This window comes from Tinamus guttatus, unplaced genomic scaffold (genome assembly GCF_059628265.1).
Source record: "Tinamus guttatus ecotype Peru unplaced genomic scaffold, ASM5962826v1 Tinamus_guttatus_pri_ptg000300l, whole genome shotgun sequence".
Lineage (NCBI taxonomy): Eukaryota > Metazoa > Chordata > Aves > Tinamiformes > Tinamidae > Tinamus > Tinamus guttatus.
The window spans coordinates 109,284-170,231 of record NW_028288834.1 but is presented as its reverse complement, the minus strand read 5'-3'; the positions used below and the strand labels follow the sequence as shown (position 1 = coordinate 170,231).

Here is a 60,948-nt window from a genome sequence, read left to right as displayed (position 1 = left end):
GCACTCATAGGTGGGTGTGTGGGGTTGAAAGCAGTGATGGGAGCTGCGTGGAGAGGGGCAGAGAGCCCTGGGGTGGGTGGGATGAGGGTCCACCCAGGAACCTCCTGGCACTGCCATCCTGTGCCCAGCACTCGCCCTGGGTGGCTCCACCACCCTCAGGCTGGCGGGGAGGCTCAGGGGCACCCAAGGACCCTGTAACACCAAGGTTGTCCCCCCTAGGGACAACCTCACCCAGGAACACTCCAACAGTGCCATATATGTGTCACCAAGGACCCAGGGGAACCTTGTGGCACCCAAGGTCACCCAGAGGTACTCAGCTCCTAGCACCCAGTCACCCCGTGCTCCACAGTACGCAGCACCTGGGGCGCCCAGGTATCTCCAGCACCCAGGGGCAGGGTGTGGAACTGAGCCTAGGAGTGACTCTGGGGCCAAGCAGGGCTTCTTGCTGGCATCTGTGGGCAAGTGGAGGCAACTGGGAGCAAGCAGGGAGCCCAAGGGAGGAGGTGGACCTGGGCCAGGGAGGGGAGCGCTGGGGCCGGGGCTCAGAAGAGGCCGCAGTCCTTGAGGTTCTCTTTGATGATGATGTCGGTGACGGCGTCGAAGACGAATTTAACATTCTCGGTATCAGTGGCGCAGGTCATGTGGGAGTAGATCTCCTTGACGTCCCGCCGCATGTTCAGCTCCAGGAACTGCAGCTTGATGTAGTTGCCTGCATCCTCATAGGTGTTGGGGCCTGACAGGACAGTGATAAGTGATAAGTGGGGCCCCGTGCCCCCCCCGCCCTGATCACCCTGTGATCTCACGGTCCCCTCCCGCCAGGTCGTACCCCTGTGGAGGCCCTGGTCATTGGGCTGGAATCAAACCGTGCGCTGTTTCCACTGCCATGGACTGCTGAGGACACCTGGTGGGGATCTGCCCAAGGAGTCTGGCACTCCCAAGCTTTCCCCTCCCCTGCCAGCCTCCACCCAGTGGTTGAGCCAGCAAGGCCCTCACCATCATAGTCAGGGAAGCAGATGCTGAGATGGGCCTTCTTGATCTTCTCCAGAAAGACATCCTTCTTGTTGAGGAAGAGAACGATGGAGGTTGTGGCGAAGTAGCGGTGGTTGCAGATGCTGTTGAAGAGGTGCAGGCTCTCATGCATGCGGTTCTGGGAAGAGACACAGCTCTGTGAGCCCCATGGGAGCCCTGGTGCCGGGGTAGGGATGGAGGAGAGTATGCACCCCCCACACTTCCCCAGCACAGCCTCTCTGCCCTGCAACTCCCCCTCACCACTTCATCGTCCTCCACCAGAACCATGTCGTAGGCGCTGAGGGCCGCAATGAAGATGATGCAGGTGACTCCCTCAAAGCAGTGGATCCACTTCTTCCGCTCAGAGCGCTGGCCTCCCACATCGAACATCCTGGACAGGATAGGCAGGCATCAGCAACCCCACCCCTACACTCGGTCACCAGTGGAGGGGTAAACGGAACCCATCCAGCCATGCCAGAGCCCTTTTCCTGCCTACACCAAGCCTCAGTCCCTACCTGAAATTGAGGTCTTTGAAGGAGAACTGGGTCTCAATAATACCCGTGGTTTTGACACGGGAGCGCAGCACGTCCTGCTCCGTGGGGACGTAGCCAGGGGTCACCAGGCGCTCCAAGTCTGACAGGTAGCTGGCCGGGCACACAACACACGTGAGGTAGGACCGGTGGTGTCTACACACCCCCACCCACACCACCCAGCAGTGTCTGCAGCCCACCTGGCCTGCCCCCGCCTCCCTCCACCCGTTCCCTGCCCCCAAAGGTGCCTACTAGCCAGCTGAGTCATTGAGTTGGTACTCAGAGGCGCGATCGAAGCAGGCTTGGATGCCGGCATCCTTCCAGAGCCGCCCAATGATATCCGACATCTCTTTGGGCATAGTGCCCTCCTCGATGGTGTCTGAGAGGTGTAGCAGTTTGCGCGCATCATCCTGTGAGGGATTAGGTTTCCATGGGGCTGGGGGTGCCAGAAGGTACAGGGAACCCCCCCCTGTCCAACATCAAGCAACCCTCACCTGGCGGGCTGAGTCGCCATACTGTATGTTGAGTGTGGACATGGCCCGCACGATAGACAGCATGGACTGGAGTGTGTTGCTGTAGATGATGGCGATGAATTCCAGGCACTCCTCCAGTGAGTAACCATCCTGGTGGATAATTCTGGACGGAAAGGAAGGAGGGCATGGGGCTGAGCTGGGCACCACAGGGTGGAGGGGCACCCATAGGGTGGTGGTGCCTGTGGTTACTGGATGCTGGAGCTGGGCATTATACGGCCAGGCTTGACACTGCAGGGCTGAGCTAGGAACTGGGGGATGGGGACACCATGGGTCAAGGATATTCACGGCTGTGAGATGACACTGTGTTGGGTGAAGTACTCCATGACACTGAGATGAGACTGAGTCAGGCACCGTAGGATGAGGGCATTAGTGAGTGTAGCAGTGGGTAGGCTCAAGTGAGGAATGGCCAAACTGCAGCACTGGCCACCCAGACACTGTGCTGGGGTGAGCATATGCCCGTCTGGGAAAGGGTGGCACGATGGGGTGTCCTGAGGGTGCTTTGTGGCTGTCCGGGGAGATATGGGGCATTGTGGGCTCAGGATAAGGGGCACTTACTTCATCTGCTTGACGATGGTGCTCTTCCCTGACTCCCCTGCTCCTGCAGGGACAAAGCACGGATCATGGTGGTGCCCGCTGGACATCCCTGATTGTGCCCAAGACTAGCCCCCTTGGGTCCCACAGCAGCTGGTACAGAGCTTTGGTGTCTGTGGGGTGTGCAAGGCAAATGGTTGGGCTCAATGCCACAGCACTGAAGGGTGGAGAGGATCACCCTACTGGGTGGCTATGGAGGCCAGGCCATGTGCATGGATTGGGTTGGTAGGGCGGATTACGGCCTCATCTGCGCAGGCATTAGGGTTGAGCTGAGCTGCTGCAGCCCATGGGTATGGATAATGGGATAAGCCAGGGACGTGCTCGACAGCCCCAGGAAGGGGATGGGGCCATGGTGGCATTGCTGAGCCCAGCCACCTACAGCCAGGTCCCCCAACCCCACTGCAGCACTTGTGGGACATACCCTGGGTCACCACATGAGGACAGCAATGAGACCTGTGCCTGGGCCATGTTCAAGGCAGCACCAAGCACTCGCGCCCTGCACCTCCAGGACAGAGGAGCAGCTCTGTGGGGCTGAGAGACACTCATAATGTTGGTGGGGAAAGAGAACAGACTCTCGGGTGGGTCAGCAGTTTGGCTGGGTGTGAGCATGGTGAGGTAGACTGGCTGGATCTGGGAGACCCAGGGAGCAAGAGGTGGTTGGAGCTGTTGGGTGCAGTATTATGCTGACAGGATGGGTTGCAGGTGGGATGGCTGGGTCTGGGGGCTCTTGGGAATGTGCCAGGGTATTGGAGTGGGCTTTTGCAGGGGGTTGTTTGGTTTGAGAGTGTCTAGGAGTGGGAAGGGCTTTTGAGAAGGGATGGTTTGGTTAGGAGTGGGCTATCAGAATGATGGCTTTGGGTGGGCTGTTGGGATGGGCTGGTTGGATTTATGGGTGAGTAGTAGTAGAGGAGGGGATGCTAAGATAAGCTCTTGAGAGGGATGGCTGGGTTCTGGGGAGAGCTTACTGTGTTGGATGTTGGGATAGGGTGTTCAGGTGGGTGGCTGATGGTGAACTAGGATTGGGGCAGGGGTGGGTTGGCTGACATGGGATTGCTGGTCTTGGATGTGTCTTGCAGTGGGGGGCTTTGGGGTGGGATGTTGAGGTGGGTTGATTGAGCTTGGGAGTGTCTGGGACTTAGGGGGATGGATTTTGCATTGTCTCTTGAAAAGGGATGGATGGGTTTGGGGGTGCTGGGCGGGCTATTGGCTTTGGGAGATGCCTGGAAGCAGGTAGGTGTTGGAGTCGTGCTGTTTGGCACAAAGGGAGAAGGGAGGAGCTGGTGAGTGGACTGGTGGTTGGGATGTCGGGGCAGGGGGGGCGGGGTGGGTATTTGGAGTTGGAGAACAGGTAGGACGGATGAGTCCAGAGAACCTGGGCAGGCTGGTTTGACCCCCGCCCCCCACCCCGTGCCCCAGTCATACCCAGCAGCAGCAACTTGACGGTCCTCGCATCCTTCTCGGCGTCTTCCTTGAGCTTCTTCTCAAGCTCCCGGGAGTGCTTCTCCTCGGCACTGGCCCCAGCTCCCATCCTTGGCCTGGCAGCCCGTCGGCTCACCCCCTCCTTGGAGGTCAGCACCAGGATGGGCAGCGCGTTCCAGCCCCCGGCCGCCTCCAGCGCTTGGGCTCGCTGCACCTGCCCGTGCTGCCGCGGGGCCGCCCTGCCACCGGACTGCCCCGTCGGGGGCGGAGGGGGATTTCACCTGCCCGGGGTGGGTAGGTGCTGCCACCCATCCAATGTGGGCCAAGGACAGGGCCAAGGTCCCAGGCGCCGGGCAGAGGTGCTGCGCTCAGCGCCCCCTGCTTAAGTCTGGCCCCGGATAAACCCCTTGAAATCTCCCGTGGGCTGAGCCCAGCACATCCCCACGGCACCATGTCAGCACTTCAGCCTCCATAAGGGGGGAAGCACGGGGGAAGGGGGGGATTTTTCTGGCTTGTCAGGGAGCTGGTTTGACCTATACAGATGGGGGGCATCTGCTCCAGCTCAGCAACTATTTGGGGGTCTTTGGCCAGGGGTGTTGAGCTCGGAGCAGGAGGGATGTGGGAAAGGGCAAGACCTGGGAAATATGCACAATGATCACTGTCCCCAAGCCCCTCCCACCTCAGGGCCCCCCCACCACACTCTGTCGCCAGGGTCACCCCGGTACCCTCCACCATGACCCATTGCAACCCTGGTCACACCACCCCACGTTCTCAGTAACCCTTGCACTTACAGTGCCCACGTATCCTCCCCAGTATCGCCCCCCTCCCCAGCCTGCCATGCAATTGCCCCTAGTGTCCCCAAGCATCGTCAAGAACCACCAACCCAAAGTCCGCAGCCACCCCCTTCAGTACCTCCATGTCCCCCAGTGTGTACCAGCACCCTCCCTGTGACTTCAAGCCACCCCAGTACCTCCTGGTTGTCCCTAGACCACTCCCCACCCTGCAAACCTTCCAAGCTCCCCAGCCTCTCCCTGCCCAAGATCCTCCTGCTCCATGTCTCCAGGAGCACTTCAGCACCCTGCAGATGCCCTCAGCATCCTCCCAGTGTCGTTAAGCTGCCACCCACCTGTCACCAACCACATGGGCACCAGGGCACCTCCACTGCCTGCAGGAATCTCCACTACCCTCCCCTAGTTTTCATGCCCCCCCATAACTCCTCCAACATCATGGGCCATCCCTCCCTGCTCCATGCGCCCCATGCCGATCCCCGACATTGCCGCCAAATGCGGAGCCTCTATGAACCCCCAGAAGCAACAGCGTCCCCAGGGACGCTCTGCCTAGTGACCCCCAACAGTGCCCCCGCCGTGTCCCTGCCTGCATTGCCGCGAATGGCCACAAGGTGGCGCGTTGACTCCAGTACGTCGCCATGTCCCCAGCGGATTCCAGGGACCGCAGTAGCCCGCAGATGCCGGTGTATCCCAGTACGTCTCACGGCATCCAGCAGTGCCCAGGGCTTCCGGGACATCCCAGGGCCTCCAGGACACCCAGCGCTCCGCGTCCAGCACCCCCAGCACTTCCCAGGATCAGTGTCCCCCCCCCGCCCCGGCTCATTCCCCCAGTACCAACCAGTGTCACCCTCCCAGTGCTCCCAGTACTGCCCAGTGCCACTAATGCAGCCTCCCCATACATACTATTGTCCACAGTAGGGCCCAGTGCAACCTCCTCAGTGTCCCCAGGACCCCAAGTGCCCCCCAGGAGACCCTCTACTGGGGGAGGTGACCCATACTCTGTCTCCATCCCATGCCTGGCAACTTGGTATTGGGGGTGAAGATTTCAGCCCTGCCTCCCGGCACAGCTCAGGGCAAAATGCTGGAGGAGCAGAGTCGAGGGGATTGCGTGAGGTTCCTGAGGGCTTGGCACAGCACAGGGGACGATGGCATCAAGCCCCACCCCCCCACACACCGTCCCCATCCTGTACAGAGCACACACAGGGGCCTGTGGCTGTCCCAAAGCCAGTGTTTATTTCAACACGCTCCCGGTCACAGTGGGGTGTGGGGGGGGGGGGTGGCACAGGCCCTGGGCACCCCTACACTTTCCGTGTACAGTTATTTACAATGCAGTGCACCCCCATCCCTGCCTGGGAGCCCCAAGGCAGCAGGCAATGGGGAAGGGACCCATGGAGCCTGCACCTGAGGGCACCCTGCCCAACCCACCAGGTCTAGCATACTGGGGTGGCCTGGGTACAGCCTCTTCTTCCCTACCCAGCCCAGAGTACAGCCTTGACTAAGCCCTTACTGCTGCCCAGGCCCCTGGGTTTAGCCTCCCTGAGCAGCTCTCTGGGGTACAAGGTCTCCTTTGGAGACCAGCCTCACACGGCTGCTGTGCCGCTCTCCAAGCACAGGGGTATTTCAGCAGGGAGGACATCCAAGCTGTGGCCTGGCAGGACACAGCGTGATGCTCATCTGTAGCTCCCCCCTCCATCTCTGAGGCTTGTCTTGCCAGTTTGTAGTTTCCCAGGAGAAAGCACTTGATCTTCAGTGACCAGGTGGAAAAACTGAGGTTGAAAGAGACAGTAGGCATGACCGGGCAGGAAGGCAGACTGTCTCCCACCTCCTTCTCTCCCCTTGTCCCGTGGCTGAGTCAGGCTATTCAGGTTAGAAGGGCACCAGAGCCTCCTCGCAGGAACCACTGCCTCTCCTCCAACATCCCTCTGAGCCGGAGACAATATCCCTGAACCTGGTCTGTGCACTAAACACCCTCAGCTCTGAGTGCAGGGCCCTTCCCTCCAGCGGGTCGGCATGCTGGCCACCCAATCTGGCCCCATGCACCAGTGTCTCACCATGTCCCAAAAGGCTCTTGGGAAGAGCAGAAGGAAATGCTGGCTGGGGTCTTCTGCTCCCTCCTGGGGCAGGAAGGCAATGGCCATGTCATGCCAGTGACTATGTACACCCTACAAATAAATACCATCTTCCAAGGGAGGTGGGAAGCCTGTATGCTCATGTGTGTGTGTGTGTGTGTGCATATATATATATATATATATATATATTTATAGATATTTTTAATATTAAAAGGGGGAAAAATAGACCACTGTGCTATCAAAGTCCCTGCCAATGGTTTCATGTATGCCTGTAGGTCTCTGGCTGGTGATTCCGGCGGTTTCGAGGCTTCTTCTGGTCCTGCTGCTCCTTGGCTTTGAGGCCAGCCAGCGGTTCCTGGGAGCTGGTGGCTACGTGGCGCCAGTAACCCTGGCAGTACTGGTCAAGGAGTCCCATTTCGGGCTGGGTGAGGAGCTGCAGCAGGTCCTGGTAGCGGGGAATGGCAGCGCCGGGGAGCCCGGTGGCCATGGCACCCCCAGCAGCGGGCGGGAGGCCAGGGGATACCTCTGCCTGGAAGAGCACGGCGTGGACGGTGCGGCTGCTGAGGACACGGAGCTGCACTTTGGTCACCGTGTGCTTAAAGTTGTTCTCCGTGGCGGTGCAGGAGTAGAGGCCGCTGTCGGAGAGCTGCAGGGAGCGCAGCAGCAAGCCCTGCTCCGTCCGCAGCACCCGGCCCTCGACACGGAGCTGTGAGGAGAGCGAGTGGAGGCTCATCTGGCTGCAGCAGGGCCCTCAGCTCCAGAACCCAGGGCAGGGCGCTGCCCAGCACCCCTTCTTACCTCTTTCCGACGGTCACTGTTGTCCTTCTGCAGCAGCCACTTGATGCTGGCCTGGGGCGAGCGAGGCTGGCACTCCAGGAAGGCCGTGCTGCCCTCAACTCCATACTGCACAGCCTCCACCGCATTCTTGTTGGCTGTAGGGACAGGTGCAGGTGGCCAGGTCAGTGCATGTGCGTCCATGCCCCCAGCCAGTCTCGCTGAGGGAAAAAGTGGCACGCTTCCGAACCCCCGAACCTCATCCCAGCTACCCTACACAAACCCAGCCATGGATACACTGGCTCTCGATCCACGCAGAAACTGTTCTTCCTCCTGCAGTTTATCTGTCCTTCCAGTAAGTGCATATAACCAGCAGGCCATCCCACTGTGCTCATCCTCTTCAAGTGTATCTATCCATCCATCCACCCATCCATCCATGTATGTTCATCCTTCTCTGATGCATCTATCCATCCTTCCAAATGTGCTCAGACTCCTCCCTAATGTATCCATCCTTCCATCAATCCACTCACCCATTCATATTCACCCTGCTTTGATCTATGCACCATCTGTCTGCATCCCTCCATCTACCGAGTGCATCCATCCCACTTTGCTCACTTTGCTTCTTCACATATCCAACCATCCATTCAACTGTGTTCAGCCTCTCCCCAGTGGAACCACTCGTCCATCCATCCATGCTAACCATCCTCCAATGTATCCATCAAAATGTTCTCAGCCTCCTCCAGTGCCTCTACATACATCCACCAAGTATATCCAGCCATCCCTTACCCCATCAGGCTGTCATTCACGTTCTCCTGTCTCCTGCCCTCAGTATAACCACACTATGCCCCTTCCCTGGACCCCCATGGCCTGCCCCCTCACTAGCTTTCTCAGATGCTCCCTCTTCCCTCACCACAGCCCCATGGTGCCCACTCACCATTGGAGTTGTAGCCTCGGCACTGGCGGATGGGATTGCCATGCCGGATGTCCTGCCGCCTGCTCCGCCTGTGGGGAGGCAGCAGATGACCTGGGGAACCTCTCTGGGGTTTCCCATAGCTCAGGGGTCCCTCCCTGCCCCCTGCCTCTGGCCTCCTGTACCTCTTGGAGGATGCTGAGTAGCGGCTGCAAGCCTTGCCGTCCCAGGCGCAGTAGGGGTCCCGGGCCAGGCAGCAGTCGGCACAGGCTTCCCCATAAACATCACATCGGTGCAGGGCCAAGTGGGTCACCCCTACAGCTGAGGACACGTAAAGCTGTTGCTGTTGGAGGACAGAGAGGGAAGTGTGAGACACTACTCAGGCACATAGCCTTGTCCCAGCCCTGTAAGGACCACATGAATGAGCTGTGGCCTCCTCGCTCCTGGGGCCACCAGAGCCATCTTATCCTGGGGATACCCAGTGACCTGAGGCAGCATAACCCCAGGATTCACCTGGGGCCACCAAAAGCATCTCACCCCAGAGCTTCCCACTAGCGTCCCCCATTCATGGCTCACTCCCCTTGCACCGAGCTGGTGCCTGGGCAGTACCGCAGCCAGGCACCTTTTCCTCAGGGGCCATGCACTTCTCCCTGCCACTTGGGCACATTCTGTGACTCACCCTCTTAGAAGAGATGGTCATTGTCTTGATGGGCACTGGCACCTAGAGGAGAGCACAGGTGAAGGATATGGAGGAGCTGGTGGGCTAAGGGGCTCACAGGCCAGCACTGGGCACCACAGGCTAGGCTGTAACGGTGGGACAAGGCCCGGCCATGGGCATTCAGAGCTCTGAGGAAGGTGCAGGAGAGATTGGTCCTTACCTTGAACACTTCAATCTCCTCCAGCATCAGCTCCTCAGTCTCCATGTCATCCCGGGGCAGCACTATAACTTTCTGCACAGTGCCTCGATCTGCATGACACCACAGTGCACAGTCGTTGAGAGACACAGGCTGGGCACCTGCATCCCCCATTCTCCTGGGAAGGAGCTTCCTGCTGCTCTGAAGGACAGAGGGGTTCCCAACTCCATCCCCATCCCTGTAGTGCTGCAGTAGGCAGCTCTGTCTGGGATGCCCCTCAAAAAATTGCCCCTCACTAGGGATTGCTGTTGCCCAGGACAGGGGAGATGCAGCAGCCAGGGCATCAGCCTCTGCTGTCTGCTCAGAAGCAAGGAGACCCACTGAGTTTGCAACAGGAACTCACTGGGGAAGAGCCTCCAGGCTGAGATTTGCGGCAAGATGCAGAACAGCCTCTGTCCCCATGGGAAACAGGGCTAAAAGCCAGGCTGGATCATGGGGCCCTGGGATGGAACTGGGGCAGTGGGAAGAACCGGGGTGGGCAGAGCCCTGCGGTGGGCACAGAGCCCTCGGATGAGCATTGGGGCAGGGAAAGGACTAGGCTGGATCATGGAGCCCTGGGATGTGCAGTGGGGTAGGGGGAGGACCAGGCTGTATTGTAGGACCGTGGCACAGCGGTCTCAGCCCCTTGCCCTTCTCCAACGCGGCATCTGGCAGGAATGGAGGGCACCATGATCTCGCCAGCCCTGGCGGTGCCCCTGCCCTCCCGGGCGGCTCTGGTGCATGCTGCGTTCTCTGCGATGTGCGGCGTGGGTACCTGTGCCCAGGAAAAGCACCTCATAGCGTCCATCTGCTGCATCCACCTGGTCGACCGCGATGGTGGTGAAGCGGTAGTTGACGTTGCTGCGCACCACCAAGGGCTGGCGGTGGGTTGGGTATATGGCGTGGTACATCAGCGGGTGTGTACGCATGAAGTTGATCACCTCATCAGGGTAATCCTTGGTTGACTTCATGGATGGTGTGAACGTCCCCCCAGGGCACTGCAACACAGGGCAGGTGGGTGAAACATTGTCCACACTCAGGCACCCCAGGCTAGGGGCTCACTCTGGCCCTGCCAACAGATTTGCCCGGTCTCTCCTTGCTGGAGCTGCACCATAAGCCATATCCAGTGTCCTGTCACAGCCAGGTTCTGAGCTGCTCCGAGCAGCAGGAGAGCACTGGCTCCCTGGTATTGCTGGGCACACACAGGTTTTCTTCCCCCCCGTCATCCACTGTTGTGCTAGCTGGAGACCCCCATGCCTGAAGGGTACTTACGGTGCCTGGCCGGGGATACGGCATTTTGCCTGTGTAGGGCATCCACTGGTAGTTGGGGCCCTCCTTGTGCGCAAAGGGCCCGTTGAACACCATGCGGATGTCAGCCATGGAATAGACGCACACAGCAGAGCCTTTGAACACAGATCTGGAAGGAGGGCAGTCAGCACAGTCTTAGAGATTTGTATTGCTCTCAGGATGGCACTGCCCAGTTTCCTGGCAGAGCAACCCACCCTGCTCATGCTGTGCTGCTCCAGCATTTCCAGGCCCCCAGTGGGGCACTGCATGTAGCTGGAGGGTACTGACCTTGGCCAGCCCTCCAGACTGCTTCATGGTGTGGGCAGCTCTGGCCTCACTGGGCATCCATGCACAGAACTCACATGCTGGCCTTGGGACCCCATGTGTCCAAACAGTATGGCTGCCAAAGGAGCAACAGCACTCACCCTGAGGCGGAGAACACAGCATAGATGACAGGATTCTTGGTGTCCTGTGTCTGCTGGATGAAGACATCCTCTTGGGACAGAAGGAAGAGCATGTCACCAGCAGGAAGATGGGCAGGGACCACCTGGCCATGGACACCAGGGTAGCAAGAGGGGCTACTGGGGTAAAAGTAGCTCCTGGCTCCTTGGCCTCTCTTGATGAGAGGGAATGGTTGGTAAGAGTTTTGGGCAGCCATAGACTCCTGGCCTTCTCCAGGACACAGGGTGCCAGGGAGGTGGTGAGTGGAGGGGGGAGTAGGTGCAGAAAGATACTAGCATGTGGAGCCATCAAAGCAGTCTTGATCCCTCTCCATCCCCACAGAACCCTGCCCACACTCACGGAGCTCGTCGAAGTGCGTTTCTATCCCATCGGGTCCCGGCACAGAGCAGACAAGCCGGGCCTTCAGGAATGTGCTCCACTTGTTCACCAGGCAGCAGTGGCCCCCATCATCATTCTGTGGCAGATGGACCGCCAAGATGAATCCCAGGAATGTCACAATCCCATACCCCTGCCCACACAACCCCTTGCATGGCCACAGGCTGGCCGTGGACTTACTAGGCAGATGCGCCCGATGCGGGAGTAGACACCTGGGCTCTGGGGGGCATCAGCAGATTTTTCCCGGAAGAAGAAGTAGAGTTTGTCGTCATTCCTCTCACTGCTGTCAGGGATGAGCTGGGCATGGACAAATGCTGGGTCTGGAATGGCACAGCGTAGTCAGCCCAGCAGCACCTGCACCACAGCAGGTGATGCCAGCACCCCACGAGCCCACCATAGCAGGTTACTGAGCCCTCAGCAAGAACCCAGCCCCCTGAGGCTGTCACAGGGGTAGGCAACTCAGCCACGTCTGAGGAAGCAGAGGCTCCAGGACTGCCCCTGAGATGAGTCTCTCCATGGTCATCTATGCTCCATTTGTAGAGGACCAGAGCATCCTTAGCCCTGGAGTCTGCAAGTGTTCAGGGCTCCAGCAGCTCCAAAAGCAGGGCTACGGGAACCAGTCTCCCCCCTCAGGGGGGATCCACACAGCTCAACAGGAAGCATTTCCGTGCCATCCATCAGCTCGTCCCCAGCCCATGTTGACAGCTCCCCCTGTTCAGGTTACTGCCCCGACAGCTCCCAGGCCCAGCAGGATCATCCGATCTGCTCTGCTCTGTTTACTCAGCTGCCTTGGCCTCCTTGTGGCTGGAGGAGCTATAAGGGGGGGCAGGATGAGTGCTCAGGGTCACTGATTGCAGGCGACATGGTTGACATCTCACCACAGCATAAATCCAGGCACAAGCCCTGACAAAGCCAGCACTATTGCCCAGCAGCTGGCTATTTCCACTGTCTAGCAGCAGCACTGTCAGCCGTCTGTCACTGCACTCCACACAGCCATCCCTCCATCTGTCTGTCCTAGGAGATTCCCACTATCCATCTGTCCGCCCGTCCGTCCGTCCATCCATCCATCCATCCGTCCACCCATCCATCCTCAGAGACCTCTTTAGGTCCCTCTTCCAATATAGATTCCTCCATCAATCCATTATCCGTCCATCCATCCATCCATCCATCCATCCATTTATCCATCTGTCGTTCCATCCCACATCATCCCTCACTTGCCTGTGCTGTCTACTGTTCCTCTAGCCTATAAGACAGATGCAACATGGTGGGACCACTGGAAAATGGTAAGCTGAACCAAGGACATTCCCAACTTACCATTGAGCCAGCGTGAATTGTACTGGTCTGTCCTCATGGCCGTCTGCTTTCCCATGGTACGGAAGATGGCTGCATCAGTGCCCATAAAGTCGATGTAGACACCGGCATAGAGCTCTTCATCTGCAGATAGGAGAACAGAGATCAGCTCGCCCCACAGGCCCCCAACCCATCCTGCCTAGGCACCCTATCTCCTTTCTCAGTGGTCCTCCTCCCTCTGGCTCCAGGCTCCTGGTCCTGCCTGTTAGCCCCTAGGCACCCTATTGCCCAAGAGACCCGGCACACGGCCACGCTGAAAAGCGTGGGATGCTGTTACCTGCGTGAAAGGATAGCCCCTGTCGGCAGGATCAGGTTTTGCCAGATGCCCAGGGACATCTTGCCCAGCTGCAACTGGAGCAGGCAGGGGCGAAGTGACAGGAGTCCAACTTCTTGTGGATATTTTGGCACCACACATCAGAACAACTGGAGCAGCTCTCCTGTCTCACCTCTGTGTCCTCCCTGCCGGCCCCCCGGGCAGCAGTGGCCTTGCAAGGATCCCGGACTCACTTATTAATGCAGAGACGGTGTCTACTTTGGGGTCATAGGAGCATTTCCCCTTGCCTGACTCCAGCTTGTCTGGCTCCAGGTAGAAGATGTAATCCTGAAGAAGAAAGCAAGAGAGAGTGTATCACATCTTTCCCCTCCATCCCCAGGGCATCTTCCAATGCAGAGGCCTGCTGGAAATGCAGCTTCTTCTGGAGGTGGAGCACAGCAGCTATAAAACACTGTCTGCTGCCACAAGGCCTGAGAACATGCAGTGCTCAGCACGGATGTGGACAGACCACCTCACAGGTCTGTACGGATCTCAGGAGGGCTGAGGCCTCAGTGAGCTGCTTCTCTGATGCTGCCAGGTGCTGGGTCCATCACCTGCACAGCACTGATCCACGGCTGCTTTGAGACCTGCCACTGGGCTGAAAATGCAGCATGTTCTTCTTGGCAAACAGAGTCACCATCCAGCACTGATCCTCTCCAGTCTGCTTGGTTTGAGGGCAGACGGGCCTGGCTGTGCTGTATGTTGCAGGAGCCCCTCACAGCAGCTGCTTTGACAGACAATATTCAGCCACAGGCAGTCTTTGCTGCCAGACCCAACACGTCCCAGCAAGGAGCAGTTTGTCACCAATGAGTGGTCCACCAATTGCCACAAGTTACTGAGCCCGGTCCTGGTGGGATTTGGAGCCCTGCTCTGATAGGAGACGCTCTCCTGGATGTTGTCTCTGCCTGCTCTGGGCAAAGTGACATGTGGAAAACCCAGCACCACTGCACACCCTCATGGCAGCTCTGCCTCCTGGAGACACACAGAATCAGCCAGCACAATGGTTTGGGGCACATGGGGCTCCCAGGTGTGCAGAACCCCCAGGAAGCAGCCCCGAGACAGCCTGTCCACACACAGCACTTGCTGGCATCCCACGTGGCAGCCCAGGCCACACACCAGCCCTCGGGATTCATGGGCCCTCACCACGGCCAACACAAGCTAGGCCAGCAGAGCTGTCCACTCACCCCACATCCTGGATTTGAAACAGAAGCCAAAGACATTGAGACAACTGCTCCCCCAAGACGGATCCAAAGGATGAACAGAGTCTTTGCAGGATACACAGGGTCCAGGAAGACAGGACTGGCCGGAGAGCTGATGGAAGTGAGGAGCACTCTTCATCCCTCCATGTGTCTTCCTTCAGAGGATTTGCTCAGGAAAGCTGTTCCTGGCTTTGTGGCCCGAGTCCATGGGAGCAGCCAGGTCGCATGAGCCAGAGCACAAGGATTAACCTGCACTGGGCACAGGCTTGGTGCCCCGTGGGGCTGGCCCCTTGGCATAGCCACCCCCATCTCCACAAACTCCTCTGCTGGGGGGGTGCAGCGGTCTCCCACCAGCTCACATTTTACTGAGATAACTTTGTTCTCAAATGAACCCCTGGCTCCAGTAGCAACCCTTGACCTGTCCCGCCAGGCTGGACCAACTAGATGAAAGACAACCTGCAAGCCCATCCCAGCGCCAGAGCTGCCTGGCAGATGGAAAGACTTGGCGGACACTGGGACAGCCTCTTGGCTCTCGATGCTCAGAATACATTGATCTTGCTGGAAAGCAGCTGCTGACGACCCCTGTCAAGCTTACCTGGGCCCAACGAGCTGTGTTTGTGCAGAAGCAGGGGGTTATGTAAGGAGGAAAGGCAGTGGGTGCCAGGCAGTAGCTGAAGGAAATCAAACCAAAGCCCAGGCCTTAGTGAGCACCAGATTTCCCTAAACGAGAGGCTGGAAGTCCTCTCATTCACCTCCCAGAGGCTAGAGGTGCACAGGAGAGAGGGTGGCAGCGACTCCAGTTGCGAGCAGAGCCAGGCCAAGGTGAGGCCCTGTCATCATGGAATAGAGGGCAAAAGGAAACCAAACACCAGTAAGACGAGTGACGGAGGTCCTAGCCCAGTTCTCTGTCCAGCTCCAGGACAGGCCATAAATAGGGGCCACCTGAAGGGCAAACCCTCCTGCACGTTGCCCTTGGCTGAGGGGCACTGCAGCCCTGTTCCTGAGACAAGGCCATCGAGGAGAGGAACAGGGAGGCCTTTTGGAGCTCCTGGGGGATGGCCGTTGGCAAACGGATTTCCTCAGCTGGCCACAGGAGAGCAATGGTCTCAGGGCAGCATGGCCAGCCCCTAGAAGCAGCAGGGGCCAAGAGAGACCCCAGCCACTGAGATGCTCAAGGCTGACAGCATCAAACTCTCCCCATCCACCAACTTCCCTCCAAAGCAGAACGGGACGTGTGTGTTCAAGGTTGCAAGGAGGTCCGGGGGACATACAGGCTTGGCAGGCAATATATGGGGCAGCATGGACCCCATGCCCATGCACTGATCCGCATTAGTCCAGAGAAGAGAGATTCAAGGGGGAGACACTGTCAGGACAGGCTGAATGCTGGGAACTGCCCATGAGAAGCTGGTGAGACCATTGCTTCCCTGGATCCCTCTTGCTTGCTCTAATGAAATCACTTTTGCTTGGGCAAGGTGAAGCAGGTAGCTTCATGCCCCCTGGGCATCAGCAAGGCCTTATCAAAATGCCACCTGTACAGGGGTTTTGTGTTTGCCCCCATGAGCAGTGCTGTCCTCCATGGCTCTGATGATGATTAGCCCTGCTTTGAAGGAATGCATAGGGTCTGGACACAATAAAAGCAGCCTGGGGATGGACTGCTGTCCCTGACAGTGTCCCCCATGGGGATCCCTTCCAGGCCTGGGAGAAGGAAGGAGTTAGTGAGAGAAGAGAGGAGAAGCCAGGCCTGCTGCTGTAGAGAGCTTTGTAGAGAGGGGAAAGAAGACTTTGCTGGGCACCCCTGACCCTGGGGGTGCTGGAGGGCCAGGAACATGCCGGTGAGAGGGAGAAGGAACCCTAAGCTCAGGTGTGCCCCCCGGAGAGGTGGGCATGGCTCTGGCGGGCTCCAGGACCGGTTCCCACCTTGCTTTCCGCTGGTCTCGGGCTGAGGGGGCCGTCAGCTGCTCTGCTTTCCCGGCCTCCCGGCTGGACGGGCTGGCTCAGCGGAAATCCCTGGGGAGAAGGAGCAGGGCAGAGAGTTAGCGCTGCAGGTGGGGGACAGGGCCACCCCAGCGTGGCGGGGTGTGGGAAGGCACCGAGACCAGGGGCCAAGGGCACATGCGGAGCTATAGAGAGCCATTTCCCCATTCAGATCCCTCCCAGAAAGCTCCCCTCTGGGCAGTGTTGGTCAAGGGGACACATGTCCACACCTCAGAGCAGGGACAGGACTGGGTGTGGAGGCCAGCACATCGTGCAGCAAGAGAGACTGGTGAAGCTGGCTCTGCCCTTGCCCATCCAGCTGACCAGGGAGGGCTTATGCCCCAGGACACGGTGGTGGGACCAGCGGCTCAATTGGAAACGCTCCATCATGGAAGAGTGAGGTCCTGACTCCATACTTGGGAGAGACGTCAAGATGAGGAATGCTATCAGAGCTACAGGGGTGATGCAGCGAGATGGGGAAGGCTACCGGCACTCTGGGACCCCAAGGCTTAGGATCCTCTCTCCCCACTCATCATGCTCTCTGGGACCAAGATCTGGGACTCACCCTGCATGCAGTCAGAGGGGAGAGACAACAGTTTTGTTTTTCTGTGAAAGCACACTGCTACTCAATGCAATGAGGGTGCACAGAACCCCACCGATCCTCCTCAAATGCTGCAGGGTCCATGATGTGCTGCCCAAAAGCCCAGTCTAGTAGTGGCACTGACTTGTACCAATCTCCCTGTGTAGCTGTGCCTGCGCTTGCAAGCATGTATGGCACACAGCTCAGAGCACAGCTCACTAGCAGGTGATGTCCCTCTAAGGCATAACTCAGGATCCACCACACTGGTGCTGATAAGATGGACACCGCGGACCATGAGTTCATCAAGTGGGAGTCCCCACCATCCTTACCACACGCTACAGCAGTCACTCAACGCACCCTTTGCCCCAGGGCCAGCACTTGGAGAGACCAGCTCCCTCCTGGGACTCTCCTAGCACCATGAGGCCACCCGATGCCATACAGCTTCTCTCAGCTTATGTCACGGTTGTCAGTATGAGCATCTGGCCAGTGTCATCACCTCTCCCTGGCACCTGGGAACACGGTGGGGCAGGACACAGACATCTCGCAAGCTCAAGCGCCAGCACCGCCTGTGGCAGCGCTGTCCTCTCCCGAAGCCAGTCGCAACACCACAGCATGCCCACCGCATCCTTGTGGCCTATCCATGCCGTTTGTCCCCGAGAAATGCCAGTGCTGTTGCAATGCCAGGCACTTTCCATTCCCTGGGAGAGGCCGCTCCATTCCAAGGATGTTCACGATCCACCAGTTGGTGGAAAGCCAGGCACAGACTCCATTCAAGAGGTATCAGCAGGCGCTTTTCAAGAGGTGCCCATGGGCTGAGAGGGTTGAAGCTGGTGCTGGAGTCCGGCTGAGGCAGCCCAAAGCAGGTGTGAAGAGTGATCCTCAGGCTTTGCTCTGCAGAGACGGCTCAGCCATGCTCCACGGCATGGTAACATTAGCCACAGAGTCCTTGGTGCACCCAAGCTGAGACTGGCATGTCTCTGCCTGCCCCCATCCCCTTCCCCCTTGAAACCCTCCTCAAACTAGCACAGACCTAGCCATGCCTGATGCCCACCCATGTCTAGCTGTGGCCCTGAGATGGCAATGCAGGTACAGCCAGGCCCAGGCACCAGCTCAGCCCCCTCACCTGCGCTTTGCGCCCGCGGTTGACAAAGGCACAGACGGGATTGTAGGCGCCAGTGCCACACACGTAGAGGTGAGTCCGGTTCCAGGGCTGGATCAGGCGGATGAAGTTGCCGCACTCTCCCTGGGAAGCAGAGGGAGAGATTGGCAACCACAGCATGGGCACAGGAGGAGGCCAGCTCCCATCCCAGCTCACATGCCCAGCGGGGAGCACAGAGCCTTCCCCTGTGCCGGGCAGGCACCGCAGGGTGCAGCTGCCTAGGCATGGAAACCTCTGCCCCGGGAGGCAGAACTAGAGAGCATGAGCAGACATGTCATAGAGCTGGGAAGCTGGGAGGCTGCTCCATGGGTCTTGGATAGGCACAGGTCATGCGCTGGCACAGGGCATGGACTGGCACGGGACACAGGTCTTGGCACAGGACTGGCATGGCTGGGGGTAGTTCTGATAGGTGGGAGGAAGCAGTGTGGAGAACCTTGGCCTCCAGCTTCCTCCTAGCACTTTCACAAGGAGGAGCTGACAGGATACGGTGTGACATCTTGGAGTGCCAGCCTGTCTTGGCATGGCTGCAGATGTTGCCTGGACAGGCTGATCTGCAGTGGCCTGCTGGGGATGGGATTTCAAGGAGATGACATGAATTGCAGTCCTGTGGGGGTGACAAACTCCTTGAGGTTCCCTAAAGTGGTGGCAATCAAAACCCCTGACCACATGGGCTGTGGCTCAGGACTCTAGGGAGCAGATACAGCATGGGCACATCCAGTAGTGCCCAGCACACTCACGTTGCTGTTCTTGCCCGACAGGATGCACTCCTCAATCCTCTGCTGGGAAGCAGGCCAATGGATCTGCAAGAACACAAGCAAAGAGGAGAGCTGAACTCATGCCTGGCTCAGCCCCCACCTGGAGCTCTTTCCTGATCCCTCTGCCATTACAGGGCAGAGATGGACCCTCCTCTGTGCAAAAACAGCCTCTAAAACACCCGCCTGGCTCCTGATCCCTTCAACCCACAGCCCTGCGACGGGGGCACTTGGTTCTGCCCCGTGTCACCCACTCTTCTAGCGGCCACCCCAGGCCCAGCCCTCAGCTCCTGTCAGTGACAGCACGCGCTTACGATGAGGGGCTCGCGGTTGATGTCGTGCAGGTCCAGAGAGAGGACGTAGTCCTTGCTGCCCACGTACATGCGATCGTGGTCCTCGTCCTTGAGCAGGATGCGGTAGTCACTGGAGTTGAGCAGGAAGTTGAAGAAGTGCGCGGTGCCCGTGGCCTTCAGCTCTGCAGGGCAAAGGGGCCCACATCAGTGTGCCAGCGCCCGGCGCCCACCATCTTTCCCCTGGGCTACATCTGCCTCAGCATTTGGGCACCCATCTCCAGCCCTGCACAGCACCAACCCCTGTCCATTCCCAGCTAGGGGATCCCATGGAGTTCTAGGATCCACTGAGAAAGGTCCTACCATGATGTAGCCACCTCTGGAGTGGGGCACATGCCACAGGATGGGATGCTGGATAAGCACAGGAGACGTTCATTTCCAACTGGGACAGCCATGGGTAGCTTGGAAACAGGCAGAATGATCCTGGGCTCGCCCATCAATACCCAATGTCCCTGTCAGCAGAGCCCTGCTCTGCACCATGGCCCACTGAGTGGCCCTGCTGTTGTGGGTGGTGACTCCTGAAAGTCCTGCAGGCTCCCTGGCCTGCTGACCCTGTCCTCTTGAATGTTTTCAGTGGTGGCTACTGATAGAACTAGAGGAAACGGCCCGAAACTGAAGCATCAAAAGTTCCACAGGAACTTAAGGAAAAATTTCTTAACAGTGAGGGTGACAGAGCACTGGAACAGGCTGCCCAGAGAGGTTGTGGAGTCTCCGTCTCTGGAGATCTTCAAAACCCACTTGGATGCAATCCTGTGCCACGTGCTCTAGGTGACCCTGTGTGTGCAGGTGGGTTGGACTAGATGATCCCTAGAGGTCCCTTCCAACCTTAAGCATTCTATAATTCTATGATTCTATGTATTCCTGTACCCCAGCCTGGTCACCAGCCCCTCACATAGGGGAGCTGAGACCCAGATTACCTCCCTTCCCAGGAAGGGAGAGAGAACTTAGCCCCCAACCCCACATGCCCCATCCTCCCACCTTGGGAAGTTATTTTTAGCCTGAGTGTGGGAGAAATGAGTGAAAGAGGATAATGAGGGTCATGAATATTCACACGTGCAATGAGGCAGCCAGATGGAAGGCAGAAGTGCTGCAGATGAGGTGGGCCAGTGCCAGGGACCAGGCGGTGAGGCCAGGGCACAAGTAAGAGAGAGGAGAGGAGCTAATCTCTGCCCTGAGCCCACGTGCTTTCCATCTTCTCTCCAGGCTGCTCTCTTTGTGACCGCTGCCTCCTTCCATCCATGCCCAGTGCCACCCCCCAGTGCCTGCAGCAGCATGACAACAAGGTTGTGCCATCCTTCCCGGCTGCCACCCCAATAAAAGGGCACCCTGACGCCATCTGCAAGATGCCACTCCAATTGGATGCCACCACCATGAGGCATCACCTCAAATGGGTGCCACCCTGATTGGATGCCACCTCCAGCAGATGCCACTCCACCACCCCTCCTTGTCTGGGGAGAGTTTGCCTCTCCATGCAAGGGCCTGCTCTTTGCATCCTCCCCAAAGATGGATGCTGTGGGCAGCTCTCCTGGATCGGGGCTGGAAGCAGTTCCCATGGACCCCATCTCTAGGCTGCAAGAGTAGGGCACGGTCTCCTGGGATGCCTGTGGGACATGTGAAACGAGGTCTCCACCAAGAAGGAGTAAGTTGGTTTCCAGGCATGGCTGGGCACAAATCCAGCATCCAGCTGCTGTTACCTGCTGGGATGCCAAAAGCCTGAGATCTCTCTGATCTTGTGCTTCCAAATCCCATGAGGACCTCCTTAGAGGTGCCACCAGGGTGTCCTCACCATCCTGGGCACAGAGCCCTGACGAGTTGCTTCCTTGCAGCTCATCAAGGGACACAAAAGGGTCATTTGCACAGCAAGGGGTCTCACCAGGAGGCCTAGCAAGCACCCTTCTGCCCAGCCACGGACCCCTGCGGAGCTTGTGCTGAGAGCTGGGGCAGGGGGGTGATGAGAGAGCAGTGGCCTGGGGAAAGGGCTGAGCCTGGCAGCTGAGACATGCACGTGGTGCCAGGCTCCCCAGCATGAGGGCTGCTGCCCACATGTGCCCAGCTGGCCCATGCGGGAACCAACACAGCACAAGGAGCCAGTGCAGCTGCCGTTCCTTGGTGGGTCACAGGCTCCAGAGCCAGCACATCCAAGGCATGATTCAGCCGCGGCCCCCACAGGGCACACTTCGCTCCGGGAAACAGCGTCATGGGATGTGACATCAATCTCTCCACTCCTCCTCCCTACACTGACCTTGAGGGTCCGCCAGCACGGCCACAGCCAGCGGGGCTTTCTCAAGGGCGGATGTGGCCCTAATTTGCAAAAAATAACGCCTCGTCCCAACCTCCAGGCAGTGGGACAGGCTGTCCAGCATGACCAATAAAGCACAGCCTGCAGGGCGTGCGTGTGTGGCGCCAGCGTGCGGACAGCTCCGGCTGCTTAGGTCTCTGGCGTCTGGTTTTAATAAAACCACACATGAGTGTGTCTGCTGGGGACGGGGGTACGGACGTACCCGATGGATGAGCAGGAATGGACTGTGCGGGACCAGGAGAGAACCCAGCCCACCCTGCACCTTGACAGCACATGGCTGGGGAGATGTGGGGCACAGATGCCCTGACCTGTGGGGCAGGCGGGTGGTAAAGCCTGGGGGTGCAGGGCCACCACGTGTCCCTGCGCCCGCCCCAGCTCACTCCTCCTCGCTCATCTCCCATCTGGGCTCCAGATGCTCCCCACCGCCAGCCATGGCTCTCCTACCACCCACAGGGTGCTGGGACTGGCCCCTTGCCTGCCCCATGTGGCACAGGGACTGGCCCCATGGCTGCCTTTTCACATGGCTGCAAACTAGGGCCAGCCCCATATGGCACTGGCCCCAGTGCCTGCCTGCCCCACTGGCACACTGGGATGACTTGCCCCATCGGATGCTGCCGTCCTGCCCTGCCTGCCTGGGCAGTATGGATGCATATGTGCAACCCTGCGGTGCGTGTGTGCGCACGCAGGGCCTCAGGACAGGCAGGGGCAGGCAGAGACACCGGGCAGGCAGCAGCAGGTAGGATGCAGGACAGGCCGGGGCAGGCAACGGCAGGTAGCAGCATGAAAGGACACAGGGCATGTAGCAGCAGGCAGTGGTATGGGGCAGGCAGGGACAGGTAGCGGGAGGCAGGGACAGGGGACAGGCAGCAACAGGCAGCACCAGGAGGCAAGGTCCTGAGTCTCAGTGAGGCCACTGCATGGTGGGGAACAGGAAGCCTGGGGCAGCAAGCAAAATCCTGCAACTCTCTTCTCCTGGCCTGCTGTCTTCCTGCCCGCAAGAGATATGGATATTGTCCCCACAGGACATGCGGGTGGCACTCTGGGATGCAGGATTGAGCCTCAGCAGTTGCACGCTGCCAGCAAAGCCGAGCACCAGGAGCACATCCCCATTGCATCGAGGAACGCATGGGAATTGGCTCCCCGCCACCAGCTGCAAATTATGGGGGGAAAAAAATAAATAAAATGCAGGAACTCTCCTCTCTCTACCACTGAGAGCCACTCCACAACGAGTTTACCAGGGCTTCAAGCTGCGGGAGGCAGATGAGACTTCCCAGAGAAGCTTGCAGTGCCTGGGCTCCAGAGGCAACCTGGGGGAGGCCAGGAAGGCGCCAAAGAGCCAAAGCGACAGAAAAAAACGTTGGTGGGACCTGGCGAGAACGAGATGGGAGAGGTCACCTCCCAACCCTACGAGCTGCCATGCGCTGACTCCATGCAGAGCTCTGGCTATCAGAGAGCAGGAACAAGCTGGGGATCTGGAGGAGGTGTTTTAAGCAAGGAACCATGGCCACTCTCCCCAGTGGATGCACCCCCATCCCTGTCCTCGCCTCTCACTTGGGACGTGCCGTGGGGCTGAGCTGGCCACTGCCAACTCCGGTAGTCGCCAGCCCTGCAACCCCTCTCTTTGGCGCATCGCAGGGTGTGAAGGAGGGGCCGCTTCTGATGGCGGTCCACAACACCATCGATTGGGGGTGTCCATGAAGCCCTAGGCCTCCGCTGGGGTTGTCCCAGTGCCTGGGAACTGCTGCCAAGAGGCCCTGCCCCTGGAGCGGCCCCTGCACAGAGCTTTTCGCTGGGGGCTTGGCAGGGCAAGGGGTCGGCATAGAGGGCAGTGGCGGCCCTCACGGCCCGCTGCACGCGCCAGTGATCAGAGGGCTGCGTGCCGCAGGCTGCGGGCGCCCGCCAGGCTGGGGCGGGCGCGGAGGCGCGGACGGATGAGTGCCGCTCCCCGCACCCGCTGCTCCGTGACGCCCAGGCCCTCCCTAAGCCGCTTGTGCTCTAAAGGGGACGGATGGGTGGCTCAGCCCACATTCTGACCTCTGACCCCCGTCGCCGCCCCAAAGCGGCATCCCCAGCACAGTGAGAGGGGCCCTGCTGGCTTAATCCCAGGGGCCGCAGGGCCCGGGGACAGCAGCACAGAGTTGGGCAGGGTAGGAGGCTCTGGGATCATATCAAAGGCCAGAGCTGGGGTGGGAAAAGAGCCATAGGACCTCCTAAAGCCGCCTGGTCTCAGAGCTGATCACGGTAGGGGGAAGGCAGGACACCTCTCAGCACACAGGGATGCGCGCGAGAGGCCAAGCAAAGCCACTCCTGGGATGGGGGCACCGATTCAGCACCCCCAGCCCAGCCTCTCCACTGAGGCCAGCCCTGCTTGCTGCCTCAAACAGCCTTGTTCCCACTGGGACACGGGACCAAGCAGCCACGTATGCCTCTGGGCTGGAGAAAACAACTTTTTAGCGGATCCATCTGCGGAACATGTTCCCAAAGGGTCCCAAAGGCCAAGAGACCAACAAAACCCCCATCCCATCCCCTGGCTGGAGAAGAGCCTAATCCCCTTTTAATTGCCTGCCCTAGAGGGCGGAGGCCTCCAGCCCCTGCTCACTGGGAGCTGCCTGGCACAGCAGCATGGGCCAGGGGTTGGGATGAGCATCGCACCCCAGCGCTTTGCCCCTGCGTGCGGCAGCCGCTACAGAGCTGGACGCCGCACAGACAAGGGAGGCAAGGGAAAAGAAGCCACCTGTGCCTGACCAAGCTGGACGCAGACACCTGATGAATCCCCCTTTTCCATGATCATTTCATGGTCTCGAGCATGAGATTTAATTATCCTCCACCCTTGAGCAGCTACAAACAACACTGGCGGCCAGGAAACCCGCCAGACCTTTCAACGGCAGCAAAATGCAACCCACTTCTCTCCCCACCTCCCACTCTGGCTTGGCTTCAGCTCACTGCTTCACATCGGCTGCGAACAGCACAGCCCGATTATACGCTCCATAAAGCCAAATTCCCCTCTTATTTGTTCTGAATTTACAGCTCTTCATTTCACCGAGCAGCTTCCCGGGCTACGGTGCAGTAGCAGCTGCCCGTGCCTCTGCACTCATCGTCTTGGCATGGCCAGGTGACCAGCGGTGCAGCCCCAAGGAAGCTGGGATCAGCCCCGGGAGCCGAGAGCTCCGCGCCACGTGGTGCCGCTGCTCGTCCCTGGCAGGCCAGGGGAGAGGAGGGGAGTCCCAAAGCAGAGGTGACTGAAGCAGCTGCCCTTCCTTAACATGTCTCCAAACTGGCTCCTCTCCAGAGGACATGATGTTTTGTCCCTCCAAAAACTGGGGGCATCCCAGAGACCCGTTCCAGTGTCCTGTCCATGTTTGCCTCCTGCGTGAGAGCCACTGCAGTGGGCGCCAAGGGTTAATCCCCTTTTGGCTGGGGCAGCCACCTCCCCGGCTGCACCATTATCCTATCCGCCCCGTGCCTGCAAAACCAATTACACACACCCTCACCTAATTAGTTTCTAATTAGAAGCTTGTCGCCCATTCACCATAATTAACATGCAAATTACGCACCATGTTGATATTCAATAACTCTCTCCCTCTTCCTGGCAGCCGTGATGCCATTGCCTTGCAGGGGCCCTTGGCTTGATTTTCATCTGGGCGAGTGACTTTGGCCAAGATGCCATAATCACCATATCTCCCCAGCGGTCCCAAAAAGGCTCCCAACAGGAGGAGCAGACCAGGCTGCTGCTGCGACCTCGGGGACTCCGAGGGATGGCTGACTCCAAGCAAGATTCCAATATCTTTTTCCTCCACAAGGGAGCCAGTCACCCAGAGCAGAGAGGAGAGAGGAGCTGGGTCACCAAATGGACTCCATTCGGGGCCACCAATTTGGGGCAAATGTTGAGGATCTCCCTCCTAGAAGATAATGCATAGGCGAGGGGACTAGCTGCTCTGGGACTCATCGGTGGCCCTGCAGTCGCCTCCAGGATTACAAGGCTCCAGCTGAGGCTGGAGAGGGGAGATTTGCAAGGCTAGGGGAAAAGCCTGGGGAAGGGAGCAGAGCCAGGCAACTCCAGCTGGTCCAAACTGCTGCCAGGCAAAGGGAGCCTGGCTGCAACTCGGAGCCGGAGCACTGCCCCGGACCACACAAAGCAGAACTTTGGGATGTGCCTGGGAAGGAGCCCTCCATGAGCCTAGGAGAGGGCAAACCTGTCCCTGAGCCAGCCAGAAAAGGGGCAACAGAGAGAGAAGGGGCCTCCCCCAGTCCCTGTGCACGTGGGGCGAGATGCAGCGCTAGGCTGCACGCTGGGATTTAGGAACAGTAACCAATTTGCGGGGGGCAGCTGATGGGCCAGCTTGCCACGGCCGCGTTCCCACTGCTGCCCTGGTTGGCACAACGCTGTTCCCACGGCCTGAGCACGCCCGAGGAGGAACCGGGGAGTTCACCGCACACTGACGACCGGAGAGGACAGATCCAGCCAGAGAAGTTGAGCAGGAACGGATGGCAACGGATTTGTCTCTGCTCCCGTTGAAACCATTTGTTGTTACTGGCCGATCAAAGTGCCAGGCGAGTTGTGGTAGGCAAGTGAGGATTGCTTATTTGTTTGAGCGCCACTTCGCTACCCCTTGATGGGTTATTTACGAGGCAATTAAGCTAATTGCGTGCAATAAGAGTGTTTCCGTGGCCCCCAGCCAAGCTCTTTTCCCGTCTCACCGCCTCACAGGTGGTAGGGGCTGCGGGAGCTGTGAGGGTCGGGAGGGGGAGTGACTCCCATCACTGCCGTTCCAGCCGCGGGCGCTCGCGGGCGCTGATTGCGAAGGGCTCCCGTGGGGCACGTTGCCGCATGTCACCACCGGCACCTGCTTGCAGATTCCCCGCACGCAGCGCTGAGGAAGAAGTGTGGAAATGAGCGCACAGCAAAGCAGGAGGAGGGCAGGGAGAAGCCCCCCAGCCCCCGCATCCTGCCTGCAAAAGTGACGTCGGGGGAAGGGGCAGCAGGAGCCCCCGAACGGCTGGGCTAAGCTCAGGCTAAGCCTCCTCTGCTTCACTGCACAGGCAGCAGCAGCTGAATTGTGCACCAGGAGGGAGGGGGGTGACGTGGGGACAGACCCCAGGGCCCCCCAGACAGCTGAGATAGGAGAAAAAAAAAAAAAAAAAAGCCTCACTGGGGCTTTTTGCACCCAAAAGAAGGGCAGTTTAGGGGAAAACACTTTGTTTTTTTCACTGAAAATGCAGATTAATCCCCCAACCACCCGCAACATAGGAAGAGGCAGGCAGGAAAGAGCTATTGAAGAGGGAGAAGCTCCTAAAGAAAAACATTTTCCTAAATGCAAGTGGTGCCTTTTGCATCAAAGAGGCCATCCTCCTGCCAGCCTTGGGACAGACCTGGATCTACCCTCCGAAAAGGCGTTGGGGAAGGGGAGGAAAACATGAAAACTGAAATGTTTGGCTCAGTCGGAGCGCACTCCTGCCTCCAACATGTCCCCTGGATGTCGGCACCACCAAATGGAAAGCGCCGGCCTCCGAAATCCTCACGGGGAGGGCAGGAAAAGCGTCTGGCCACTGGGCCAGCCCCAGCGTCGACCTTGAGGGCTCCTCCGCGCCGGCAGGACGCTTAGGGCCTTCCCCCCGCAGCTGTGCAGCCCCACTGTGAGGATGTCCCATCACGTGTGCTGTGCTGGGTCCCCCTCCAAGCCCTTCACCCTGGTCCTGGCCTCGGAAGGGCTCTGGGGAACAGCTCCCTGGGACTGGTCCAGCCTCATTAGCAGCAGGAAAAACCCCCACTGTCTCCTCAGGAAGGAACCCTCGTTTAGAGAAACCCTTTCATTCCTCCAAAAGGAAACAACCTCTCCACGGCTCATTTCCAACCATAAATCACCCCGCACCCTCTGCACCCTTCACACCCTCTCCCCCAGTTTCTCCCCCAGTGGAGCAGCTCTGTGGTGAAACCCTGTCCCGGAGGCGTCAGCATCCTCGGGGCTCATTCCTGGCCTCCGTACCCTGTCCAAGGCCACCGACCGCGATAGTCAGCAGGGTTGCAAACACCCCCAGCTGGTGGGGGGGGGGGGTCAATTTATGAGATTGAGGGGACATTAAACTCCTCTGGATGGCTTTGGCTAGACGGCTGAGACAGGGAAAAAGTGTAAAGTGTACTCTTTTTTTTTAATCTTCTTTTTTTCATTCCCTAACTCCTAAAATCCCACATTTGTCTGCAATGAGCAGCCAGCGTCTGCAAAGAGGCACACGGGCTTAATTTTTTTTTTTTTTTTTGTTTTTAACAGGCCATTTGCTAAGCGCCAGAGAGGCAGCAGGGAATGAAATAGCTGAGATTATTCTCCAGACCCCCTACCTGGAGCATTTTGCCACATTTTTCAAGCCGGTTGGGTCTCTCCTCCCTAAAGCAGCAGAGAGCACTTCAACGAGCTCAATTCTGGCTCTTTTTTTGTGGCTTGAAATTTCTGAGGAAAAAAAAAAACGAAAAAAAAAAAGGAAAAAATAGATGTATGCACAAGAGGGATGAGAAAAGTTGAGGGATGCAGCAGAGGGGAGGGCAGGGCCCTGAAGGGATCTTTGGAGCAGCAAAGGGGGCACAAGGGCACTTCAAGGAAGGGGACAAGGCGGTGCAGGAGGAGCCCCACTAATCGCCCATGGCTAATCGATGTCTATGGGGGGCTAACGAGCTTAGTAGAGAACAGCTTGGGGCATCGGGGGTGGGGGTCATAAAACCTCCCAGCTTCAGCGGGGGAGGAGGGCGGCTCATAAGGAGGTTAAGGCTCAGCCCAGCAGGTCCAGTCAAACTTGGGTCAGGCCCCTGTGGCAGCTGGCCCTGTCCCCCTCAAATGCACTTTGCAGACCCCTTGCTAGGTCAGGTCGAACACCTAAGGGTGCCAGGAATCTCCTAGCATGTTCCCAGGCCTGGCTGTCCTTGACACCATGGTCTCCAGAGCCCATGGCCGGCGCCAACCTCCCTCGCGCATCCGTCTGTCCGCGCCCCCCCATCTGGCTCTGTGTAACGGAGGTCACCGTCATTACGTGATTCCCGCGCGGGTCCAGCTGCAGTAGCTTAGGAGGGTGCCGCCTTGGCACTTGGAGAGACGGCCTGCACGCTGGGCTCCTCTCTGGCCATCTGTCACCAGCCCCGCCGCGAGCTCCTGCAGGCGGGGATGGGGAAGGAAGGTAAAATGGCCCTAGGGAAGGGCCAGCTACAAGCACTCACCCTTGCACCCATGCCCAGCGCAGGAGGATGCAGCTCCCCAGGGACTATCGAAGTGCAGGTAGTATCAGGGGGGGAAACTGAGGCATAAGCCTCCTCATTGCCCAAGAGCGCTAGGAGATGGATTGGGGGCTCCCACGGTGGGGGATGGCTGACGTCTCTGGCGTCTCCTGGCCCCATGGCGCTCCCGCCGCAAGAGGAAACAGGAGAAGCCAGGGGGGAAACAGTGAGCAAGGAGATGATTAAAAATATCCAGCGGTGAGCGGAGATGTGGGAAGAGCCGGCGGCCAAAGGCAGCCACTCCCTGGCCTCTCCCTCTTCCAGGGAAGTGGCAGGGAGCGGGTTGTTCTTTCCACGCTGGCCATCTTCCTTTCCCAGCCACTGCGGCCTGCCCGGACAGGAAAGTCTTGAGATAGCCGGACGGGGCCTTGCCAGGGGCTGGGTGAGCGGCAGCAGAGCGGGGCCTGCTGGATTGGGGGCTCAGCACGGGGAGCTCCTGGCTCCAGCAGCCTTTTGAAGGCGCCGCGGGGGAGAGGAAGCCGCAGGGTTCAAGTTGAGGCCAGGCCAACCCTTGCCTGCTGCCTCCCCCATCACCTGCTGGCCCCAATCCCCTCAGAGCTCAGGAACGCCGGGCGCCTCGGCGCCCCGCAGGGCTCCCTGCCCTCTGCGGTTGCTCCCACCCTGCCCATCTCTCCATGGGAGCAAAGGAGGCAGGATGGACAGGGCGCCTCACGTGCCTCTGGCTGCCGCCATCTTCACGACACTTGGCTTGGCCTTTTCTTCCAGTTTTTCCTCCCCCCTTCGCGTAAACTGCCATAAACACGCTCTGATTTTGTAAATGATGACGCAGACCCCAGGGAGCTGCAACAAATGCCGCTTCCTCCCCGTGCGCGCACGATAACCAGCAAGGCAAACAAACCGAGAGACGCTCCCGGGGCTGGCCAGCCCCCAGGCCAAGGAGGCTGCAGTCGTGCAGCCATTGCCACAGGGAGCGAGCGGGGACAGGCAAGACTCTGTCAGGGGCCCGTGGTCACCTCCTGAGCAGGAGGGCACCCGCAGGAAACACTCAGTGGTCTCTGCACCTCCCCTGCAGGAGCAGGTCCTGCTCAGGCCATGAGGAAGTGGCTCCATCCTACGTGGCAAAGCCTTGGCTGGAGGCTGCTTCTGGTGCAGTGATGCTAGGGAGGCGCACCTAAACCCTCCGGCTCGCCCCAGTGGGATCCCTCCTGTCGAGCCAGCGCTGCTGTCAACACACCCATCCTGGGATAGCACCCTCCTTTGATTCTGTCCCAGCCACCCCGTGTCCTCTGCTAGCACCTACTCACATCCCTACTGCCTTGCCCTGCTGCAGGCAACTCCTCCCAGGCAGCACAGCCAGGCCCAATGCGTAGGACATGCCCCAGCGCCCCGCACCACCTGCGCCATGGTTCCCATCACCATCCAGAGCTACAGGCTGCCCTAACTGCCCCATCAACTCCCTCTGCCCCTGCTACTTGCCACAGGCTGGCCTTGCCCTGGCGAGGAATCATACTCCAAAGCCGAAGGTAGCAGATTAGGCCAGTCAGGAACAGCATCTTCACAGCCCGTATTGCTGTACTCGTCCTCGGCATGCTTCCTGGCCTCGCACATGCAGACTATTGACTCGTAAAAGCAGCTTACGGACAGCTCAGTTTGCAGCTCCTGGCTCCCAACTGGCCCCCAAGGCAGGCGCAAGGCTAATTCCCATTGACTGGAGCTGCTGCAAAAGCACAGCCAGAGAGGGAGCAAGAACAACCTCTCTTCCCAGACACATTAGACATCCCTGTGCCACAAGCCACAGACATTTCTCCTGGATATGGAAGTGCAAACCGCACCTTCCTCCTCTCTGAAACCTACTGCTTGGCAGCAAGAGCAAGGGGAACCCCCGAGCACAGAGATGGGCGCCCGTCCCAAGAAATCCCAGTAAGCAGCGGGCACTGCTGCCAGCAGACCAGGTCAGAAAGGAGGCAGGAGAAGCCTCCACAAGGAGAAGCTGGAGACCTCGGCAGATGTAGGCTCAACTCACTTGGGTGGTCTCTTTGGCATGGTCAGGGATCCCCAGCTTTCAACCACCCACCAGGTTGCACTGCCTCATCCCATAGCCCGGCTGCACGGTGCCCTGACAGCAAGGGATGAAGTGAACACGAGAGGCGGAGCAGGGAATGCTCCTCGGAGTTGGGGCCAAGCGCACACAAACAATCCGGCAGCATACCAGGCCTAACCATGCTTATCCGGAATTAATTCTGCTGCCCTGGGCATGCTGCGCGCCTCCAGGATGGCGACATGCATTAACACATGCATCCCCAGGATGGCAAGAGACAGTCCCACCCACGGCACGAGGGAGCAGCGGGCAGCACAGAGCCCTTTCCTTATGCTGCACAGCATTCAGCGCGCCACTGAACAGACGCCCAGACCTCGATCTCAAAATGGAAGCAGCCCCGGGAGCGTGCACGCTATGGATTGACCTATATTGCAAAGCCACAGGCTGGGCTCTCCTCCACAACCTGCTTCTCTGGGGAGGTTATTCTCCTGCCTTGCCCTGTGCAGAGCAGAGATGAGTGAAGCGGGGCAGCAAGAGCCACGCGGCTTCCCGGAGCCCTCACCTCAGCGGAGACGCTCGTGGTCCGTGAGCGCTCTGCTCGCCCACCACGGCCGTCGTCCTAGCAGCAGGACGTGAGCTGTTTCAACTGCTCATTGCAATGTCTCCACACGCAGGAGGACGCTGCCACCCGTGCAGTGACGCGGGTGACAAAACATTGGGGAACATGCTCTCAAACCACCTCCCTTCCTGCCCCTGTGGTTTGTACACGGGACACAGCCACGTGCACGGAACAGCAGCAGGAACTTTGGCAGGGCCAAATGGCCCAGGCTTGCTTTAGCAGCACCCAAAACCAACTCGGGTCTCCCTGTTGAAGCAGAAACCAACTAGTGCAACACTTGGATAGCTGGTCTTGAGGAGCACCCCATCCCACCAGGCACACCAGCACCCCGCTAGCTGGTGTGCCTGCATCAGCCAGTGCACCCCCTCCTCCCACAGGCAGAAACCACTCACCCGCTTCCAGCCTGAACTTGCCCCAGCCTCTTCATACCATTGATTTTTTATACAGAGACCAGCTTTTAACTCCAGCAGTTCTCCCTCCCCCAGCCCCGGCTCATCCTTGCTGGATTTTCAGCCGGCATGCAGGTCCCTTTCTGCTGAGCTCAGCCAAACTGAAGACGCCACGCTGGGCGCTACCGGTGCCATTGCCTCTCTTCCATCAGTTCCTGCACAAAATCACCTCCCTGGGCCACTGGTGCCAAGTCTAGTACGAGGGCAAAGTCCTCTGGTTTCACAGCCAAGTCATTTCTGGGGAGCCCCTGCAGCCCTACCAGGCAAGGGGCTGAGGCAGGGGGAGAGTTCCAGTCTAAATGGGAGAAGCAGGTTGTGGACAAGCCATGGGGAATTGGGGTCCCATGGCCAGACCATCCTATCACATCCTTCTCCGCGTGTCCGGAAGCATGCAAACAGCCCTGGTACTGAAGGGTTAGCTCCCTTCCCCCATTCCCGCATCCTTCCCTCCTCTTGCGGGCTCCCTGCCAGCTCCCAGGCGTTGATACCAACTCGGGGGTCGGGTGCCACACGTCAAGCTACTGTCTGGACCGGCAGCCGCCGCACTCCACTCCGGCACTCGCAAGGAAAGCTCTCCCGCAATGTGGAGCAGCTCCAGATGGAGAGAGCCACCGAGCCACCCACCCACGAGGGAAAGCATATTGGAGGGGCTGCGCAGGCTCCCTGGCCCCTGGGCGGGGAGGGAGAATGGACAGGAAGCTCCTCTGGGTAGGGACTCGGATCCACACTGAGTTTTCTTCCCTGCTATTGGGAATGGGGACCGAGGGAGCAGCCTGCTAATGTCCCCAGGGAAAAGGAGGCCAGAGCAGCCTGGACCGAAGTGCTCCTGCAAGGGGCTGCGAGTGCAGCAATCTCCCTGCAATGTCTGCTCAGGTGCCCAAACGCTGCCCCAAGGAACAAGGCAGGCTCTTACCTTTGAAGGAGAGCTGCACTCGCGGGGTAGCAAAGACGTAGTCCTTGGCGTGGGTGGCCTGCCAGTCCAGAGTCAGCAGGGTGGCCCAGAGGAGAACACCGACCACGGGCATGGTGGGCATGTGCTGAGGTGACAAGTCCAAAAGGAGTGCGGGAAGGGTTGAGCCTGCCGGAGGGGGCACAAGAGGGAGAGACAGAGTTTGGGTAGGGATGCCCCAGGATGTAACTGTGCCAGAGAGACAGAGCTGGCGCTAGGATGCTCCCCCTCCCTGACCCTGCAGAGCTCCTTTCCCCAAAGCAAAACAGCTGGAGCAAGGGGTGGAAATCTGCAGGGAATCCCCCAGCCGAGCATCCAGCTGAGAGGCTCATGGGCTCAGCCCCCACCTCTCCTCCCAGCCCCGAGCGGAGATGCAGCAAGCAGAGCAGGGACCAAAGCTTTTCCAGCATGAGGAAAATCTGGACTTCATTATTCCAAGAACGAAAAAAAAAAAAAAAAATTCCCCCTCTTCTCTCTCTCTCTCTCTTTTTTTTTTAGTATAAATAAAGGAGGAAGGAAAAAAAGAAAAACCCTGCGTGTGTGTGTGCCAGGCAGCTGGCCTCCCTGGGGCTCCGGCACAGAGCCCACCACGCTGCCTCCGGGAAGCCACACGCAGCCCAGCTCCACGCTGCCCCTCCATGCAGACCCTGCTCCCTCTTGGCCCAGCTCCCCTCCAGAGACAGGAGCAGGGGGAGGCAGGAGCATCGGCCCTGCAGCTCCAGCCCCAGGCTTCGGAGGAGACGGCTAGGGGGAAGCCCCCCACCTTGTCCCCTTGGCTCTGGCAGGGCGCGGGAGCTTTGCGCTCGGCATGCGGACGCGCTGCAGGAGGGCTCTGGGCAGCGCGGAGGGTTCCAGCATCATGGGAAGAGAACAGCAAGCGGAGCAGGCATAGCGTGGCGGGCACAGATGCTGCCTGAGCCTGCGCCCGTACTCCTGTCCCCCCAGGGACATGCCCCTCGCGGCGCTGCTGCCACAAGGGCCACACATGCCTGAGGTGACTTTGCACCCCATGTATTGGGGCTCTCGCCACCCCTGCGGGGATGGTGCCGCTGCACCAACCTCTCCCCTGGCGCAGGCGGCACCCACATCTCCACCTTTTAGCCCATGCAGGGCACAGCCATGGGGAGGAAGATGAGGCAGGATGAAGAGCAGTGGGATGACACACGGCACCTCGAGGAGCCACTGCTTCCTGGGGCTTCCTCTTTTTTTTTTTTTTTTTTTTTTTTTCCTCCCTCTTCTCCCCTCTCGCTATCACCTTTGGAGTCAGTAAATATTTAGCTTTGCTCTTCTCCCCGCGCGCACACCCAGCTCCGCTCTATTGTACTGGCATTCACTCCCCTTCCAAGCTTCCCCCCCACCGCTGCTCCTCCCCATTCCCAGGCTCTGCCCGTGGCGTTAATGCTCTGCCTCCTGTAGCCGGGAGAGCCCCGAGACCCCCGGCACCCTGTGGCCCTCCAGACCCGTGGCCGTTTGCAGTTAAATAACGCCCCCAACCACCACCCCGCACACAAAAAGGGCCTCAGGAAATCATTCTGGCAAATCCTACTATTACATTTGGATGGAGGCGCGTCCGCGGCAGAGCTGGGGAGCGAGATGGCAAACAAAGGAAAAAAAAAATAGAGAGAGAGAGGAAAAGGAGAGAAGGCTCAGCAAGGAGGGGAGGAAAGGGGACCGCCAGCAAAAGGGAGCAGGAGGGAGAGAAGAAAGTGGGCAGCATCCAAGGTGCCCAGTGAGGAAGCGACCAGTTCTAAGGGAGCAAAATGGGAAATAGCCCCTTCCAATACACCTTGGCCAGGAAACCTTTAGGGCCTGTATCATTTGCACTCCCCCCGGGGAAACTGGAAACTCCAGCGCCTCCGGGGAGGCTGTTTCTCACAGCACAAGCAGGCCGCATTCCTCCCTTGGAGCAGAGGAGGGAAGCATTTGCTATTTAAAAAACAATTTAGAAAAAAAAAGCCATAAAAAATAAGAAGTTAGGCCTTCTTTCAGCAGTTTTCGGCAGCCGTGAGCCCCTTGGGGTGCACATGTCTTGGCTGTGCGAAAGCAGGACCGCCGCATGCCCATTGCCCCGGCTGCCTGAAGAAGGAGCTTAGAGCCCGGGAAACATTGTGAGCTGCAGGACAGCGTGTATGAGGGAGGCCCTTCCCCGCCGGGGGACCAGAGGCATTGGCAGACACAATGACATCAGCAAGAAAAATCACCACAGCCCCCTCGGACCTGGCCAATAACTTTGCATAACTTTGGTGTCGCCGCTGCCACTGCCACCACTTTTAACCCTCCAAGCGTGCCTGGCCTCCTCCTGGAGGAGCTGGCCCCAGGGCTCACCTGGGCCCAAGGCATTCCAGACTCTATTAACTCTCCTGAGCTGCCAGCCCCAGCAGGGCTTGGGACAGGGTTTGCCCGGCCTGAGCAGGGGTTCAGTCACCCCTCTCTGTCCACTCCCAGGAAGAGAGGGGCTGCAGCAGCTGGGCACCCGCTCACAAGCATGTCAGGCTCAGCAAGCAAGCAGGTCCTCCAGCAAGGTGTCACCACAGCAGCTTCCCTCCCCATGACCCATCAAGCTCTCACCCAGGGAGGCTCCTGCAGCCTCCCTCCTGGGCACCTAAAGAAATCTCAAGCAGAGTGGGGCACAACTGCCCAATGCCTGTCACCCATGCAAGGAGTGTCAGTAGGGTACCCACCCAGGCCACCCCCAGGGCCAAACCAGGGTCTGCCAAGCATCTAACGGCACCAGCCCCGGCCACAGGGCACTGGAGACACCAGTGAGCAGTGGGATGGGGCACTGGCACACAGGGTCACACAGCACGGAGGGACAGTGGTACTGGGGGTACATGGGCAAGCAGAGCGTTGGGGCCACTGATGAGGCACGGGGGGATAGGGACAGGGCACGCGGGAGCCCGGCAGGGGGACAGGACCCTGGGGACGCAGCCGCCGCAGAGCCCGGCGCTGGACCGAGCTCGGGGGCCACCCGCCGCATCGCGAGCCCAGAGCTCGGCCGGAGAGGGGAAGGGAAGAGAAGGGGCCCGGCCCGGGCAGGGGAGCTCCGGCGGCAGGAGGCGAGTTTCCTCGGCAGAAAGTTTCCCCGGGGCGACCCTGAGGCCAGGGAGCCGCCGCCGCGCCGGCGACAGCGGCGCTAACCCTCGCTGCAGCCGCCGCTCGGCCCCGCTCCCCCCGCCGCGGGACTCACCTCAGCGGGGCCACGGGCTCGGGGCGCCTCGGGCGGAGGCGGGGGCCGGGCTCAAGCTCAGCGCGGGCGCTCAGCGCGGCGCCTCCCCGCCGCGGCCCCCCGCCATGCCGCTGCCGCCGCGCCCCCGGCCCATGGAGTGGCGCCGGCACTAGCGCCCCGCCGCTCCCAGCGCAGCGCAGGGCACCGCGCCGCGGGCTGTCGGCGGAGCGGGGCAGTGCGGAGCGGCGCGGCGCGGGGCGGCACAACCGGGTGGCGGCGGAGCACGAGCGGCGGCTCCCGGCGACGGCTCCCGACTCCCACTGGGCGCCGCAGCCCTGTGCGCTGCCATGGGGGGCTCCGCCGTGCCATTTGCATAGCCCCGCCCGGGACCCCGCCCACCTCTTCCTCCGCGCCCGGGGGCCCGTGGGTTCGAGGCTTCCCCCCGCCCGCCGCCTCTCACCTCCTCCTCCTGCCTTTTGTTTCTCCCTTCCGACGTCTCCCCTGGCGAGTTTGGTCACCTCCTGCCGGCACCCTAATGCCGGGAAACGCCTAAATGGAGGAATGCAGAGGGAACGAGCCCCTCCGTCCGGCCGAGTTGGGCTGCTGGGGGTGCGGGGGGCTCCCCAGGGTGGCGGGGAGGCAGCGGGGAGGGGAGGGGGGCCGAGGGGGGCGGGCGCGCCGCTTTGTGAAATTCCACCTCTCCGGCGCAGGACCCGCCTGCGACAAAGACGGAACTCGGCGGGCAGGGGCTTGGGCTCCTTATCTCGGCCCCACCTCGTTTCTGCTGTGGCCCCCACTCCCTGGCATCCTCCCGCCCCGTCCGGGAGCCCCCGTCAGACAAGTTAACCCTCTCTAGCACCATTCCCCCTGCATTCCTTTGCTCCCCTATCGGGCCTGCCGGCACCCCAGATTCCCACTTCCTCAGAGTCATTCCCCCCCATCCCTCTACCCCATTACCTGCTAGTTAACCCTCCCTGGGACCTTTCCCCCTGCACACCATAGCATGCTTCCCACCTAGACAGTGCTCATCAAACCCCACGGGCTCTTCAGATGCTGGCCGCGTACCTCAGTTTCCCTATTCTGCTACCACCGGGCTGGGGGCCTCTGCAAGGCAGCCAGCAAAGGCAGGAACTGTTCCCAAGGAGTCCAATGACTCTGGGTGCTAGGCCAGGATGTAGCTCTGGGTCTTTTTCAGGTACCCATGTTGCTGCACGCAGCCCCCAGCCACCACTGCAAGGCCTGAGCATCTCGGACCTGCACCCTGACCCTGTTGCTCACTCCTGGAGAAGCCCCAGCTCCTAGGTGTCCCGCAGGTCAGGGATACTCCCATGTGAAGCCATCAGCCCCAGGGGAGCTGGCCCACAGGACACTTCCAGGCTGGAACCCATCAGAGTTGACCTGTCTAGGCAGATGACACAAAGGCAGCCTGGGGGGTGCCACAGGGTATTGTGTGAACGCCCTCGCACATGGGCTCCAGCACTAGAGCCCTGGGAGGAGGGCAGCGGGTCATCCATACTCCGGGCATGAGGAGCCCTTGCCACAAGCTCCAAAATTAGGTTGGTGATTTGTAGTGCAGGGTGTTGGGAGAGCCCGACTGACCCCCTGAGCGCCCCTTGCCACCCTCCAGGGCTTGGCATTCACACCCTCCCAGCACTTCACCCCGCTTTGTTCTGTGCCCCACTCTCCCCTCCTAGCCCCCTTTGGAATAAGGTAGACTCCGTCCTTCCCGATGGCTCTTTTCCTCCAGGAATTCCCTTAAAACTGAAGCGTGCTGCGACAGCTCTAAGCAGCGGTGCAAAGAAACCAGCACAAAACATGATGCGCAGGAGCTTCCTGAAATAAAAGTATTTATGCAAAGATTTTTTTTTTCTTTTTCTCCCCTTTTTTCTCCCCGCTTCCCGAAAGCCTGCTCTGAACACAGATCTGTCCTGATTTCCCTGTCCTGCTTTCTCTGCTTATGCTGGGTGATGTTGGTGAAGTTGAGGCAGGGCAAGGCGGGGCTCTTGCGGCAGCAGCCACAGGCCAGCCCTGGGCTTGGGGCACCTGCAGCAACCAGGAGCTGTCGTGGCTCCCGTGCTCCTGTTCCAGAGGCAGGTGACACACATTTGGCAGAGAATTAAACTGGAGCAGTCTGCGCCGGGGCTGCTCTCAGTATCCCCTGCCGCTGCCATGTCCCCCGGTGCCCAGAAAGACACCAGCCCCGTGATTGCTGGCACAGGGAAGAGCTTTTGACACCAAGTCCTCCCCGATTCAGTGTATTATTAACCCGGGACAGAGCCGTTAACAGGTACCACTGTCTTCCAAGGCCACGTCCTTATAAACCTCTGTAACTTCCATCTCTCCAGCTGCAGTCTAAGACACTGGCTTCAGGTCCTAACTCACTAATGAGTATATTTGGTTCCCCATGCTCTTTCTAGCACCTCACCCTTCCTGGTAGCATCTCCCTCTCTAGGCTGGAGGGCCCTCCAGGCCCATCATGCTGCCATGGCTTCTTCACTGGCTGCCAGGCAGCCGCTCACCCACTCCAAGTCCAAGAATGAGGCATGAGGCCGCTTGGGTTTGCATCAGATTCGTGTCTCAGCCTCTCCTGTCTCAGCCTCAACACCAGCTCTGAAAACCGCTTGCAGCCCTCCTAGCGTCACTGCCATCTCCAATCCTAGCACCATGCCCATCCCCATCTTCATCCTCAATCCCCCCGCATCCTCACTACCATTCCCACCCCTGCCTCTGTCCCCATCCCAGTCTCTGTCTCCATTCCCATTCCTGTCCCCATCCCCATTCCCATTCCTATCTCCATGCTGGTCCTGATCTCCAGCTTTATCCCTGTACACATGTTCACGGCCATCCCATACCCCTCCCTGTTCCCATCATCTCTCCTTCCTGGCCATGCCAAGTAGCAGTGACAAAGCAACCAGGCTGCTCCCCACTGCCTCGGCACAGCCCGCATCAGCCACGTGCTCAAGCCATCTGTCCCCGGCCCGCCTGCTGTCTCGCGCCTCGCGCTTGGGGCGAAGCGGCCCCGTCTCTGCTGCCGCCCGGCTGCTGCCGCACCTCTGCAGGCAGCTGGGGGGATTTGGGGAGCCCATCCTGGGCAGAAGGGCTGGGCATCCCCAGAGGAAACCAGGGTGCCAAATGTGCTGCTGGCCCTGGACCTCCTCCTTCAGCACTTGCTGATGCTGTTTTTTAAAGGAGGCATCTTCAGGGCATGCTCTGTGGATGCAAGGCAGGACCATCCATCTTCTGGATCTGTCCAGCTGGGTATTTTTGGCTACACAGGCTTGTCTTGCCCTCAGAGGTGTGGCAAGAGGCACAGTGCAAGGCATGGAGTCCAGGTCACAATGTTCAGGCAGAGCCCTTCCTCCTCCAAGAAGCTACTTGTCACAGAAAGAATCTCATGGGACACTAATCCTGACCCATCTTCCAGTAAAATCCCTTTGGCAGCGAGGTCTGAGCAGTCTACTCAGGTGCAGCAAGTCAAGGACATGCAGGACAACATGGCAGCAAGCAAAGGTGGAGGAGATCCCTCTTTCTCTCATGATGCCCTTGATATCTCTGGAGGGAAGCAAAAGCAATCCCTTTTGGGGTCCTCCCTTACAGGTGCACCCATAGCAACCCCTGGGACCCTTCGTAGGTGCCCATCCACTGTGAGCACAGTCCATATCCCTGCCACATCCCTGGCAAAGGCTGTGCCCAGCTCCTGAGCTCTACCAGAGGCTTCACCCCTCTGGCCTTGGAATCAGCTGGAGCAAAGGACTTGGCAAGAAGGAAGAGGCCTCATGGTGCCTGCATGGTGCACAGGTCGGGGCTTAGTGAATAGGGAGGGATGTTGAAGCTGGACGGAGAGAGGCTGGAGGGGGCATGTGCTTGGAGGTTGGTGTCCCCAGACAGCCTCTACAGGGCTGGCACTTTAGCCTGCCTGGTGAGTGGCATGACCTTCATTGCACTCACTGCCAGGGCACCCACAGGCCCAATTCTGCTCCAAGAGGGGGGTCCTGCTCGGGGCGGGGGGAGGGGGAGGATGATGCACGAAGCCAAGGGGCTTACAAAGACATGCCCAGCAGGGATGGGGCAGGGAGGGCTGGATATCCCCAGCAAGGATGTGGCAGAGACAGAGCAGAGCTATTGAAGGTGAACAATGCTGGCACCCAAGAGGATGGAAGAGCCTAGCCCAGGCTGGGTTTGGGCTGGGGAATGAGGAAGACTCTTGTCATCAGGCTAGGAGGAGCTGGGTGACCTCTCCCCAGCAGCCTGGGGAGCAGCCTGGTGCCATGCGCCAGGCTCAATGGCCCTTCTGCTCAGGGCTGCGGTGCCCCAGCCTGTGGCTCTGCTGGCGGGGGACGCTACACCCTGCCTGCAGTCTGACACCCAGAAAAGTTGGCTCTAGGCTGGAAACACTCCAGGGCTGCCCCTTGTGCTAGCAGGATGAAAAAAGCCATCCATGCTGCCTGGCAGGACTTTCCTTTAGTGTCAGGCTGTTATGGGAAGCATTTCTGCTTTTTATAACCCCGCTGATGCTTCCCAGCTGCCAGCCCTATGCCAGCGAGCCTGCCTGGCACTGCCCAGTCCCACGTCTGGCTGCAGAGAAGCAGTCCAGGGGATCCTGAGGGGGGCTGGGGGTGTTGTACCCCTTGCTCGGGGGCTACAGGTGGCCTGGGGCAGTGGCGTCCCCCAGGATGGGCACAATGCAAGCAGGGATGTGCTGTGGAGGCAACGCTTTGCAATGGCGGGAGTGGGTGCAGGGAGGGGGGCCAGGGTCGGGGCACTGCCTGGCCCGTCCGACCCGCACGGCTGCATAACTTGTCTCAGGCTATTGAACAAACTTACTCCGTCTCTCCCCCCTCCTTTTCGCCCCCTTCCCGCCTGCCAGGCAGCTGTTTAACCCTCTGCTGCCCTGCTCCTTGACCACCAGCTTCAACCCCTGGGTAAGCAGACTCCATCTATCACTGCACCGCAACACCCGGTGGGGGGCAAGCTTTGCCCCTTGGGGACCTGGCCCCACACTGCCAGCCCCATGTCACGCAAGCAGGTTGGGCACTGGGGGCTGCCACAGGGGTCCTCTGAGTGCCTGTGGCCTAGAACCAGGGCATGGTAGAGAGGGGAGCAGGACCGCAATGGGCAGCGGTGATGGAGATGAAACTGCGCACTGAGTCGCCAGCCCCCACAGGTGACCCCCGCCTGGCTTTGCTGGGGCCACGCTGGGCTATCCTGGGCACGGAGCTCAGAGATGGGGCAGCTTGGGCTGCTCTTCAAAGCCTTTGGAGATGCCAACCCATTCAGGGTTTCACCCAGGAAGCCATGCCAAGGGCTGGAGGGGAAAGACGCAAGATTCACCCCTGCAGCCACAGCAGGGGCCCAGGGCTGGTTTCTTTCCGCTCTTGCCCTGTTGTAGATGTGCAATGGGCAGAAGTCGGCATAGGCACGGGAGAACTCTAGTCTGGGTAGCCAAGGACGGGGCAGAGGCTGGGTTAAGGAATTCTGTTGGATCCGCTTAACTCTGCCCCTTGCTCCTTCCTCTGGGCAGCCACCAAAGGCATTGGGAGCTTTCTCTAGACTGAATCAAGGTATCCTGAAAGGCTGACGTGGTCCTTGACCACTGTGGATTGGAGGAATTCTGCCCAGATCCCTAGTTGGGTACTGTGTGGCCCATGGGGACTTCTCGTTCACCCTCCACCTCCCACTCTCCCTCCTGCAGATGTTTGGGATATCTGGGCCACTGCTTTTCTGGCCACAGTGACAAATGCTTTCTTAATCGGGGTTTATTATTGCAAGAGCCTGGAGGCAGCTCTGGCCAACTTTCCACTCGGGGCTAGGCCAGCAGCTGTCAGGCATGACTCGGCACAGCCCAGGACAGCGCTATCTCCCTTGCAGTGCCAGCTGCATGCCATGGGGAGCCCGGATACCCTGGCAGTGCCCTTGGTGCCTAGCACCCTACAGCAGCTGACAAGGAGAAGCCAGGACCGCGGGGCGAGAGAGAGATGGAGTGCACATCCTTGGGCCTCAGTGGTGAGAGGGCCTGCGAGTACGGTCCTTCAAAGAGCTGGTTTACCATGAGTTTCACTAAGCCCCCTGCCACCTACATGGAGAGGTCCCCATGGGCAACCAAGCCTCTACCCCTGTGGGAAGCTGCTCTGTCCCCTGGCAAGGGTGCAGCAGGCTGGAACACCGTAGGCTTGGTGATGGATGGCGGAGCCGCAGGCTTGCCAAGGCCTGCATGTTTGGACGGCTCCATGTTTTTCTTGGCGGCAGCAGGGATGTCATCTCCTCCGCCTCGCACTGTGATGAGATGGGAAAGCCACGGGGTGCTGCGCCGGAGCTGGTGTCAGAACATGTCCCCTGGCAGCAGTGGAGGTGTCCACCCCCAGCAGAGAGCAGGGTCTTGGTAAGCCAAGAGGGACAACAGAAGGGCCCAGGGTGCAACTCAGGAGATGTGGGGACAGCAACATCGGCTTCTGCAGCCAGGCCAAGCCTGCTGTCCCCTCTGCAGAGCAGCTTTTGGGCCTAAATGAGTCCTGTATGCAGAGATCCCATCATGGAGAGCTGCCCCAGGCACGGCCCCTTCACTCCAGCCAAGTCTGTATTCCTGGGAAGTCCTGCGCTCCTGTCAATGCAGGTGATAGAAGAAGTCCTGGGGAGTGCCTGCTTCTGCCAGCATGACTGCGGGAATGGCAACCTGGCCCTGGTTTTCCAGGAATCAGATGCTGCTAGAACATGAAAGATATCAGTTCTGCGTCCTGGCAGGCCTGCCCCCACCAGATCGATGCAGAGCCGAGCTTGGAAGTAGACTTTCGCGCAGAGCTGCACTGACAGTAACGGAGAGGCTCTCGGCAGACAGATGGTCTCCTTCAAAGGTACGGGCAGATCATGACAAGGCAGGGACCAAACGCCACAGCAGAGGGAGGCTTCCTGGCTGAGGCTCTCCCACGCACTCATCTCCCCTCCGCCTCCCAGCCAGGGTCATCTGCAAGTGTAGGCAGGGGTTGCAACCTCCAGTACTGCTTGCATCTCTTTGGTGTGTCACTCAGGCTTGTTCCCCTTCCCAGACTGGACATGGAGCTACTGGGTTCCCCCAGTGCCCATCGATGGGCTATGCAAACCCCAGATCAACATGTTAGCAGCACCCACTGGCATAGGTCAGCCTCCCAGCCCCAGCGTCCTTCAGTAGGAAAAACCTCTGCTATGGAGATGGGCCCACAAGGGCTTTCTTGGCAGAAGGAAAGCTTTCACTGCTCCAGAAATGGATAAGAGTTGTCCTGGGAACATCCCTGCTGCTGGCAGGACATCCCTATTCCTGCAACACCTCCAGCATAACATGTTCATGGCCACTCTGATGGGGAGTGGCTGAGTGGCGCAGAAGAGGGAACAGCTTGATTTAGAGCTGCCTGGTGACCTAGTGAGAGTGGGCAGCTGTTTGCAGAGAACATGGGCCTTTTCACTCCATGATCACACTCCCGTCGGCCCAGAAGATCCCTTGTGGCTTGGTGTGACAGCGTTGACATGTAAGGCTGGCCTGGCACCGTGGGCAGAGGAAGTTTGGTGCTGCATGCGCCAAGTTGGGCCATGGGGACCTGCAACCAAGGGGCTCCGTGCTGTCCCTTTACCAGTTTCTGGGATGAGTGGGATGTCCGGCCCTGGCTGCAGTTTGGATGGCAGCAGCGAGGCTGTCTGTCCGTCCAGCTCCCTGTGTTCCCCACCTGGGAGAAAGGAGTCAAAGCCCTGCTTGCCTTCCTGGATACATTGCCTGGCTTTGGGGCATCCCAACAGCAAAAGTGGTTTCTGCCTTGCCCAAACCAGCTGCTTTCTGCTTCCTCCACAGCCCTTCTTTTTTGGAAAGACAGTTTATCCCTTCCCCTTGTCCTGTCCTTGCTGCCTTATGTAAGCCCATGGCCCGTTCCCTGCACTCTCTGCTCAGCAGAGACTTCATAGTGCACTCGGCCACAGCCATGTGCCCCTGGCACCCTCCAGCCCATGCTCACACATGCGTGAGGGACCACAGTTGTGCAGCTCCATGAGTTGTCATGGGAACGGGTGGGAGTTGTAGTAATGGCAACCAAACCTGTCCCCGTCCAGCAGTGAGATGATCCAGGATGCTCTGCTCCCCCAGCTGGCACGGTCACGCAAGCCAGCAAGCAGTGGTGATGAGGGCAGACGCAGAGGTACTGTCCTGTCTGATTTGCCATCAGGTCACACGCGATGTTCTGGGCATCTTGCATGTCTCACTGTGCCAACAGGTCAGGCCACGAGCCATGCTGGGACACAGGGAGAGGGGTGAAGTGGAAAGGTTGTAGAGCTGAGGCCACTGTGAGAATGCAGCTGTGCCAAGGGACTTGTTGCTTCCCCTCCACCGTGTCCTACATGGACACAATATTTAGGAATAGCAGTGATTTCAGAGTAATACAGCATTCTCTACTTGCCCCAGAGCAGGATCTTGACCCATGACCATGTTCCACAGGGCATGCAAGGAAGCCTGTGGTGGCACAAGGACAGGTTGGGTCAACACCCCAGGACCTGAGCCACAGGTCCAGCAGAGCCACCACCTTCACTGCATTAAGTAGCATCTGGCTCCATGCTGTTTTATACAGTCTCTGCCTCCTTCTCTCACCCTTTTCCTGCTATCTGGGCTCTGTTTCTAGCCCCCACAACTGTAGGGCATAGGCTTAAAATCTTACACATAGACATCTGCACTCCCAATCACTGAGAAGGGCAAATACCCATGGGAGGACAGAAAGAGAATCAGATAGATCAAGATTTTTAAGTTAATTTCATGATTTTCTGGGTCTAGTGAGGGCTTTCAAAAAGCCTGGGAAGGCAACATGGGCAATCTGGCAGCAGAAGATGGGAACCAGCAGCACTGGGATGTGGTCCTGACACAGCGATGTACCATGTAAGTGGGTTAGTGGCACAGCTATGGGCATCAGTGGGTACTGGGGAGCAGAAGAGGACATGGAAATGGCAGTGAAAATGGCCCAAAGGCTGGAAGAAACTGTGACACCTCCATGCATGTGGGTCTTTCAAAAAGAAGTTTGACCAGGAGTTGGATCTGAGCACAGGGAGAAAATAGCGCTAAGCGATAACTTGGACTCTTACAGAGAGACTCCGTGAGAGCTGGGGATGGGAGTCTGAAACTGGGGCAGGGAGAAGGCAGCAGGGCCTCATGGCTGGAGCAACCAAGCCTGCATCCAGACTTTCCAAGACCAGAAAAATGTGGCAGGACATGGGGAACACTGATGGCTTTGAGAGGCTGTTGTTGGATGTTGGTGTCATGCCAGCAAGAACAAAGGATGGTCAAGAGGATGCTGACAGCCACCCAACACCCAACATGGCCAAGTTAGCCTCAGCATCCACCCTAGGTGGAGGAAAGAAGTCCAGATTTAAATTGGAGCCTCAGCTCAGAGTGCTCTGGGGTCACACAACCACATCCCATTCCCAGCTGTCTTACCATGTACCCCCTTGAGCTCACCCTGAGCTTGCCAACCAGCACTGAGCCCCTGAGCCACGAGCTGCGAGGGTCCCTGCTCATCCTGCAGCCCCTCCGAAGGTGTTTCTCATACATTCCAGCTCTGCCTTGGAGCTTGGCCCCAGCTCTCATGGCTGACAGCCTTCCCACTTGGCGTCACCTCATGTTCTCTGAGGCCCGGTGGAGCCCAGAAGGAGGTGGCAGATTCGGAGGCAGCGGCTGCAGCCTCACTGCCACAGGCATCAGCTGCTCGTCAGCCTGCCGAGCTCCCCCTGGCCCTGGCTTCCTGCGTGCCTCCTTGTGGGTGTCCGCTCTCAGTGGCCACTCACAGGCTGGCAAAGGATGCATGCAGCACAGGGAGCATGCCAGGGAGACCAGAACCGCACATGGGTGAAGGGTGAGCAGTTGGCAAGGGGATATGGGGGCTCAGTCCTCTGCCACTTCTCACCCTGAGGTGAATCCAGAGCCCAGACTGATTTTGTGGTGGGAGGGTTCCCCCGGACCCTGGGAAACTGGGAGTACTGGGAGAGCCCTCTGTTGATCTCTGTGTGTTGAAGAATCTGGAGATGAGCCATGTTGGTCCCCAGCCCCCAGCCCCCACCCCAAGTCCCCTTGGGTGCCCTCCCCTCTCCCTGAATCGCAGCCTCCATCTCACCTTCCCTTTCCCAACAAGAAAAAAAAAAAAACTGTCAAAAGGATGCTCCTGCTCCCTATGGAGGCGGGTCGCCGTGGCAACTGGCGGGCATGACGGGGAGGGGGGAACTGCATCCGACCCCCAGCACCCTGCCATTCCCATCATTCCTCCATGCACTGCTTCCCAACCCTGCGGCATCCCATGACCCAAACCCATCCCGCACCCAAGAGCTGGGATTCAGCACGCGCCCAGCACTACCCATCTCTGCTCAGTGCTGTAAGATCAGCAGGGGGATGGCTGCGGAGCAGGGACAGCCCGAGAGCTCCTCATCACCACGGCCAGCCTTGATCCAGGCATCACGTCCCTGCCTTCCCTACGCAGTCCATCTGGGAGTTTTCTTCCTGCCATGCCCATCACAACCATCCCCCTTCTGCCTGAACTTCAAAGCCTTTGAAGGACACACAACCTGGAGCTTTTCTTCTCTGATTTCTTTCCAGGGCAGAAAAGATGCTTTGAAAGCCCTTGGGCCTTCTCCCCTCCTCCGCAGGGTAATTTCCATTTCCAAAACACACAAAAAAAGAGTCCTTTTCCTTTTTGTTTCTCTTCTCTATCCATTTTTTCCTCCCCTCTGTCTCTGCCAGCTAAAAACATGCAATCCATCAGGGAGGGCGAGCTGGAGGAGCCGCCGTGCTGAAGGTTAATGACGATCCTGGCTGCCATGGGTGAGCACTCAGGGGACAGTGCTGTCAGAGGTGGAACGGACAGCAATGTGTCACCACCAGAACATGCCCATGGAAGTGTTGGGTGCTGAGGGCCACATTTCAAGATGGTGGCATCAAGTCAGTATGGGATATGAATCTGCTGCTACTCTGCCAGGGTCAGCATCACACTGTGAATGCTGAAGGGGTCAGGTCTGGCTGGAGGGAAGTTGGTCCATCCTTGAGCGAGTGGGTGCAAGCTGGCCACCCGACCTGGACCCAGATGCGTTGGGACCAGCAGCACACAAACCACACTGAGGTCCTGATCCTGGTGCATCCTGAAAAGATGCTCACCATGAACATCTTCTCTGTAGCAATGATCTACAGAAACTAAATTTTTCTTCTGGTGAGGGAGGCATGAGCCCATGATACTGGGATCAAAGAGGCTCTGGAGGAGATATGGGGCTGGGAGAAAGCAAGCCAACAGCGAGCTATCCTGGAAATGTGGGCCAAGTGTGGGAGGGATGTAGGTAGAGGGAGAGGAAGGATGTGACTTACCTAATATCACACTCCACCGCAGAAGCGGATGGAGAAGAAAAACAACCCGGGGCTAGTTGTTCTGCAGAGACACTGTCAGGAGCTGAGAGACACCGAATGCAGTGCCAAAGCAAGCGGGGAAATTCAATTGCGATGAATCACCCAGAGCAGGCAGCATTCACCTGAGCTGTGGCAGCGGGGCCATAGATTTTCTTGCCATTTCTAACAGAGCTGAGAGCAGACTTGGGGTGACAGGATCTAGCCCACTGCACTGCAAGGAGATACACAGTTGAAGCAGAGTAATGTGGCCTGGGACACAGCACCAATTCTTTCTGAGGCTGCCCGCAATGCTCCTTGGGTGAGAGAAGAGTGGCGAGGGGAGAAACCTGTTTCAGATTAAAATTCAGTTAGGAGCAAACAGTAGGGGAAGCAAACAGTAGGGAAAAAAAAAAAAAAAAACAAAAAACAAAAAACCTTCCCGTGCAAAAGGAGGTTAATAGCAGGTGGCCACAGAGCAGAACCAGGCCTGGCGTTAGTCAGGATCTTTATTGGCACCCTGGGAGAAAGGTGGTGAGGAACTGGAAGGTGGCAGGTTTGGGTGATGACACGCAGCTATTTCACTCCTTCCGGGCCTGGAAAACGTGGATGCCGGCAGGGAGAAGCTGGGACAAAAGGCACCAAGCTTAGCTTAGGGGGCGGTGGTCAGACACAACCTCAAGGCAAAGTGGTCTCCAAGCCATGGGCTGGGTCCGTGGATGTCCCAGCCACATGAGCGCATCCGACAACTGTGGCCACGTTACTGACCCTCCCTGTCTCCTGGCATGTGCTGGGGGCTGAGCGCTCCCACAGCAGGAACCCAGCACCAGGCAAAGATGGAGTGCCTCTGGCCAGATGCTGATGGCCCAGGGCAGCTCTGAGCTTGGGGAGTGATTTATGGAGAGCTGGATTAGCCAGGGATGGGAGGAGGAGGAAGGTGCAGGCATAGCAGGTGCTGACAGAAGGAAAAGGCTGCCGGAACAGCAGGACAGGGGGTGCATCCCAGGCAAGCAGACTAGAAAAGCCATGGGCTTCCCCGGAGCTTGGGTTTACTCCTGTGGCGATGGAGATGATCCCACCAGGCAGGGGGTATCGGTCACACCTGCAGCCTGGGACAGCATGTCTGCGCATTGAGCCTGTTCTCGGGAATGGCCCTGGGTGTCCTCTTGCCTGGACAGAGGGAGGCGGCTGGCCCCGCTCCACAGACAACAGACACCAGCCTCCTGGATGGAGGTGCTGGCCTGATGGGCAGACAGCGGCTGGCTGGCCACCAAGTACGCTGGCTCAGTGGATGGCCAGATACCACTCCCTCCAGGACACACTCAGACCTCCATCTTTGCCTTCCTGTGACAACCCCTGCATTCATGAAAAGCTTTTTAATGCTTATTACTCCGCATTAGCTCTCCCCAGTAACAGCACCAGATGGCAGATGGGGATCCCGTGAGAGCAGTGAGGTGATGCTCGCTCCACAGCCTGCCCCAGGCACCCAGCACAGGGTGCCCTAGAGCTGCCCCAGCTCAGAGCCCAGCAGCCTCAGCCACGCGCTCCCAGCACCCTGCAGGTAGGAGCAGACACCCATGGGGCACAGCCCAGCCTGGACACTGCTGTGGGCCATGGGCACGTGAGACTGTGCCATATGACACTGGGCTGGGTTGCCTGGGCAGCTTCCCAGACAGGGAGCAAAGGGCTCCAAAAATGCCTTCAGAGCCACCACTAAAAGCTAATAACTGTGGCAGAATGCTGAGCTGTGAGGAGGTAGCAAGAAAGACCTCCATGCTATGTCTCGGAAAGCAGCAGTCCCAAAGAAGTCAGGGTTTGGGAGAGATCACAAACTGCAGAGGAGTGCCTTCCTCCCGCTTCTCTGGCCCCATCTCCTAGCCATTCACCTCTCCTCACTCCAGAAAATTCCTGTTAGGAGAGTCACATTGCACAGGGTAAACTGAGGTACAGTAGGGGCAGCACCAGGACAAGGAGTTGTCCTCCCAAGTTGTGCATGGGCTCGTTCTTCCTGAGAATGTGGAGACCCAGGTTCACGGGTGGGTTTAACCCAGCATCTGGACTCAGTTGCTCTGGAATTCACAGTAACACTTTGGCAAGGGATGCTCTCTCTGGGACCCGAAAGAGGAGGATGCGGGTGAGGGGTGGTAGATGGTTCTCCCTCACTGCCCAATGGAACGGGAACTCCTGGCATGGCGTTGCCTGAACCTGGCATTCGGAGAAGCGGCACCTCCTCTGACACCTTGCTCACAGCCTGCGAGATGGAGGACGCCCCAGCTCCTGGCAGCTCTTCCCCTGCCTGAGTGCTCGGGTCAGGTGGCATCGGGTGTCGGCAGCTGTGACACAGCCTTTCATCTCCTTCCAGGCAGGGTCTCACTTTCATGTCACCAGCCGGGATGGAGGCCAAGAGAGACGCAGGCAGGTTTGATGTGTGAGACGTGGCCGCTCTGCCCTCGTGTCCTCTGGCTGGCTGGGGCAGCGAGGACTCCCAAGACAGCAGGCACTATGGAAGCAACGTCCTGCCACACGCACCTGCCACCCCTGTGCTGTCCCCAGCTCAGGATGGGCTTAGCAAACACACACACAGCAAGGCAGGTTCCAGGGACTGTGGCCTCCTTCATATTTTCTGCTGGTAAAATGGCCTCTTGGGCTTGGTGTCACTTTGTTTGCAATCTAGTTCCCCTGCATTCCTTGCCAGACGAGGAAAACCACATCATCCATTGCCATCACTAGGCTCCAGAGTTAACTCTGCAACATACGCTTTGAGGAGCTTACATGTGTGGGGGAGGGCATATGCATATGTATCTACAGGGGTGTGTATGTAGGCATGCATGCGCACATGTGGCTGCACAGGAGAGGTGGGCTGCACCCGCCTGTGTGACTGCAGCATCCCTTTGCTGCGGCGTTTCTCGGCGTGTTCAGCCTAAAAAGCCTGGCACCACCAGGCAAGCACAGCTCATTAGTAAGGAAAGTGTTGCAGCAGATCTTGGTGGTAGCTGACAAGAGGCTGCCTGTCCCCTGGGGCTGACAGCAGCCCTCCTGCGGGTGACAAGGACAGTCTGAATCTCCTCAGGGAAGGAGGCTGCAGAGAGATGGTCTGTATGTACCACTAACGAAGCCCCAGCCCTGACCATGGCTGGGCCTGTTAGCAAAAGCAGGTGATAGGGGGAGGAATTCCAGAGAGGAATAAACCTAAGCAGTGAACAAGGGCCTGGACAACATCCGGCCTCCAGCACTATCTCGAGACCCAGGCATGGCTCTTCACCTCCTCCCTGCTGCCTCGTACGGCCTTCCCACCCTACCACGGGGTAGGGTAACAGGTTGTGCCACTACCATGCTGGCCCTGCCTCCATCCGAGCTGCGGGGAGCCCGTCTGCGCTGCGGACCCACCCCAGTGAACAGCTGGAAATGAAACCCCCCGGACTAGTGAGCGTGGTGGGAGCATCTGGCCAGCGCCGGGTTGGATGTCAGGGCTGCATGCCAACGGGCTGGGGAACAAAGGCAACCTCGAGACGGATTTAAGGAGTGAAGAATATGGCCTTGTTCTCTGGGGCCAGGGCTGGCGGCAGGGTGCTGAGGCCAGGGCCTGGCAGCGTGCCCGCACCCCTGCCTGTGGCCCTGCATCCCACCCTTGCTACATCCCTGACCCCAGCCCTTCCCAGGGCCCTGCTTCCAGCTTTGGGGCCAGCAGGATCCTTGCAGCCCTGTCCCCCAGCCCTTGCCTGTGCCCTTGTCCCCAAGCCTTTGCTCTTGCCCGCTCCCTCAGCCTGGCTGCCCAGCTTTGTTTATTCAGATGCTCGTGCCCATTTCTTGCAACATGAGCCAGGAACGCGATGCCGAGCGAGGGTGAGGGCGGCGGGGGCTGGAGGCAGGTTCTGCTGCATGGTGGCCTGTGCTCTGCTCTGCCACTCACCTCGGTGTGCCCCGAGCTGCTGCCTGGAGCATGTCTGGGTCCTCTTCCAGCACCTCGGGCGTGAGTCCCAGCACACCAGACAGGAACAGGGTCCAGTCTCCCTTTAGGCAACCCCTCGTGAGAGTTCCCTTCAGCCCAACCTGCAAATGTGGCCCTGGTGGGAGACCTAGCTGTGCTAGGGCCTCTGCTGAGGTCTCCCGGGACCCCAAGGCTCGCCTGGGCTGGGGAGCTTGGGGCATCTTGCACTGGCCTCGTGTCCTCCTGCGTGGGAGCATCAGCGGGGATAGTGCATTCTGGGTGCTGTGACACCCACCTTAGGGATATCAGGTGGGATGAAGGCACTGGGAGAACGGGTGCAGGGCGGTCTAGGGAAGCAGAAGAGGCTGGAAACTGAGAGCCCCCTTGACTCTCAGACCTTGACATAGGGCACCCAGCAGCCACTCCTTCTGCTAATGGGGCTTACACGGACACCTCATGAGTCTCTCCCCATAGCTCCTGCAGCCACCCGTCCTTATGTGAGCTCAGGTGACATCCTGGTGCAGATCCAGCCAGGGTGAAGTCCAGGACATTATGGGCACTGCGGTTTCTACGAGCAAGTGATGTAGATGCCAGTGAAGAAAAGCGGAGGCTTGGGCAGGCCACAACTGCTCCAGGCTCTGAGTTCATCCACATGTGGCAGATCTGCTCCCGGGGGGAGCCTGGCTTGAGTCCCACCTCCACGTTGCAGCCTAGCACCCAGCCAGATCAGGTCATTCTCTAGTGCTGCTCAGCACCTGGCTGAGCCACCCAGGGACAGGGATGCAGCTGGGCCTTGCTGAGCATTTCTCTGGAGACAAAGCAATGGTACCAGCATGGGAGGAAGGGGAACTGAGGATCTAGGAACCTCCTTTTCCCTTAGACACTTCCAAGCAGCATCTAGGAGACACTCAGAGTGGGTAATGAACAGTGAATGCACTGTCCTCATTTGAAGTCTCCTAAATCCTTCCCCAGCAAACCCCAGGAAGGAATTAAAAGACCTTTGGGCTCACTGAAGAAAATGTCATTAATGTCCTTGTACAGCACATGGGATGGCCAGGCTGTGCTTTTGTTTTATTTAAGCCACTTGTTACCAAAGAAGCCCTGGATTGAGCTAAATTCCCCTGCTTTGGCCTATCCTGAGTTGCTGCCTGGGAATGACTTTGTCTCCTTCGCCACCAGACTGGTGGCCACTATTTGAGACTTGCCCCTCACACAGAACTGGCACAAGAAATCCAATCTGAGTGTTCGGCCAGCCAGGTGGGAGCATCCCCGTCTCCATATCTCTCTGGGCACCTCCCGTCCCATACGACTGCACATAGGGTGGCCTAGAGGGGTTGGAGATCCTCCTGGCTCCCTATCCCAAGGGTGCCAGGACCTGCCCTTTGTCTTCTGGACCTATTCAAACCCAGGAAAGGAGAGACCCTATCGCTTCCTCCCTGCTCTTATCTCTGGTTTCTCACGTGAGTCAGGAAAGGCCACTTTGTCCCTGCCTCAGTTTCCCATTCTGTGGCTGACTCATTTACCCCATAGATAAGTTTGTGCTCTGATTTTCCTGAAGAAGTACCTGAGATCCAATTACTCCAAGTGTGCAACCAGACTTTTCCTTCCTTCCTGCTAGAGCCACTCTGCCTTCTCTCTTTCATCGTTGAGTAAAATGAGCTCCATACTTCCCAGATAGCAGCACTGGGTAGGGGTAGGTAACCAGTTGCTGGAGATAAATGGTTCCCCACACAATGGCCAGGCAAGACAGAGCTGCTGAAGCTGAACGGTCATCCCCACTTCACGCTCCTACCACCATTAGATTCCAGAGTGAACGTGTAGCAGAGGAAACAGAAAAGTCATCTCCTAGCAGTGCTGTGAGCCCCTGTCTGAAGCCACGAGGTGTTGGAGGCTGTCATATTCTCACCGGAGAGGACCACAGAGCTGCAGAGGGGCAGCTGCACTGCAAAGCCTGCATGGCCACGAGCTCCCACCCTCTGCCTTGCACCTCTACCCTCTTCCTGCTCTGGCAGTGTGGGATAGATAAGTGCACAGTAAGGTGGATTAGGAACTGGCTGGATGGCAGAGCTCAGAGGGTGGTGATCAGCGGGGCAGAGTCTAGCTGGAGGCCTGTAGCTAGCGGAGTCCCCCAGGGGTCAGTCCTTCATCCAGTCCTGTTCAATTTATTCATCAATGACCTGGATGAAGGCACAGAGTGCTCCCTCAGCAAGTTTGCTGATGATACCAAACTGGGAGGAGTAGCTGATACCCCAGAGGGCTGCACTGCCATCCAGTGTGACCTGAACAATGGTGAAAAACCTCATGGAATTCAACAAGGCCAAGTGCAAGGTCCTGCACCTGGGGAGGAATAACCCCAGACATCAGTACAGGCTGGGGACCGACCTTCTGGAGAGCAGCTCTTCAGAGAGGGACCTGGGCATCGTGGTTGACCATGAGGCAGCAGTGTGCCCTCGTGGCCAAGAAGGCCAATGGGATCCAGCACAGGGCCACAAGGATGATCAGGGGCCTGGAACATCTGTCCTATGAGGAGAGGCTGAGGGAGCTGGGCCTGTTCAGCCTGGAGAAGAAAAGGCTGAGAGGGGATCTAATCAGTGTCTAGAAGTACCTCAAGGGAGGCAGTGAGGAGGATGGTGCTGGCCTCTTTTCAGTGGTGGCCACTGACAGAACTAGAGGAAACAGCCAGAAACTGAAGCATCAAAAGTTCCACAGGAACTTAAGGAAAAATTTCTTAAGAGTGAGGGTGCCAGAGCACTGGAACAGGCTGCCCAGAGAGGTTGTGGAGTCTCCTTCTCTGGAGATCTTCCAAACCCACTTGAATGCAATCCTGTGCCACATGCTCTAGGTGACCCTGTGTGCGCAGGGGTTTGGACTAGATGACCTCTAGAGGTCCCTTCCAACCTTAAGCATTCTGTAATTCTATGATTCCCTGTCTGAGGTTGTGCCCAAAAGTGCCAACAGATCCCTCAAGACATTGACTGTGGCAATGGTTACATTCAGCTTGAGGGGCAGGGACGAAGAGTTCAATCAGTGTGTTGCAGCCAGTAAGGACTCTGAAACCTAATGGTGGGACAAGGCCAGGTCCTGTGAGAAAGACATCAGTGGTCAGATACATAGCTTTATGCCCTTCCCAGTGTGCCCCTCTGTGTCAACCCTCCCAAGACCCCTGCCCTTCCAGACCTACATCTCTGCCTCACAGGACCTTTCCCTAACTCTAGGCAAAGATCTCTCTCGGGACCTGGCCACCCTCAATTTCATTCTTTTAGCTGGCTTTCTCTTTCTCCCCCAGATTTTCCCTGTCTCTGCCTTGTCTGCCTCACTGGCTCTTATTCAGCTGGCTCTAGTGATTGTGCTGCAGCCATGTGCAGAACAAAACTCTTCGGGAGCACGTGTCCCCCGCTGGATTCGAACTCAAGTTGCGGGAGACGAAGGACTAATTTATTAGCTCCTGGCTCCCACTGCGGGGACTAGCGTGTTTACGAGTTGATAACCTTATCACAGACACATTTCTTATTAAGCTCATTAGTTCTTTAAAATAAACAACACATGGGCTGAGGCCAGGTGGCTGGGGGGGGACACATGTTCCCCAGCCACCACAGTCCCGGCAGTGTCACCAGCGAGCTTGGTTAGGAGAAATACTCCACACTTGGCACAGTTCAGAGCACAGTGGCCATCCCACGTGCCAGTCCAGACCTGGGATGATCATCTGCCCCCCGTTCGGAGACGGGGTGGGAAGCATCCAACTCTCAGACCTGCCAGGAAAGGCCAGAGAACCTCTGCACATCTGGTCTTGCTTCAGGCCTAGCGTGAGTCTCTCCTCCTCCGCACATCTGTCCTGCACATTTGACCCTCCCTGCTGCACATCTGTCCACTGCACCTAGCCCTTCCTGCTGCACATCTGTCCCATGTGGCCCTTCCTGCTGCACATATGTCCTGCCCAACACCACCCCCAAAGCTCTGGCCCTTAACTCCAGATTGGAAAAGGCTTTGAGGCCTCTGCAGCAGCCTTAGGGCGGCCCAGACGGAGAACAGGCAGCCCTGTGTTCTGACCTGGCTCTCCCTTCCCTTCTGAAAAGGCTTGGACTTTTAACCCCACCATTTCTCTGACCCCAGTGGGATTCCAGCCCTCCGAACACTAACATTAGTCTTGAGTTTCTCCTTTGGACCATAGCAGGGCGGGCGGGTACTTGGATTTCAGGAGGCTGTCAACACTTGCTGGGTACTATGAGACCTCCCCACCCCTGCCCTGTCCAGGGCCATCTCTTTCCTCATCCACCCTTCAGGGGCCTGTCACGTTATTTGGTGCTGGAGGTGTGTTGCAGAGGAGTTACTTGTCTCACCTTACCTGGCAGAAGGAGCTTGGCCTCCACAGGGCTGCCCAAAGCCGCCTGCATGTCTCAGCTTGTGGCCAGGAGAAGCCAGTTCTGCTGGCAGGTTGTGGAGTTGTATGAGAGCCCCTTGGTACCACAGCACAACACTGCTGAGGGATTTAGTGACCAGTGAGCAAGTAGGACCCAGGGCCCCGTGTGGGCTGGACTAGACAGTTCAGACTAGGGGAAAGCTACTGCTACTGGTCTCGTACTTGAGATGGGCACGGACTCAGGGTTTTGGTGGTTGGGATGGCCTAAGGACTCCTGAGCATCTCGTGGAAGCCTGGAGAAGATGAAGAGATGATGCAGAGCAGCACCTGATTACTCTCCATGGAGAGAAATAGGAACAACAACACAAGGGCAGGTCTGGAGGCTGAAGCATAAAGCACGCAGGCACCTAAATGGCAGGAGATAGGTACCCACGGGGCTCCCATGGGCCTACTCCTGGGAAGAGAGGAAACTAGACTCACAGCTGAATCCTATTGCTTCCCAGGCTGCAGCAGATAGGTGCTGTGGAGCAGGTAACCCTTGAATGGAGGCTTTGAGATCCACCCCTCTCTCCATCATCCACGTGTCAGACAGGGTGAGACCCAAGGTCATCCATCCACCCACCCACCTACCCACACATGCACTTATCCATGCATCTGCCCACACCCCGTCCACCCACCCTGCCCCATTCATCCTCCCATGCATCCCTGCCCCCACCCTTCCTTCCCCTTTTCTGACCCTTCCATTCACCCACCCATCCACCTCTGTGTCCATCCGTCCCTCTGCCCATGCTGCCAACCCCAACGCCGACCCTGCAGACCCATCAGCACAAGCATCTGCCTCCCACCCGAGGGAGGCACCTCGGGAGCTGAGAGCTGCCCTGGCTGAGTGGGTGCTCAGGGATGCTCATGAGCTTGGGGTGACTGCAGTGTGTCCCCAGCTGAGGCTCATTAGGGACCAGCCATTCTCCCCACTGAAGCCTGTTAAGAGGGCACCCTGGCAGGGCCCTCTCCTGCTCCCTGCTGCTCACAGCCCATGCCAGCCCTTCACTCAGCTGCTGCTGACGTTTGTTATCTTTAACATCCCGCCATACTGCTTTGCTGGAGGAGCGAGGCAGTCCGCTTCATCCCCAGGGAGCAGCAAGGCGAGTGCTAACGAAATCGCAGCGGCGAGGAGATATTACCTTGCCTGAATGTTAAAAAACTTCTCCACGGGGTTGCCGTGGTAACTGAAAGGTGCATCACGTTGCTGTGACAACCCCGAAATATGCAGGTTTTGCCTTGAGGGCTCCAAAGCGTCCGGGGACTTGGAGAGGGAGCGGGGAGAGAGCAGGAGCCTGGTGCCGTGGCTGCACGAAGCAGCCCCACACCATCTCTTCCACCTTCTCCCCTTCCGTCTCTCTCCAAATAGAGGGAAGCACTTGGAAGAAAGGGGCCAGGTAGGACCGGAGTGGGGGTGCTCCCAACCCAGTCCCCCCAGTTGTCTGAGGAGGCTGCAGGGAGGTGGGATGTGCTCTGGGTGCTCCGTGCCCACCTAGGTTTGGCCACCCCAGCTCTGTGTAGGAGCCACCATGTGCCACTGCTGCAGGGATGCCCAGCAGGCAGCCCCAGGAGCCTTCACAAGTCCCGCTCAGAGCAGGCTGGGGCAGCTGCCAATGCCTTGGGCTCAAAAGCCACAGCTGCCCCTCGGCGGCATTGTCTGAGCACACGTAAAGCGCTTCACACCAGAAATAGCCCCCTCCGAGGAGAAAAATAGCAGGTGACTCACTCAGAGCAAAGGGTCCAAAATAGCCCCTCCGAAGCACTCCTAAAATTAGTTCCCTTCCTGGGAGCTCCTGGTTGCTGTGTCCTTTGCAGGGCACAGTCCTGAATCTGGCTCGCTGTGGAAATAGCAGCTGGTTCCCCCCAAGCCCCTGTGTTCTGGACGCCCACAGCTCTTTTCGGCAAGGCACAACCCCATCCCGCATCTCCCATCCTATCCCCAGGTGCCTTTGAACCATGAAGCTCCGTCTTTGCATCAGACCAGGTCTCCATGAGGACCCACCGACGTCTCCATGGCCCCGCGACGTCCCGTTCACTGCTCTTGGACCTGAGCAAGGATAGACAGCTGCAAGCTCATAGTCTAGAAAGCAACAAGCTAACAGGCTGATGAGGACTTACCACCCCATCCCACCCCATAAGGTAGGGTAGGGTTGAGCCAACACATGGGACCATCCTATCCCACTTCGCAGCAGACAATCCTCTACCCTGGCCATGACAGAGTGGAGACCAAAATGAGATGATAGAGGAGAGATGATTTTTGCTGCTGAGGGCCGCAGGCAGATCAGGTGTTTCCCAGAGAGACCAAATCCACCGGGAATCGGGGCTTTCCAATAGCAGCTTGCTGCTAAGCCTCCACGTTGCTTTGCCCCAGCACAGCAACAAGCAGCGGGGTGGCCAAATGCAGGTGGCTCCTGACGGGCACTGGACATTTGTCAGGGCTCAGAGATCCGTGTCCTGTCTCCAAGAGCGGGGAGAATCTGGGATCCCTCCCACGTGGGTCGGTTGGCAGTACCCGCTTAATTAGAGGAAGGGATGAATAATTCCTTTTTATAAGGCAGCCTCGCGCGGCAGATGCCGTCTGCCTTGTCTCTGCGCGCCGCACGCGGGAGCCCGCGTTATTATGCTCTCAGCAGAGTTATTTATACACTGGGACATTTTTTTTCCAAAGCATTGCTTTGATGGTCTTCCACCAGCTCGGAAAAAAAAAAAAAAAAGTCCATCCCAAAATAACCCGAGAGAAAGTCACAGCTCTTCATTTCCGTATTATTTCTGAAGCAGGGGGTTCAGTGAGAGGCAGAGAACAACAGTTAAAAAAAAAAAAACTGCCACATTGCTCCCCATTAAATTTGCCCTTTTCCAGCACGTCTCAAAGTGGCAGCACAGGCACAACGGGCACTAGCGATGCCTGCGTGTTCATGTGCTGCCCTGGCTCCCACACGCGGAGGAGACATCGGGGCTGCAGCCCCCCAGTCCAGGCACCATGTTGCGGCAGCTTTTCAGCCACCTCTGGGGACCACAGCTATTTTAGAGGGGGAGTCTAAAGCAGGCCAGGACCCCCAACTGCAGGGTTGGAGCAATCCATGGTGGGGAGCACAGCCCTTCCCCGCGTGTAGCTTTGTCCATCGTTTTCCAAACAAGCCGAGCACCAGGAAGCCCTGGAAGCATTTTTTTTTTCCTCCCACCCAAACCCAAATTCATAGGAAGGGAAAAAAACACGAAACTTTTTTTTTTTTTTTTTTTTCCCAAGGAACGGGAGAATAACCCAGCTGCCCCGCCCGCCTTTCCTCTATATCGCACTTGCATGCACGCACCCCTCGGAGAGGGTTGCTGTTAAACTGGGGGAGCGGGGGGCGGAAGGGAAGAGAGATGTTTGTAGGTGGTGAAAAATTCCTGCAAAAATGGCTTTGACAGGAAGCCGTCTCCCGTCCAAATTCTCTCCTCATGGAGACAGCGAGCAGCATCCTCAACTCCCGTGCCTGGTGGGGGCACAGGCTGCTCCCCCGCTGTCTCCACAGGGGGCTGAGGGCATCAGGCCTGGAGGAGGTGTGTGTGGGGGGCGTAACATCCCTCCCGCGCCAGGCCTGCGGGTGCCTATGTGAGGGAAGCTGAGGCAGGAGGTGGTGGAGCGCAGGAGGTGGCACAGGCCTAGCAGCTCCACAGCAGCTCCGTCTCCCCGCATGCGTTGCGTTGGGCATGCCGGCATGGCCTGACAGGTGATTGACAGCTCAGTGAGGTGGCTGGGGAGGTGGGAAACCGCCAAGACATGTCTCCTCTCCCCAGCTCTGAAGAGTGACAGGAGGGGGCCGCGAGGGCCGGGGCGCCCCTCATGCATCTCCTGCCTTGGGACTGCACCCAGCGGCGGGTGCAACCGCATCCCTGAGCCATGTCCAGCTGCCGCCACCGCAGGAGGGGGGGAAGTGGCCCTTCGGGGTGCAGGGAGCAAAGCAGCCTCCCAGGAGCCACCAGCAGCCCCAGAGGCCCCCAGGGCTCTCCGCGCTCCCCATCGCGACTCCCGCAGCCGCGGCTGTTTTACTGGCGGCAAGTCACAGGCATTCCTGCCCTGCGGCCCTCAGCGTTCCTGTTTGCACACCTGCTCACTCTGCAGCGGCTCCGGGCCGAGAGGCGTCCGCACCCTCGGCCCTTGAGCCCAACGGAAGGGTGGGGAACCACCCTGGGGGGCAGCGATACCTCCAAGCGTGCAAGCGTTTACATGCGCTCAGGTTGGAGCTAGCCCGCATGCAGCAGGGAACCCCATCGAGAAGTGAAGGCCTCCCCTAAGGGACCCTCCCCCAAGCTCAAGCAAACACCCAAGACAGAGCCTGAAGTGCTCCCTCCCTGTGGGCCTGGGACTGGAGGAGGTGCGCCCGGGGGCCAATCGGTGCAAGCCAGTCCCGTAGGGCCTGTGAAGAACCCCGTGCCCACCTGACTGCTTGCCCTGAAAGGGCTGGAGAGCCCAATGATCCTGAGGCAAAAGGCCCAGCCTTGTCCTTGGCTTGCATATGCCTCAGTTTCCCTCTTCCCATTCACAGAGCTGCTCCTGGAGCCAGCCCCCGACAGCTGCCTGGGCCAGAGCACGGCTGGGAGGGCCAGCTGAGGCTGGGGGACCTCAGATCCCATCTGCTTTTGTTTTCTTCAAACAGTACGGGAGCCCCCCGCTCCCTCCCCCAGCCTATAAATCACACCCACATTTCAGCACATGGCGGGTCAATTGAAACCATCTTTTTTTCCACCCAAGAAGGAGAACCTGGGCCACGCAAGGTCTGAGCCAGAAACTGGATCTCGTGCTGCAGGCTGCCGAACATTGTCAGATGGCCGAGGCTGGAGGAGAAGGGACACGTCGCCTCCTGTTTCCAGGCAGCCTTGCCAGAGCCATACTCCAGGAAAGCCACATCCCTGGTGTCCCCTCCTGTCACCTGAGGACCTGGGCCCAGCAGCTCAGGGGCCACAGCACCTCTGTCCCTGGTAGCCCCCACCTGGGGAAAGCAGCTCTGCTGTTTCTCCTGCACTCACAGAGCGGCCTGCAACCCCCTTGCCACTGTGAGCTTGGCAATGGACCATTCCCAGGGGAGTGAACTGTGGCATGGGGGCAGCAAAGAGGGGCATGCTCATAGCCACAGGGCATAGCTGACCCTGGCCCAGGCAGGCTCATTGCAACCTGCACCCAAACTCAGCATACATGAGTAGGGATCTAAACTGTCAACATGGAGTTT

General features: G+C 58.5%; 2 protein-coding genes across 4 annotated transcripts; both read right to left on the bottom strand.

Annotated features, from left to right (window-relative positions):
* Positions 1-542: 542 nt before the first annotated feature.
* On the bottom strand, positions 543-4,190 carry GNAT1 (G protein subunit alpha transducin 1). The gene is made up of 8 exons (XM_088528071.1): positions 4,085-4,190; positions 2,627-2,669; positions 2,033-2,174; positions 1,791-1,948; positions 1,524-1,652; positions 1,270-1,399; positions 994-1,147; positions 543-733 (listed from the first exon to the last, which is right to left on the bottom strand). Exons 1-8 carry the CDS (start codon positions 4,188-4,190, stop codon positions 543-545), a joined length of 1,053 nt encoding a protein of 350 aa, XP_088384197.1.
* Positions 4,191-7,122: 2,932 nt separating this feature from the next.
* On the bottom strand, positions 7,123-36,090 carry SEMA3F (semaphorin 3F). 3 transcript variants are annotated; one of them, XM_088528066.1, is made up of 19 exons: positions 36,077-36,090; positions 32,854-33,018; positions 19,281-19,441; positions 18,952-19,014; positions 18,179-18,298; positions 16,419-16,508; positions 13,497-13,590; positions 12,954-13,073; positions 11,820-11,959; positions 11,604-11,718; positions 11,228-11,297; positions 10,788-10,932; positions 10,291-10,513; positions 9,501-9,589; positions 9,302-9,343; positions 8,808-8,965; positions 8,647-8,714; positions 7,737-7,870; positions 7,123-7,644 (listed from the first exon to the last, which is right to left on the bottom strand). In XM_088528066.1, exons 2-19 carry the CDS (start codon positions 32,972-32,974, stop codon positions 7,198-7,200), a joined length of 2,400 nt encoding a protein of 799 aa, XP_088384192.1. In that variant the 5' UTR covers positions 32,975-33,018; positions 36,077-36,090; the 3' UTR covers positions 7,123-7,197. The 3 variants fall into 3 exon arrangements, with proteins under 3 accessions (XP_088384192.1, XP_010219162.2, XP_010219163.2); XM_010220860.2 differs by lacking the exon at positions 36,077-36,090 and having other exon boundaries at positions 32,854-33,056; XM_010220861.2 differs by lacking the exons at positions 16,419-16,508; positions 36,077-36,090 and having other exon boundaries at positions 32,854-33,055.
* Between the last annotated feature and the right edge of the window lie 24,858 nt (positions 36,091-60,948).

What these genes read in the sequence shown, in the direction of transcription:
- GNAT1 (XM_088528071.1), bottom strand. Translation starts at nt 4,190, where the DNA reads ATGGGAGCTGGGGCCAGTGCCGAGGAGAAGCACTCCCGGGAGCTTGAG. An exon ending in CGTCAAGTTGCTGCTGCTGG is followed by an intron (nt 2,670 to 4,084) that starts GTATGACTGGGG and finishes TTGTCCCTGCAG; the next exon opens with GAGCAGGGGAGTCAGGGAAG. An exon ending in CTCAATGACTCAGCTGGCTA is followed by an intron (nt 1,653 to 1,790) that starts GTAGGCACCTTT and finishes GTGCCCGGCCAG; the next exon opens with CTACCTGTCAGACTTGGAGC.
- SEMA3F (XM_088528066.1), bottom strand. Translation starts at nt 32,974, where the DNA reads ATGCCCACCATGCCCGTGGTCGGTGTTCTCCTCTGGGCCACCCTGCTG. An exon ending in TCAACCGCGAGCCCCTCATC is followed by an intron (nt 19,015 to 19,280) that starts GTAAGCGCGTGC and finishes GTGTTCTTGCAG; the next exon opens with ATCCATTGGCCTGCTTCCCA. An exon ending in ACCGCGGGCGCAAAGCGCAG is followed by an intron (nt 16,509 to 18,178) that starts GTGAGGGGGCTG and finishes CCTTCTCCCCAG; the next exon opens with GGATTTCCGCTGAGCCAGCC.